At 40.5% G+C, this 71507-nt stretch overlaps 2 protein-coding genes across 4 annotated transcripts; both read left to right on the top strand.

Annotated features, from left to right (window-relative positions):
* Nucleotides 1-13763: 13763 nt before the first annotated feature.
* On the top strand, nt 13764-30015 carry GFPT2 (glutamine-fructose-6-phosphate transaminase 2; the record flags this gene model as incomplete). The annotated part of the gene is made up of 19 exons (XM_080627311.1): nt 13764-13770; nt 18074-18181; nt 18808-18906; nt 19595-19720; nt 20335-20393; nt 20880-21014; nt 22525-22586; nt 24135-24214; nt 24493-24610; nt 25268-25431; nt 25938-26033; nt 26139-26236; nt 26576-26696; nt 27002-27159; nt 27296-27410; nt 27960-28087; nt 28689-28856; nt 29271-29432; nt 29971-30015. The coding sequence occupies 19 exons, from the start codon at nt 13764-13766 to the stop codon at nt 30013-30015; spliced, it is 2049 nt and encodes a 682-aa protein (XP_080483437.1).
* A 2663-nt stretch (nt 30016-32678) lies between these two features.
* On the top strand, nt 32679-60715 carry MAPK9 (mitogen-activated protein kinase 9). Of its 3 annotated transcripts, none has more exons than XM_080626987.1 (12): nt 32679-32806; nt 36964-37138; nt 40611-40740; nt 41922-41980; nt 42981-43119; nt 44943-45108; nt 45991-46062; nt 50075-50257; nt 51157-51281; nt 51800-51863; nt 52899-52970; nt 53639-60715. In XM_080626987.1, the coding sequence occupies exons 2-12, from the start codon at nt 37017-37019 to the stop codon at nt 53779-53781; spliced, it is 1275 nt and encodes a 424-aa protein (XP_080483113.1). In that variant the 5' UTR covers nt 32679-32806; nt 36964-37016; the 3' UTR covers nt 53782-60715. The 3 variants fall into 3 exon arrangements, 2 of the variants coding, with proteins under 2 accessions (XP_080483113.1, XP_080483114.1); XM_080626988.1 differs by having other exon boundaries at nt 53634-53784; XR_013957787.1 differs by lacking the exons at nt 52899-52970; nt 53639-60715 and having other exon boundaries at nt 51161-51281.
* The last annotated feature ends 10792 nt before the right edge of the window (nt 60716-71507 follow it).

The following is a 71507-nucleotide window of genomic DNA, read 5'->3' as shown; positions in this document are numbered from 1 at the left end:
TGGATAGTTTATTTTGTATCTTATTGTCCTACTGGCACCCTTACAGCTTGCTTAGCTTAGGATGGCTAATTTGTTTTTGAAAGGATCTCCATCTGTGTAACATGTTTTGTTAAATCCAAGCCAGATTTGGCAGAAAGGAATTGTATTTTTGCATGCCAGAAAAGGATGCATTTCCTGTTAATTTTGAGGATATGTCTTTTAATTTTCTGCCCAGTGAACTGAGCTCAGATCCGTTACAAGACATTACTGAAACCTCCTCTGAGTTGTCGCTAAAAGCTATTTATTAGAGGTGGTCCTTTTATTAAAGGGGAACAAGACCTGGATGTAGCTTCCTCAGGGGACACCTCTTAGTTCTTTTTGTTGCCAAGAGGTTACCAAAGAAAGAAAGGTTTTAATTTCATTTTGGTACTGTTTCACTAGAAATGCATATCACAGGACAGTAAGAACAGGTAAAGAGAAGGGTACTGGAATTGCTCCTTTATTTTTGTTGGCTGCAACAAAAGCCTTCGATCTCCTCTGGATGTGTTTTCTCAAGTGTCAAGTAACACACTGATAAGTAAGAATTGCAACGTAAAAAGAGTCCTCAGATGCTTAATTTGTAAAGGGCAGGTCCTACCTCTCTAGATCATCTGTGAGATCTCCTGTATGGAAAAATGAAATATTTCATCACCTTCTGTTATTCACTGATCACTTTATTTATCCCTTTTATAGATGCTTTGCCTTATTTAAACAAAATACAAATGTTGAATTGTAAGTGCTGTGAATAATCTGTCCTATATACATCTCTGCTCGTTAAAAGCCATGAGCACAGGTCTGAGATCACAGACTAAAAAAGACAGCCCTTGCCCCAGCCTATGAAGTGTACATACTGCCCACAGCCATTATACCTCTGTGCTTTAAAACTTCTGGCAATAAAGACTTGCTTTCTTAGGAATTTTCCTACCAGCTGATTGCCTGTCTAAGGAAAACAGATATGAGTGTGAGCAGACAGACAGGTACTGGATGCAAATTATCAGTGGGAAGGGACTCCCTGAGGGCAGCAGTTACACTTAAGTGGCCACCTAGCTTGGAGCTGATAAGAAGCAATAAACCCCATGAAACCACAAGTCTGAACAAGAAAGAAAGAGATAGGCTTCAGCTTCACTCTCATCTATTTTAACTCCAGGGATGCTGCACAAGATAACCCTGGGGGCCAGGTTGCGCTAGCTGCAAGGCAAACCCAGGTAGCTGGTGCAGCAGTGTACAGCATATGCCACTGTTTGTCTTGAATGTTTCCATGAGAGCCGCTCAATTTTGAGCCAGGTTACAGAAGAGTGGTTTTCAGATGAGCCTGATGGATGCAATATTCACTAATGTAACTTATGCGTCAGAAAGCTCAGATCCCATCCTAACTCTGCAAGCCATCTCTATGGAAAATGGAACTAAGGTTCCCAAAGCAGCTGTGTATTTGGGATTTTTCCTTTAAAAGCTTATAGTCTCCATCTGTGAATGAGCTCAGCTGCTCTCAGCTGGTGTAGATCAGGTAAATTACTTTGTTGTGTGGATGAACTTCTCTTACTCATGGGTGACCCTTGGCTGTATTTAAGGGCTGTAGTCTTCTCCCCTATTTGCATCTGATTGATTATGCATAGCTGTGAGAAAAAGTGTTTTTTTCCTTTTTTTGGTATGTTTGGATCCATAAATTCAAATGGTAAGGAGGAAGCTGAAGTTGGTTCAATATTAGCAGCCAGATGGGGATCTACCAGGTTCAAGGCAATCAATAAGCTTTGTACCATTAACAGAATAGGGAGAGAAAGACTAGGACTGGGTCTGGGATTTTGTTAGTCAGTAAAATAACTGAAATAGTCTTTATTCCTGTTCACTGAAATTTATAGGAGCTCTGTCCCTGGGAGGAAAGATGAGCTCTGTTCTGAGCTGTGCTTTTCCCCAGCCTATCTGGAAAAAATATACCCAGGCAGGCTGTAACAATTGAAGCACGAGCTATTTATGTTATGTTGGGTATTTCTGTCTTGAAATATTTGACAGGCTCTATGTTTAATCTGTGGGTTGGGTTTCTAAATGTCTATCTCAAAGACTCTCCCTTCTGCCTTGTTAAAAGAAAGGCTTTAAGAAAAGAAGTGAGGAAACTTGAAAGTTAAATGTATTCAAGGGGTTTGCTCAGAGAACACAAGTGCTCACAGGAAGCCTTCCACAGTGTCGGCTCTCTCATTTAAATTGCTATATTAATTCTATTGATTAATTAGTCTGTGTTCCTTTAAACACTGTAAATGCCTCTAGAACTTTTTAAGGAAGAAGATGCACTTGGGGATAGAGCTCTCAAAGATACCAGGATCAAATTATCAAATTTGGCTAAGACTTCATTTGCCTTGTAATGCTTGCCCCCACAGCTGATGAGGATGTGTTTACAAGGCTGATGGTAAGAAGCAATCACTTCAGTTGTATGTGTCTGAAGAAAGTTTGCTTAGAAACCACCTTCTAGAGGAAAAAGATAAAAAACCCCTGCTCTATTCAAGAACATCAAGCTGCCTGGTGTGATTTGCAGCGGGGAGGCATGTATTACTGACAACAGACTGGCTCAGGCTGGTGCCTTTACTGTCAAGTCTTAGCGATGATGCCCTTGCCTAGAAACAATGCCCAGCCTGTGACCAGGAACCCTCTGCTGCTGGAGCTGGTGTCTGCAGGTAAGGTGTAGAAAGGTGTCCCTGATCCCCTCGAAAGCACTGAAGATCCTAGATTTCAAAAGAGAAAAGGGTTTAGTGTTGATGCTTTAATGTGGTTCTTTGCATAAAATTGGTGTGATGGGGGTGATGGTTACTGTTCCTGCAGAGGATGTTCCATGGTGTCAGCAGGACATTGGAATAGCAAACCAAGATTATTGCCCTTATGTTGCACAGCCGTTAGCAGACTTGTCCATGGATGTCACTAGTAGCCTCAGAGCTGGATAGAATTTGTCCTGTTGTTTGCTATGTTAATGCAATGATTTGGTTTGAGGGACACCCTAAGCTGAATGGACCCTCTTGTTTACACACCTATGGTCTCCTTGAGAGCTGCTGAGCTGCCCAGGTACAACAGAAGAAATTCTGAGTTGTTTAACATCATTAATGTCCAGCATCCCAACTCCTGCCTCCAGATGAAAGCCCTGGTAATATGTTTTGCCATCCACTGGCTCTTTATTATAAGACTTTGCAGAAACAATGAAGATGGGCCACCTATGTAACCTGTGTGCCTGATGTGATCGGGGTAATATTGCTGGGTTTTGCAAAAGTGAAGGCAGTGATAAAGCTTTGCGTTGAGCCTAGTGGGGTTCTCTACTGTACTTCAATAAGCCTGCAAATTGGGGAGTGTAAGAACACAAGTAACTGTACAATATTTTGTTGCCCTTCATACAGCTGTGCTCAGTTGTTGACAACATGACTTGGGAGAAAGCAGATGGTTTTGCAGTCCAGAAGTCTGGAATTCATTAGTGGAAATTTTCAGACATGGGTTGGTTTGTTGGGTTTGGGTTGGGTTTTTTTTCCTACTTTTTTTATTTTCTAATTCCTTGGCTTAGCTACAAGAAGTCAAAGCAAACAGAGCTGAAAATCCATAGCGAGGGGTGTGAAAGAGTTTCTTTGCTCTCTTTCACCAAAGAAGTGACTGGAAAGAGAAATCAAACACCTGTGAATTTCTGTTTCCTGGTTTGCTTTCTCTGTGATGGCAAAACTTTACTGAGAAGTGTTGCTCTTAAGAGCTTCTCTGGAATTCAGGTTTATTTGGAGAACCCCAATGCGATACTTGCTACTAAAGACTGCAGTTGTGCTGACCTGGTAAAGGAAAGGGGAGGAGATGGCAGAAGTGATGTGAATTTAAAGAGTTCAAACTGTGGAGTTTTTCCAACAAGGATCTTTTTCTTCTACACAGGAACCCTGCTTAGAAATAAAAACTGCACAGCAAATGTTAACCTGTGACATCCTGACTCCAGACGGGAGCAAAGCTCTTTGATAATGAGGTTCTGTGCCTTGGAAAGGAAGAGTTTTGTGCTGGCACTTTTTATTGGATGAACTTGTTTTCTAGGCACTTAGTGCAGACTGCAGCACTGCAGTAATGTGACTGCCTGGAGGAAGCTGGAGGTGGAATTATTTTGGGGGCAGTGAAAAATTCTTCACATGAGTACAAGCATAGGAATCCTGCCGGCCTCGGGAGCCAGGCACCAGCCCCACTGCCCCAGCACAGAGCTCTTAGCCAGGTTCTGCTTTGAGCTCTCCCTTCTCAGAGTCTCATCTCTGCTTCTTCCTCCTTGTAGGTTTTTCATCCATTCCCACCATTTGGATTCCCTGCTCCAGGCTCCCCCTGTTTGAGGAGGGGAAGACAATGATATTGTCCCAGCTCCTTGCAACTCATTTCTAGAGGGTTTTCCTTGAGGTCCTGTGCCCCAAGGCTGCCCCAGAAGCCACCCTTCCCTGCCATGTTATTCCCCAGTATCCTTTAGAGAACAAGTATTTCCTACCTTGTTACACTCCTCTGATGCTGAGCCCAGGCAGAAGCTGGGCTCTGGTTCAGGGCCAACAGTGTGCTTTCTGACAAGCACAAACAGCACAGGAACAAATAACTAGGCTTTAGAGAGAGCCACCTTTTCAGTAAGGGGAAGTGGAGAGAGAAGACATACATGTGAAATCCCTCCTGCTAAAGCCTTTCAGCACATGCTGCGGATCTGCTACAAAGGGTATTTCAACATCAGCTGCTGGAAGGTGTATTGCTCGTGAATGCCAAGGTGGTTTACACACACCTACAGTCTGGGAAATCCTTATGTAAATACAGGCTAACAACACTGCTTTGCTTGTGAGGTGAACTTTGGGATGGGGAGACTTGGTTGTTTAAAGAAGCCACAACTGTTTCTGCTTCTCATTCTTTGGATTTTCAAGCTGAGTTGGGTGTTATCCTCCTATGCAGACATGGGGGAAGTGAATTCAATGTGTCATAGCAGCCTCAAAGCAGAAGTCATGTCATAAGGAAGCCTTGCCCATATCCAGAAAGGACAATGAATCTTGCCAGGCGGAGCTAAGGACTAGCTAACCTTTCGGCAGCCCCATCTCTAAACCATAATAGAGAAGGTGCTGCAGCTTGCTATTTTAGTTTATGTCTGTGCGATATCTGTGACCCAGTGAGGACACTGGGTCAGGCACTAAATGGTGTGACTAAGAGAAAACTCAATGGGAATTTTTTATGTAAACCACAGTGTTTAATTATGGCAGAAGATAATCCTCCATTTCTTGGAAAAGGCAGAGTTCCTTAGCTGGGATTTCCTTAGCATAACCCAGTTCAAAAAGCAAATGACACTGCACAGTTGCTCCTTAGTTCCAAGGGTGCTGATGCTTGCTTGTGAAATGATGCTCTTCCCATGGGTTCGCAGCATGGAAATTCTTGTCTCAACTCCAGTGGCAGATGCAAGACAGACTGTAAAGCTGTTCCTTCTGCCTTCTTTTTAGTGCTACTTGATGTAAATGAACTCGGAAGATATGTGATAGAAAACAGAGTGGTTCCTTAACTTGAAAATTTCTCATGAACTTATGATGTTTTCAACACATGCAAGTTAAAACTGCATTTCTTTAGGCTGCTTAGAAGGAATTTCAGTTCTTTGTGTCAGGTGGGTTTATAAATGCACATATTCCTGCTGTCCATTTCATGCCCTTCATTTGACACCTATCTGTGTTTGAGATAATTTAAAATGTAATCCAACTTATTAGAACAACATGTCTGAGGCCAAGCTCTGAACCTGAACTGTTTTGCTTTCAGATGCTCTCTTGGGCCCTGGCAATACCACATGTGTAGCTGTGCAAGCACCAGTTTAAACATCACTATGGTTAGAAGACTTCAGCACTACTTCCCTCAAGAACACAAGCAGAACCTTCATAGCCCATAAAGCCAGAAAAGACTTGTGATCATCCTGTCTGCCTGCTGCAGGACCCAGTGGTAACTGCCTTGACGTAGAGTTGATGTCCTGCGGCATGATCCTTTATGGGGGGCGGAGGAAGGTCTGGTGCACACAGCTGTACAAATAAGGGATTTAGCTGGTTTGGTTTAAAGTTTGCTGGCCAGTTTTGGTCAACTGAATTGAAAACTGCTTGCCTTTGCTGTCAAAATATACAGCATATAAAAAAGGTTTTGGATCTGACTTAAAATGAAATGTTGTGATTGGAGGAGAGTATTTTTTAAGAGTAAACCAACTTCATTATAACTAAAAAACAGAAATATCTACTCCTCTTTGGTTTTCTGGCAACTTTTCTCCCTACAACCCTGAATTCTTACCTGAATTTTGTCTAGGTTATAGTGACTTAGTATATTTTTGTCCCTTTAAATTGCAGAGGCAGTAGGAAGAATTTTGTAAGTGGGTGCTCATTTTCAGCACACAAGTTAAAGGAGCACCATTAAAAGTGGAAACACTACTTCTACAATCAAAGGGGGTACCCGGGAAAAAAAGTCTTCCAGGGGAAAAAACCCATCATCTTGCCTCCCACTTGTCTAAATACAATGGTTGGGATAAGATGAGGACAATGTTTTGCTTCAAAACTGAATTTCCTGCTCTCAGTCAACCTACAGCTTACCTCATCTGGTATGGTCACACCAAAAGAATCACAGCCCAGTGACAATACCACAGGCAACTTTGGTTGACAAAGGCGACTTGACAATGCAACAGCACAAACATCCCCATCCTTTCATGCATCTCATGGGATCCCTATATATGAGGTTCTAAATCCATTTAGTAGTTGGCGCTATTAGGAGTAGATAGAATCCCAGCGGACGAACACCAAAGGGGATTATTTATTTTACTGTAATACAAATCTATGCTTAATAGGAGGGAAAAGTATATTTATTATTTTTTAATATAAATATGGGAAAACACAAGGAATTATTACTGGCAATAAAACAGTGCAATTCATAGCTTGGTCATAAACAGCTGTGTAACTGTGTAGATTGCAGAAGTTGTCAGGGGATGAATTCATGGCTGGCCATGAGCCTGGCTGAGGGTTGGTAGCAGCAGGGTGTTGGTGTGGGACATGCACTTGAGGTGATGCTATGCGGGAGCTTCCATATCACTGCACAACTTTGCCTTATTTCCAGGTTAACATCCTGCACCCTTCTTGCAGTTTGTACAGCACCCTCTTTCAGCTAATTTATCAACATGTAACTTCTGCTCAGCAGGCTCTATCATCCTGTCCCATAGCAATGCTATGTGTGTAGTAAACAAATTGATGCCCTGCATTACTACTTCTTAGGTACTTCCTAATTCCTAGTATGGAGGTAACTGCATGAGAACTGAACTGGTTTTGCATACGGCTGGTGCTAGAAATGTCATCTTGAAATCCCATTGTGCAATGTCTTTACTTCTAGCAATGCAAGATTATGGCAGACTTAATAACCCTCAAACTCCAGAAATGGAGATAGAGAGGGGTTATTAATTTGCAGTGAAAGAAAATGAATGCTTCTATTTAAGCATAGTTTATGCCATTTTCCTTTGAAAAAGCTGCCAAAAGAACAAGAACATAAGCTGTTACAAAAACAACTTAAGCTGTAGCTGTGATTTGTGTCAAGAACTCAAAAAGGGAAAAATATAGAAACTGTGGGCAAGAGCAAGAAACTATCAGTGCTATAGCTGTGACTTCAGGGCTGAAAATAACCCACTTGTGAGATGAGTCTCCTTCAATCATTTATCAGTTGCTAGCCAACAGCATCACATGTCTATCATAACTATTAATGTATTTATTAAAGCTGAGGAACCTCTGGTCACCTGTGGGTGTTTAGTGGTGTTCAAGCATGAGATACTTTACTTTCAGCCTCTCTTATAAATAAATAGTGACACTGCAGCTGCAATGTTAAATAGACCAGTCCCAAAAATCACTGCTATATCTTCAATCTGGCTCCCACCATTTATTTATTTTAATTACAAACAGGGGGAAAAGGGGCAGTGTTTAAGTTCCCACTGTGTAATCTTTTGATGTTTATCTTGCTTGTAGAAGGAAGTGATAGGGACAGCAGATTTGAATGTGTGAGGTGAAGCCAGATGCATCTTGTTATATGGGCTGCTTTTAGAATTGGGATTTGTTTTCTTTCAGTCTAGAGCTGCTGATAACTGGAGCTGTATGGAAGCAATTCTTATTCCCAGGACCTTCCCTCCAGCTCCTTCCACTTACTGCTGCGGCAGCTTCTTGCTGGGCAGTGGTGGCAGAAGCAATGCTGTGGGGTGAGATGGTGGAGAAAACTGGACTGTACTTAGCATCCCCTTGCTTTGTGGAGAGCACAGGTATGAGCTCTGCAAAACAGAAGGTTTTGATTTGTAAAATCAGAAGCTTCTTGCCAGAGAACTGTCTAAAGGGCAAACCGGAAGGCAGCCAGCAGCAAAACTATTTTCTAGCTTCAAAGGTGTTCCTTTCAAAGGCGAGTTTAAATCCTTGAAGTATTAAAGCTGTGAAAACAAATCAAGAGAAGAATGGAATGAAATTGTTCCTACCAAAATAGCAGATCAGGTTCATATGTTTAGAAGCAAAATTAACCAGAGCAGTGAAAAAGTTGCACTTCATCCCACTCTGTGGTGCAAAGTGAGACAGTGCAGCTTGGGAAGTGCGGAATTACTGTGCTTGGAGGGTAGTGGCTGCTGCCAGGAGGGCTCTATGGGAACTGGGGAAGGAGTGTAAGGCTTTCCTTTAGTGGAGAAGAAAGAGGTGATGCTGTGGCCAGTCCTGTGGTGTGGCTGCATGAGCCATATGGCATAGCTGTGGTACCTCTTTGATTCTACAATCAGCTCCTTGTTCAAACACTTTCAGTGAAGTCATAATTTGGTGCATACTGCAAAAAACTGATTTCTTTTAATGTTTTGAGGGTTTCTTTTTAATCTTTGGAATTTAAGCTTTTTGACTTCTTACGTGGGCATGCCTCCCCCTCCTATTAAAAGTAGCAAGCTTTGCTCCCTCCAACCCCTTGTAATCTGTGAGAATCCTGTATGTATGAAAAATAGTGACTGGAAGGTCCTGATCTCCAGAAATGGGGCAGGGGAGGGCAGGCATACAGATTGTTCTGTCAGCATTTCTGACTCTTGACCTGTAGGACCACACAACAGGCTGAGAAAATTAATCCAGCACCAAAGGCTAGCTTGCTTGAAAAATCTACGTTTCCAAACACTTCATTTTCTCCCTGACACTTCCCATTAACTTATTTGCAGCTCCTGTTATGAGGAATTTACATCAAATGCTCAGGAAACCACCTAATGCTGTTTAAACCCAGAATGGTTTAGATGAATTCTTACTAAATGCACCTTTGTGTTTTTCAAGTATTTCAAATCTAGTTAATTAGGCTGGGCTGGTTTTGCGTTACACATGCTCCTCACGACAATTCTGCTGAAAAGCTGTCATTGAATTCAATCATGGTTCCTTAATTCTCAATCATAGGTATGACCTTGATTCACATTTATGCGTAACTCCTCCTAAGACGCGTTTTTAGCATTTCAAAGACAGCTGTCTGACAGTAACGACTGATGATTAACTCTCCCCTGTTCTCAAATGAAAAGCTGTTCATTACTGTTATGTACTTTTAAGCTGAAAATGCCAGCTCCTCAGTCCTAGACAGATCCTAGGTGAACAGCCAGTTGACACCTCCATGGAGAGAACCATCACTGTAACAAACATGTTTTCCTCTCCTTTGAACTTCTCAGCAGAAGAAAGGTGTTGCTGTCTTCACTTCAAAGGCATTTGCTGATTACCTGCAAAACTTACTGTGGAGCTGAGATGGAGGCAGAGGGCAGCCAGCCTTTCCTATGTAGCTGTGTCCTGTCCCAGAGGAAGCAGGCGCTATGCACCTCCTTCAAATGCCAGCAAGGTCAGTCCCTTATCTTTGTTTTTCCTGTTGGAAAAACTCAGCTTCACTGGAGTCACTCCTGATTAACAGCAGTCACGTCACTGGTATCAGACTGGGAAGAGTCACTGAATCATAGAATGGTTTGGGTTGGAAGGGGCCTTAAAGCTCATCCAGTTCCAACCCCTGCCACAGGCAGGGTCACCTTCCACTAGAGCAGGTTGCTCCAAGCCCCTGTGTCCAACCTGGCCTTGAACACTGCCAGGGATGGGGCAGCCACAGCTTCTCTGGGCACCCTGTGCCAGCGCCTCAGCACCCTCACAGGGAAGAACTTCTGCCTAAGAGCTCGTCTCAATCTCCCCTCTGTCAGGTTAAAGCCATTCCCCTTGGCCTGTCAAGAGAGAAATCCAGATCAAGCTGGCAGCCCAAATACTCTTGAGAGCCTTGGTAGGGAATAACTCTGTCCCATTTTGTTAAAGGGATGGTCATGGGAGTGCACAGCTTTTCTCACCGTTTTAGTTATTTTTTTTGGGAGTAATACACAAAAATTGCAGAAGTTCAGGAGTCTGGTTAGGAGGATGATGACGCAATGTATAGTAGCTGCTTTTGGGCTCTCAACTTTCACAGTCTGAAGGAAATGACTTCAGGGGAATTCTTCCTATTGTTCCCTTCCTTCAGTTTGTTATTGCTTTATTTCGGAGAACTGATAACAAAGGGCTATCAGTTCTCAGAAAATGCAGTAGCCACTCAACCAGCTATCAAACAAAAAAGGTAATTGAAAAGGAGTTTTATAACACAGCTATAATCATAGAAGTGCTGGAGTTGGAAGGGATTTCCATTTGGTCACCCACCATCCTTTGCACCATACACAGTTCACTCACTTCAGTGATGTGGTTTCAGGACAAGGTTTACTCCAGCAGTGTCACCAAGGCCATACACCAGCCTTCCCAACCTGTTCTGTTGAGTAACTGTTCCTGTGAGTTGTTCCCTGGTAATTATCACAGTTCTTCCCTTTTGCAGTTCACATTCACTACTACTTTTTTCTTTCCTGTCCCTCTTTACTAATGAGAGTGTTTTGGTCCTTTTATTCCCTGTGACAACTGAATTTACTGAAACTCCTCAGGAGGAAATTCAGTCCCCTTTGGTGTCTGGCATGGAACAAAACAAGGTATTTAGATACGTACCTGAATCTCTTTATTTATTTAGATACGCACCTGAACATGCAATTGCAGTTTGAAATACCTGTCTTTAAAATGCTCCTGGCTGCTTTTCAGGGCAGATCATAAATGCTGTAAGAACCAGTATCCACATTAGGCTCAGAGAGAGCCTGAGGATAAATCCCTCTTCTTTCTAACCACATCCTGAATGATTTTCCTTGCTCCTCCTAATGGTGCCCTAGGCAACTTCCTTGTTACTTAATGCTAAACCAGTGGTACAGTAGTCTCCATACTGTACCCTACTATTTCCTACTTGTATTTTTTGATGACTTTTGATCAGGAGATGATACTTCCATGTCTTTTGGCTTCTAGACCTTAACAAGTTTTAAGGTGAGATGGGATCAGCTTGAATCGTCTCCTTGAGATCCGTACAACCTGCCCCTTCAAGCCAAACCCACCCACCAGTAAATACAATCAGTGTATTCTCTAACACTTCCAAAAAGTGACAAAGCCAAATGGCATCAGACAGATGAGTGTTGACTGATAAGTTATTGAAGTTAACCACTGATGAATGCAGCTCATACTTGCAGTTGAGTCTCATTTTTGTTTAGTTTTCTCCCTGGGAATGTCACATGGAAACCTGAAATGTCTTGCATGAATGGAATTTTGGGCTCTGACTCGTGATCTTTGGCAGTTAATATTGCAGTGATGTTAAAAGAGGACAAAAAAGGTATTTCTTTCCTATTGTCTACACCACTCATTACTTAAAATGCATGTTGCACAGGGAGCAAAAACCTGTTTCTTTATTGCATATAATTTAAGTAGCAGTTTTACTTAACAGGCACAGCTGAGGTTAGAAACCTCCCCCTTCGCTTGGGCTGCACTGAAACAAGATCAGAGATTGCTTCAGAGGAGGAGCAAAGCAACCTGAACAGACAAGACAAACTGGAATGGAAGTGTCAGAATGACCTGCCCAATGTCACACAGCAGCTCAGTGACAGAGCTGGGACTGCAACAGTGACAAATCATGGGCCTGTTTGGTGTTATTGAGGGGAACAGGGGGAAGGAAAACAAAACTGGTTTTCACAGAGCACGGTGCTCGTAGCTGTTTGACACCGGCAGTAAAAATACACTTAATTTAGTCATTCGTTTAAACTAATTTAAAGCAGAATTTGTAACACTGTTCTCTTTAATTTTATGACTCAAAAATAATTTAAATCAAGGATTTTTGCCTTAAAATTGGGGCATAGTTTCCTTCCTTAAAGTAGCACAAAAGTCGACCAAAAAATAAGAGTTCTTTTGTAGATGAAATGCTGATGTTCTTTACCCTTCATTCAACCTCTCCATCAAAAGTGGCAATTTTGAAGGAACCACCACTTCATGTAAAAAACAACCTACAAAGATGAATATAAGTGAAAATGAGCCCTTAAGTTCTAGCTTAAATGAGGCACCTTGTGCTTTAATTTCAATAATTACATATGAGACAACAAGGATCATCTCTGGAATAGTTTGGTACTTTTTAATAAGGAAGAACAAACCATAAGCAGGCTGAATAATCATGAAACTTCATGTATTTTTAACAAATCGTTCTTGTCCAAAGAGCATGCTTGCAGTCTAAGCATGGCACTGGCTTTGTAAGTCACCATTCCCTTTGCTTGGAAGAGGTTCCCAAAGAGATGAAATTGCAAGTTTCTGTAGGAGACAAAGCCTGAGCCTGCTGCATGGGCCGTGCCTGCAGAACTGAACCTGTGCTGGGCCCTGTGGCTAGTAATGTCTGGGCCAGGTCCTTTTCCTTCTCTCCATCACAGTGTCCCCAGCCCGGGAAGAAGAGACTCCTGGAGCCCATCAGCAGTTTCTTTCTTGCCAAGTAAATGGAAGAGACCACACAGGCTGACCAGGAGCTCAGTCTGTGGAGAAAGGCTCTCCCTCAGGCAGAGGCCGATGGCCCTCGCCTTTGGCCATTGTTCAGCTGCTCACGAACGCAGGTTCTCTGGGTCCCGCCTGCGCAGATGAAGTTGGCTGTTGAACCTATGGCTCTAAACGCTTGTGGCTGGAAAACCCAAGCCCGGAGAGGGGCTTCCCATGCCCTGCGCCTCAGGCCCGGCCATGCTCCCTGGCAGAACGGGCTGCTTCGCCTCCTTCTCAGTGTGGGCAGCGCGGGAGGCCTCGCCGCGGCCCCTGGGAGGGTCAAGCCGGGCAGGCGGGCGCGGCCGCCGGGGAAGGGCTGGGCTGGGCCGGGCGCGAACCGCCTTGGGCCGCCTCCTCGCTGGGGCTCTGCTCTCGCCGTGCACCCGCTGGGGGCCCCGGGCGGAGCGGCCCCAGCGCCCGCTCCCCGGCCAATGAGCAGGGAGGCAGGGGCCGGCCCGGCCGCGCTATAAGAGTCGGGGAGGCTGCAGTCCCCGGGCGAGGCCGTCGGGTGGGAGCCGCGTTTCCTGTCAGCGGGAAGGGCCGGGTGGTGCGACCATGTGCGGTGAGTGACGGGGCCGCGGGCAGCCCAGGACCGCCGCAGCGCTTCGGCGTCCGGGCGGGACGGAGCGGGGAGCCCACACGGGCCGCGGCGGGGGTCGCTGGTAGGAGCGGACAAAGCGGGCTGTTCGCGCCGGGCTCCGCCTGTGCCGGGGTGCGGGACAAGGGCTGCTTTGTCCCTGAACCGAGGAGTGTCCGGCTGTCTCTCGGTGACAGCGGGTCCCGGGGATGCGGGAATCCACAGCGGGGTCGTTCGGGACTGGCCCCTCCGCATCCATTGTGTGGGCTAGGAAGGGACAATGACTTGGCCTTGGGGCGATGGCAGGTAAAGGTAAAGCTCCTCTGTTCGCTCCCTTCTCCCTAGGAAAGGAGATTGCATTTCTGCTCCCCGCAGCCTTTTCTTTCCGTGTTGTCCGTGCCTGGCGGCTTGTCCCGAGGTCTTGAGAACGACAACCGGCCCGTTCCGGGTTCCTCTGGGGTATCAGAGCTCGCTGTTAACCATTGCTCCTCTTGGGCCAGGTGCCTCAGTGCATCACCGCCTCGGCTGATGCACGGGCTGCTGGATGCGCTTGGCGCTGGCATTCCTAATCCAGGGATTAGTTGTGACTCACTTCCCAACTGCGGCGATAGAAAGATTTTGTGGTTTTCAAACAAAAGGCTGTGAAGGAACTTAATTCATAGCTGATGAGAGTTTATTCAACTTCCTTTATCTAATAAAGATGAGATGGTGGAGATAATATTTGCAACGTATATACAATTGCCTGGATATGCTTTGGATTGGATTAAAATCAAAGTACAGGTTCAGAAGCTGCTAATGCGATGTATTGTAGTTATGGAGGAAATGTTAGTGAAACTTTACTTATCCTTTGACTGAAGCCCCCTCTCGGGTCTGGAAGGATACTTTTGTCGGAAGTAGAGAAGTTTGTGCTTGTACTTCTCAGCCATTATGAACAAAACCTCTTTTGTGAGGTGCAGACTGAAAGTGAGTTGAGTTACTGCTCCTAAAAACGTGCTTTCTGAGCTGGATATCTTTTTCCTGCCTCCACATCCTCTTTAACTGTAACCTCAGAAAGAGCAAGGAGCCTAAAAAGCGTCTTTCACTCGCCTGGGGACACGAGGTGATACTCTTTGAGCTCCTACGTGACTCTCAGGTCATTATAGATGGGACAAATGTGTCCTCTAAACAAAACCCTTTCGGGTGAGAGACTTGGCTCAGTGCCTAAGCAAACCGAAGGTATTGGTGGCAAGCACTGGGCAGTGAGATACGTGGTTGTAATATCAAAACCATAGCATATCTGGGCTATATATTGATCAGAAAATGAGGGTGTTAACAGTGTTAAATGACTTTGGTAAAACGTCTGCTTTGGGGTGGAGTAGCTGACTGGTATGAAATGGCAGAGAGTGCAGCAGTTCATAAAGTGCAGGGAGAATGGTGCTTTCTTTAGGAAACAAAGCCGAGATGTTATAACATTCACATGTAAGAAGATAGAATAGCAAAAGTATGCAGGGTTTTAAACCCAGGTAAGATCTCATAAATTGATGATCTACCTATTTTAAATCAAAATTAGTTTCACCAGGATATGAAGTTGAGACTGGGGCTTTCTCAAAGCCAAGTTTCTGGTATCAGCAATGTGCCTACCCCAGTAGAGACATCCTTTTATTTAAAAGAAAAAAGAAAAAGAATTAATTTTGTTCTAACTTCAAGTAGAGGCTGCCCCCTTCTTGATTTTGGTGAAGTCTTGCAATTGCAAGACTTCTTGTGGCTTTTTCCCACAAAAAATACTCAGTGAACTTTTCCTCTTCTTGACATGCTGCTTGCAATCCTGAAAGGGAAAAAAGAGACTCTAAAAGTCTTGAATAGGCACATAAAGGGAGAGCCTTGCTTCCAGTGTCTGCACATGATCAAAGCTAGTTTTAGGAATGTTTTAACAACCTCTGAGTATCTGATTCTAAAGGTAAGCTGTACATGGTTGACCTACTTCATGCTCTGTGAAAACTCTGTGGTTATGGAACGTTATAAACTAGATTTAGCATCTAGATCAAGAGAGCAATGCCCTGATGAAACACTTCTTAGATGCTTTCACTGGATTCTATGCTTGTATGTATGACTTAAGAAAGTATTTCACTGCTTATGTTGTGCTGACAAGTAAACGCTGGCTTTCTTGATACATACACTTCAGTATTGTATTAGCTTACAGAGTACTTGGTTCTTCACTGGGGAGGAGAGATGTAAACTCTGGAAATGGCATCTAATACCTTGGGGAGGCCATTATAACGTAGCTTGTGAGCATCACAAAACTCTTATCATGAGAGTGATTCAACTAAGATTCAGTCATACTGGTTTCCTTCCAGAGGGAATTAAGCTAGAAGAAGACTTTATCAGCAGTTGTTTCTACATGAATTGAGCAATGTGCTTTAATTCTAGCCAAAATGATGACTAAGTAGGGGATAAAGTATGCAAGTGGATAAATTATGAAACAGAAAATTACTAGAAGAATGGTGCTGAGATAAAGATTTACTTCCTTTAACTGGAAGAATTTATAATATATTTCTTGAAGTCAGGCTGCAGCTATTGCTTTCTTTGTAAATGGCCTCTGGTGACTTCTGTGTCTTCTAATTCACATATGTGGAAGCACAGCTACAGTTCCTTGGAAACAAGGATCTTTATAACAATTGCAGCACACTGGTAGCATTGTATGGCCTGTCCCGAAGGAAGGGTCTTCCTGGAGCTCAGTGTAGTCAGAGTTGCCACATGGAACATACAAGGCTGCTGTGTCTTAAATACATTGTGAAATCTGGCCTAGAAAGTAGAGCTGGATCTGAAATTAGGTGTGTAGCAATGCTTTGGAATGATGTTGAGACATTTGTATTGAAGAAATTGAAGAATGCTGCTCTTGATTGAGGTTCATGGTTAGTGCCAGAGAACGGTAAACATCTGTTAGGGAAAAAAGATCAACAAGCTCTCAGTCTGAAGTGACTGTATATAACCAGAGGCATTATTTTTCAAAGTGGCCCTGAAGAACAGTATTTAGCTGTTCAAATTCCCAAATACCTCTTTAAATGCAACTGTTGTCTTACTATCTCCATTAATGCTGGACACTCTAGAAATAATTAGGGTGAGCTCCTCATAAATCTCACTTCTGTAGCAGAAAAGCATTTTGCACCCTTTAATCCTTCCAAGAAAGATCCAGAGACCGACGTAATAGTCCTTTAGTCTCACTGTCAAACCAACAGTATTAATGGCTTAAAACCAGTGGAGCAACTGAATTCACAACCATATTTATAAGGGAGATTTATTGGTGTATCATTATAACAGCTGCTTCACTACAGCCATTTACAGTTCAAAAGCCTTAATTGAAGGGGAAGAGGGTGTTAAATTTCAAACAAAGGCTTTCTCTATTTAAAACACTTGATTGTCTGAACTGCTTATCTTTTGAGCTCCTAAAGTCTGGTTTTTGCTAACTGTAGTCTCCAGTCCTGACTTGTTGCTTGGAGAAAAGGTTGAAATGGTGAATGAAATGTTTCTGTTTTATTGGGGTACAGGTTTGCAAAAGTTAATAAAAGGGTCTGATCAATCCTACCCCAGGAAGAGCAGTAGGCAGAGAAAATGAATGGTTGTTTTTTCCTTTGCAGATGACCTTTTATTACACCTTTTCTAAAGCTAAAACAACATCCCCTAAACTCCCCCTAATGAAAAAAATCTTTTGTACTTTTGCTTTAAAAAAGAGGAGAATAATGTGCAGGGGCAGGGTGGGGGAACCAACCCCAAAACTAAAAAAGCCACTTCTTGGTTGATGACTGGTCTATTCAAGAGATGAGGGATCAGACTTTCAGACTCTTCCAGGCTCTGTTTGCCAAGTAGGCAAGGAGTGAGTTCACATCTTTCTTTATGATGCCTGTGTAAGAGTTGACCTGAGTAACACGGGGCAAGCAAAAGGATCTTATGTCTGTCGAGTTTGGTTTGGCAGGCAGCGTTGTGTTGAGGCGGCGTAAAGGGTGAATGCTTGGTTTCTGGGTGACCCTGTTTTTGTATCTTCTCTTTCTTTCCTTTGTTGTCCTATCCTTTTGACTTCTGCCCTTCCTTTCTGTTTTCTTCTCTATTCTCTTCCCGCTGAAGTGACTGTTGTATAAAGGATTAAGCTGGAGCCTTTCAGAAATAGATGTTGTGCCTAGTACCTACCCATGGGTATTTAAGGCCATGACTTTGATTACAAAAGTCTCCTTGTGTTATTACTGGTGAATATATTCCTTCTTTGAATGTCTGGATATGAAATAGATCACAATGTTCTCATTTTCAGCGGTGGTGGTTTTCATGGAAAGTAGAAATTTTTTAAGCTCTCTCAACTGTTTAACTCTTGGTGGGTAACATGAGGAGAGCAAACCTGGCCAGGAAAATGTATGTGTTGTGCAGTGAAAATGAGGGTCCTGATTCATTTACTGTGTTTGAGATCCTTCCATTTAAAAACCCAGTAGGAAGAATTGTACTAAATTGGAGGTAGGGTCCCCCTAGGACCTCTCTGTGGTTTTAGTTTTAAAGGGTCTTAAATGGAGTCTGAAGGGATGCAAACTCTAAAATAAATCTTTGCTTCTTTCCCCCTCTGCCCCCTTCCCCTCTTTTCTTTAAACAGGAATTTTTGCTTATCTAAACTACAGAGTGCCTCGGACTCGGAAGGAAATTTTTGAAACCCTGATAAAAGGATTACAGAGGCTGGAATACAGAGGATATGACTCCGCAGGTATGTAAACTAACTCAACAAATCAATTTTAGCCACCTATGGCTTCTTGCATGACTTTTTGGGTGCTTTCAACTTCTGCATGTTGGTTTTTTCTTTCCTTTTTATCCTGCAGATTAGAAGATAAGAAATAATTACCTTAATTCTTGGAGTTCCTTCTTCAGCTTTCCTCCTGACTTTGAACTGAGTATTTAGTGCTCTGATCAGGTGCAGGTTGAGGTTTAGTGCACAAAGCAAACAGGGTGCAAGGAAGCAGCCTTCATACTGGGTCGTGTAGGTTGTGCCTCATCCTTTTCTGTGCATGTGAGTCCCAGTGAAAGGATGGGGAAGATTAAACTTCTCTTTAAATTTCAGTTGGCTAATTTCATCAGGTGAAATATATCAGTCTGTCCTCAAGCAAAATTGGAGATGGCACAGGTATATTTTTATCTGTGCAGTGGATATAGACTTCATCTAGTTTGATTTGAACATCCACAGGTCTAGCAACTAGCTTCACGTATTTCAATTTGAAGGATGATTTAAAAATAATTGTTTCATTAATAGGTACTTGTCTATATTTTCTCAGCCTTTTTTTCATCGACTGTATTTTATGCTTTAAATAACTCTTGTGACTGTGTCCTATACTGTAGGAGTGGCAATTGATGGAAATAATAATGAGGATAAAGAAAGGTTCATCAAACTAGTTAAGAAAAGAGGAAAAGTAAAGGCCTTGGAAGAGGAGTTGTACAGTAAGTATCTTAAATATTACCCGTTTACTTTGGCCTCCCAGTCAGATATCATCTGCATTTCAGCAGAAAGTCAGATCATGAAATTACAGTTATGGTTTTGTACCAGAAATAACTGCATTGTGTAATCCAATGGCAGATAAATTGCTTGTGCCCTCCAAATCTACACTTGAAAAGCAAGCTGATGTTTAGCTATGGTGCTGTGACATTATGAGTCTACTCTCCCCTCTTTTGGTTGCTTCTTTGTTCAAGTCCTGGGCTCCCTTGGTGCTTTACTCAGACATTTCTGTGAAACACTGAAACATGGACTCTGACAGAATTTATGACCATTTAAGCAGCTGGCTGTCATCACAATCTGCTTTATGCAGTGCTTCCATCTGTGAAAAGCTGAAGTTGTGTTTTAATACGTTTACATTATAATTTGTAGTAATGTGGTCTGTTAGCCTAGCTGTTAGTATTGGCTGAAAATGCTTGAGTCTTGGCAAACAAAGTTTTAATCACAGTAGCTTGAACTATCTGAAGTGTAACGTCAAGAAAGCAAATGGTTTAAAAGCAAGGCAGAAGATAACTTTTAGATATTTGCCTGTAGGAATTCTCTTAGTGTTTTACTAGTTGTGTGTATGATAGAGAGACTCTACATTCTATATACTGAATATGAATATTCAGTAAACTGATGGGTTTTTTTGTATAGAACAAGATGATCTGGATTCGAAAACAGATTTTGAAACACATTTTGGAATTGCTCATACTCGCTGGGCAACCCATGGAGTACCAAGTGCAGTAAACAGTCACCCTCAGAGATCCGATAAAAGGAATGGTATGTATTCTCTGCAGCACTCTGGAACTGTATAAATTTGAAATGGTTCAATCCACATAGTACATATGTTCTCTGTTCTTACTAGTGTTTTGTATATTAGGGCTGTTTTGTATATTAGGTGTCTGTTTCGTATATTAGGGCTAAGCTGTTGCCATTCCACCTAGGTTAGATGCTTTCAGAATAAAATAGCCTCTTTTGAGGCTAAAGTGACACTGTAAAAGATTAATGAAATCTGTTCTCTGAAAACTAATGCAAGTTAGTCAAACTACAACATTCTTGTTTTAAAAGGTAAGACTGAAAATGTAAACGCATCGATATTGTCTGGGCTGGAAAAGGGAGATGTATCATTTTTCACGTGAGATGGCTTGGTGCCATTTTACTGGGTGTAGTTTAAAACTGTCTTAATGATTTGGAACAACCTTTGTATGCCTTCAGAATTTGTAAGCTTCCACTTTCTTTTGTCCATGTTATGATAAACTGTAGGTTTGAAAGCTATAGCAGGTAATTTACTTCTAGTGTACTTTTGAGCTGCTTTTTTCCCCCTAAGATTTTGTATTCTAAGTTAAATATCTTAATTATTCATTACTGATGAATATGTATATATTTCATTTTAGAGTTCGTTGTTATCCATAATGGAATCATCACAAATTATAAGGACCTGAGAAAGTTTCTGGTGAGTCTGTGACAACTTGTTTCTACAACTGCTCCATCAACTGTCATCAGATTTTTCATGAATTTGTTAGAATCTGAAATCAAGTTTCTTGGTTTCATCTATAAAATAGTAGTGTGAAGGAGTGTACCTAACAAAAATACTCAGGCGCTGGTAAAGTTATTGTAATCTTAAATGCAAAGTACTTAAAGTAACAATTTACACTCAAATTCTTTGAGAGGGTGTGTGGAGTCGGCTCCTTCCTGTCTCTTGTTTCTGGCTGATGCTAAGCAAGTCTTACTACATGTTTTATTATAGTATTTCTGAAAGAGTAGCTATGACAAAACAAGTCTTTATATTTTGTCTATAGTGATATATATCTGCCAGTCCAGTGTAGTGCTCCATGCAGTCTGTCCTACTGTGCAGTTTTGGGTGGGAGGCAGCCAAGAGGCTCTTCAGTGTTTCTTGCCTGAGGATGAAAACCTTTTTTACTTTTATGTGATATTTCAGGAGAGCAAAGGGTATGAATTTGAATCTGAAACAGATACAGAAACCATCCCTAAATTGATCAAATACATGTATGACAACAGAGAAACTGAGGACACTAGTTTTTCAGCCTTGGTAGAAAGAGTTATTCAACAGCTGGTAAGTGGGAAGTTCCTTTCTTGTACTATAGTATAAGCTATTTGTAGGGTTCCTTAGTATTTCTTAGTATATCCAGATGCACTGATGCATCTAGATCCTCTGCAGGAGTCCTTAGAAAGTGCTGCAAATAGCGCTTTTTTTTTTGCTGCTAAACAAAGCTTAATAGACCAAGAAATGAGATTAAAACTTTGGAAACTTCAAAGGCTTTTCAACGGTAAATCTTTAAATTGCATTAGTAGTTTTCTTTTGTTTGGTGGGTTTTGGCTTCTTTTGTTTGTTTGATTGGTTGTTTGGGGTGTTTATTTTAAGCTAGAGGGTATCACAGTTTCTTAATGAAGCAGCTTCATTAAAAAAAAGTCATAGGAGCCTCTGGGGGTTGAAATCTCTCATAAAGGGCAGTGTGTTCTTAAAGGCTATTCTGATCATGTTAAAACACTGCTGCGATTCAAGTTTGTCTCATGCCTTGGCTCCCCTATTTGGACATAGTTCTAACAAGTTGTACTGCTTCACCGCGTAGCAAGTTTCCAAACTGTGAAGTGGGAATCTACTGTTACTTAGTCTGTGAATGCTTCAAAACGTTGATAGATGCATTACAGACTTGGAGAAAGCTTGCTTTGTTTCCTCCCCTAGTCTCCGGGCAGATGTTTTCCCTCCCTTTCCTGCAGTTTCTTATGCTCTTTTCACCTCCCCTTTCTCCTCTCTAAAGCAGCTCTGTAAGATTCCCCTAGAGCAGGGCTGGAATATCCATGAAGTACAGACCTCTATGGGGCAAGAGGGAATAGAAACCACTTTTTTAAGGGAAAGGGTGACTTCACCTGACCACAGGACAAGAGCAGAGTAGTCTGACTGGAGTCCCTGTGGGAGAAGAGGATGTTACCATCTCTCTTCTATTTGCACAGTGTGGGGTTTGCTCCTACTTTTGGAATCCTCTTAAAGCTTGCAAGCTGTGGTAATACTATAGAGTGGTTGGTTGTGTGTTTCTGGTTTTTAATTCTTGCACTGTTGATTTTGTTTGGGTGTTTTTTGGTGGAGGTTTTCTTACTTATTTATTTTTAAAATACTTTAAGGAGAATTTGCTTCATAAACTAGAAGGAGTAACTGCAGAATCTTAGCTGAAAATGCATGATAAAATGCAGCTTCATGCGCGTTCATATTACAAATCTTTCTGAAAGTAAATGTCCAACAGACTTCATGTTGATTAGGAGTAACATCTTGGAGATTTTCTTAACCCTTGCATTAGGAGGTATTGTTTTTGTTTCTGAAGAGAGGCTGAGTGCTCACAGCCTGATCTTTCAGCTGTTGCAATGGTACGTGCGTTTTAGCTTGTTCTGCTCCATAACCAATTCCTTTAAAGGTGCAGTCTGCCCTCCAGGAAGAGATTCCTGATAGTGGTAAAGAGCTTTCCTTCACAGCCACCTCAGGAAGAGGGGCCCCAGTTTAATGAGATGCAACTAATCGAGATAAGTTGTTTAAGGCTTTTTTGTTCCTCTTCTGTTTGCATGGTTTCCAGGAAGGTGCTTTTGCACTGGTTTTCAAGAGCATCCATTACCCAGGTGAAGCTGTTGCTACCAGGTTAGTAAGAGTTCATTTTATACATAATTTAAGCTTTTTAGGTGGTAAAAAACTACCGTGTCATCTCTTAAAAATACTAAAATACTGATGTTTAAAGTGCTTAATTAACCAAAACTCAGAAGGCAGCTGCACTAATGGAATCCTTTTGAAATGCAGCAAAATTCTGCTGAGCAACTCTTCAGCTGACTATTAAATATAACTTAATTTGAGCTGTACTGACTGCAGGTCACTGAATTTCCTGAGGCTTGTTTTGATTCTCTATAATCTTTAACATAATTTTGCTTAATAAATTAGCTGTGGCTCTTCACTTTTGGAGGATGCAAAGACAATGGTGAAAAGTAACCAGATGATGTTTTCTTGCTTCATGCAAATACACATTGGGTTGGAGATCATTCAAACGACACCCTCGGAACATACCACCGACAAGCTCATTCCCATAGTGTGTTCTTGTACCTGTTACAGTGTGTCAATAAAGAAACTCAGTGTATCTTATGTTGCTAAGGTTGTATTGAGAGTGTGTCAACACTTCTATATCAAAAAAAGGGGGAAAGAGTATCGTTCAAGTTTACTTCACATTGAATAAAGACTGAGAGAAGCATGTTCAGGCTGGCTAAAGTGACATCATGCAAACAGGTTATACAAATAGTGTTCTATAATGGTTGTAGAATTTATGAAGGTTTTTTCTCTATAAGTTCTGCTTTTATTTATGACTTGGAAAACAACTTTCAGGAAATGTAAAAATATTAAAGTAGCAAATGAGTTAGCAGTGGGAATAAAGACTGTTTTATACAACAACCAAAAAGCCTGTTGCTTCTTTGCCCTAAAATGGGTCTATATTAAAATTGTGGAAAAGCCAGCTGTACCATCACTCTAACTGGAGAACATCTTCTGAAATGATCTATTCTATATGTGATTCAGGTTTGGGTTTTCAGGAGTGAGGGGATTAAGAGAAGCTAAACTTGTAACCTGAGGCTCTGTGTGTGTCTGAATTACTCTTTTATTACTGTGGGGTTTCTTTTATTTTAATCTCTTCAGTGTGGCATGTGAGCCTTATAATTTAAAAATGATCTGAACATTCTGTGGTTTCAGAGGTGCAGTAGTGATCGTTGACATTTCTGAATTTAAAAGGTTAAAGTTTGAAACAGATTTTCTATAGTAAAGAGCACAGGCGTTTAGTGCTGGCTCAATAAAGAAGCAGAGTAAGCTTTGTTTAAATAAAGGTATTCAAACTGGGGCCTGCGCTAAGCTGTTTTGTGATTACTGGAAGGAAAACAACTAGTTCATATACGTTTTCCTCTACCGGGGTGTAGTTCATGGGGAAAGACCAAGGCATTATGGTACTTATTCCTATCATAATATTTGGCGAATCCTACAGAAACAAGCCAAGTTTATATAATTCCTGCCATGTAATGGCTTTAGGATGAGAGTTGAGGAGGATCTTCCTCTTTAGGAAGCTAGATGGGATATTGTCTTTCAACTTCACAGATGCCCTTTGACTGTTTTGTGTGCACCTTTCTCTTTTTAAACTTGTGTGTTTTCCCTTTGTAGGAGAGGGAGTCCTTTGCTCATTGGGGTTAGGAGCAAGTACAAGCTCTCCACTGACCAGATTCCTGTTTTATATAGAACATGTAAGTTTAGAAATCCAATTATGTTATTTTTAAGAACTAAAATTGTTGTTACTTTACGATTAGAAATTCTTTCTACTATAGAACTGCCATATGGTATCCCAAATAGATTTATAGCTGAGGATGTTGTATTTTTATACTGATAAAATGTGTACTTCATGTAAAAATGCCATCCCCCCAAAATACTTGTGTAACTCTGATACCTTGAACCTGTATAGTCTGTAATCTCTTAATTTGAACAGATCTGGCTTTGCTTTTAAAGTGTCTCATTTCCTTCATAGGCAACATTGAGAATGTGAAGAACATGTGCAATTCACGAATGAAAAGACTGGACAGCTCTACCTGCCTTCATGCTGTTGGGGATAAGGCAGTAGAATTCTTCTTTGCTTCAGATGCAAGGTAGTACAAGTACTTAAGTGTTTCTCTAAATACTGCTTTTCTTTAGAAGTAAGAAAGGTAGTTCTGTAAATCTCATGCTGTACAGTTATTTTCTGATAGAATAGCTTCTAATCCAGGCAACTTCATAAAGCCCCCAAGCTAAGAATGTAAAATGTGAAGGCTTAACATCAGTGTTAAACATATGCAATATCTGCCAGTTGTTAACCTCTGTATAAAATATATCCAGTGTATGAAGATAAGTTAGGTACAAAGAGACACCATCACCTGAGTATTTGGGCAGACTATAGGTTAGTCTAGGTTTCGGTATTTTAATCTATCAGAGGATGAAATAGCTCAGCAGGAATCTGGACATCAGGTATGCATGTATCTCAGAAACAAGATGGTGGCCTATTAGGAGTCCATCAGGTTGGTAAGATCAGATCAGCAGGAACTTGCTAATGCAAGATGCTGTGGTTCCCAAGCCTTCTGCTCCAGGTTCCTGTGAGAGTGCAGGAGGAGCAGCAGATGGAGCCATTTCCTTTAAGATTGCTCTGTCTGTAGTGATGTCCAAAAGAGAGGGGAGCTGGAAGTGCTGTATGGCATATTTAATTGCTTTGAATCCTGCTACCAGCTCTTACTGACATGTCAAGTTTGTTTTGCTTCTGTTTTCTCCTGTAGCGCTATCATTGAGCATACCAACAGAGTAATTTTCTTAGAAGATGATGACATTGCAGCAGTAACTGATGGGAAGCTTTCAATTCACCGTCTTGAGCGTTCAGCTAGTGATGATCCTTCCCGGGCCATCCAAACCTTGCAGATGGAATTGCAGCAAATCATGAAGGGTGGGTTGAACATCTGTAAACAAGTATCATCAAACATGGATATTGACTGTGTAATAGATAAGGCAAAAACCTGCTAATTTGTTGTGAAAATGACCTGATATTAAGGCTTTTTGTACTGGGAGTTGACAATTTCAAGCTTTAAGACCAAGGGAAGATGGGTGGTGTGGGACCCTTCCCATTTTTAGCCTTGAAACAGTTCTCAATGTTTAGTGTTAACTAATGTTAACATGTTATAGTTACTTTCACTGTAAATGGAGAACTGAAGTGTAATACAGAAGTTTCCTTAAAAGGAACTCAGTTACTTTGTCAGAGTTAAGAAGTTAAACCAATCAAATAGAGGAACTACCAATCCCTCTCTTATTCTCACCTGTTCCTAAGCTTGTGTTTAAGCTAACACAGTCAAATTACTTGGCTACTGCAGGTCGTCTTAAAAGTTGACTCTTTTTAACTGTAATAGACTTCAAATAACAAATAGAAGCTTAACCATGTAATGTTTTTCTAAACAGGGAACTTCAGTGCATTCATGCAAAAGGAAATTTTTGAGCAACCAGAATCAGTTGTGAACACGATGAGAGGCAGGGTGAATTTTGAGAGCAGCACAGGTAACTGAGCGCAGCCACTCAGGCTGCACTAAGCCTGCACATTTTGAACATGTTAGCTAGAACATAAAATACACCATTGATATATTCTCGCTTGTTTGTTTACAGTTCTGCTGGGGGGGCTGAAGGATCATCTCAAAGAAATCAGAAGATGCCGTAGACTGATCATTATTGGCTGTGGGACCAGTTACCATGCTGCAGTTGCTGTATGTTCAGCCTTAGCTAAATGCATATATTAACTCATGGTTGCTGGGTTTATAGACAATAGCTTTCATCTGCTTTTTCTTCTGTATCTCAAACTTTGGCTTTAATTGAGGGATCTCACCCTTTTAGTTTTCCTTTGTGCCATAATATTTATTAATGCTCTGCTGCTGTTATCTACCATGCTAGAAATCCACTTTTTTCACCTTGTTTTTTAGAGCTCTGGTATGCTGCAATTACCAGTTATTATAATAAGAATCCATTCAGATCATTTCTGACTTTTAAGGTATCAAGGCTTTTATGGGTGGCAATATTAACAAATATTGTGTGCTGCTTGAATACAGACTCGACAAGTACTGGAAGAATTAACTGAGTTACCAGTGATGGTGGAACTTGCTAGTGACTTTCTGGATAGAAACACACCTGTATTCAGAGATGATGTGTGCTTTTTTATAAGTCAGTCAGGTAAGCTGTGTTTACTGTTTGTCTTCACTTGAGTGCAAACTGTAGAATAAAAAGCCAATGATTTATTGCTTTCTGCATGCTGCAAAGGAGGGTGATGGCTAATGGGCCAGATTTGGCTTGATTTCAAGTTTCTTTCCAGCTTGATTCAAATGCATAGACAATGAGTGAGTGATGAAGGGTTGTTTTCAATTGCATTTTGCATTGTGGCTGCAGTTACTTAGAACACACTGTGTAGAATTTTAATGCTTTTCAGGAATTAATATTATCCTCTGTCAACCTGAGGTCAAGATGTAAATGTTTTCCAGGCGAAACTGCAGATACACTTATGGCCTTGAGGTATTGTAAGGACCGTCGTGCTCTAACAGTTGGCATCACAAACACAGTTGGAAGCTCAATATCCAGAGAAACTGACTGTGGTGTACATATCAATGCAGGACCTGAGATAGGTGTGGCAAGCACAAAGGTAATTGCTGTTCAGGGCTTGACTTTCATACTTCAGCCCTGTGGAATCCAATTAAAATTTTAATTGTAGCACTTCAAACTGAGCTCATACTAACTCTCTGCAGACTTAACTGCTAAATGTTTTGTTTTGTCTGCAGGCTTATACCAGCCAGTTTGTGTCTCTTGTAATGTTTGGCTTAATGATGTCTGAAGACAGAATTTCCTTGCAGAAAAGGCGACAGGAAATCATTAGTGGACTAAAATCATTGCCAGGTATATTGACATTTTGGGGTTAGGAGGCATAGGGGATGTTGTTTAATGGGCAATATAAAATACTACTGGGGATGTTTCTTTCACATTGAAGTTTCACTCTCCCCCTCCTCCTGAAAAGCTGACAATACAAGAAAAATGGACTATTAGTTTCTGCACTAATGGCTAATTTTACAAGCACCCTTCCAAGAAAGTTGGCAAGAAGATCACAATTTTCGTGGGTTGGGTTTTCTAATTACAGTAAAGTAGTTTTGTATGAGATACATTACTTGATCTCCTAAACCAGTGATTTAAAATGGATATTCACAGCTTCCTTTAGAAATACAAATGGGATGTGTGAGCACTGCTTAAACCAATAGTTGCTTTAAATTTGTTACTGTAAATAAAGCTGGAGGAAAATATCCTTAAACTGCAGTCAAAGATGCAAAGTGAACATTTGAATTATATTAAGTGTATTTTATCCTAACAGATCATTAGAGCATCCTACTACAAGCAAACTATCTTTTCCAGTTAAAAAGATTTTTAATAGGTGCTTTTTGTGTGTCCCAATAGAGATGATTAAAGAAGTCTTGTCCTTGGATGAGAAGATACATGACTTAGCTCTTGAACTATACAAACAAAGGTCACTGCTGGTTATGGGTCGTGGGTATAATTATGCCACTTGTCTGGAAGGAGCTCTGGTAAGAACTTCTCAATATATTGTTAGATGTTGTTTAAAATGAGCTTTTGTGGTTTCTACAACATAGTTCATTTCTAATATTTCAACTTAAGTGTGTTGCAGTAAATTGTACTACAGTAGAACCTGCTATCTGTAACTGAGAGTGTTTAGTCCTGTTGCATTGAACACAAGGTGAAGCTGGATATCAGTTTCTTGTTTCTTTCACATAATAAATACTGTTAACCTGTTAAATATATATAAAAGCACAGTGTGCTGATGTTGATGAGATGGTCATGCAGGAAACATGAATTGTTATGAATGTTCTGGTGGAATGGACACGCATCCACCTCCTGCAGAAGTTTGAAACGTTAAAGGTAGACTGCATTAGGCAAGGTTTTGCTGGGTGTTTGTTTCTTAAAGTTCCTGTTGATTACTCCATTTCTTTATCTGCAAATGCATGTCAAGGGGCAAGCTCTGCTTCCTCGGGCTGACCTTTGAAAATACCAACTTAGTACCATGAGTCTGTATTTAAGTGGCAGATGTACACCTTCCTGTTTTGCTTCTTGTGGCTTTTATTTCTCATCAGATTTACTGGTAACTTGATGATATTTGCTTTCTTTTAGAAAATAAAAGAAATCACCTATATGCACTCTGAAGGTATCCTGGCTGGTGAGCTGAAACATGGGCCATTGGCCCTCATAGATAAACAAATGCCTGTTATCATGGTGATAATGAAGGATCCTTGTTTCACCAAGTGCCAGAATGCTCTGCAACAGGTCACTGCTCGACAGGTAAACTGTTTAACTAACAGAGTGTAATAGAGAAGGAGGCTGGATATGATGTATTGCTGCTGACTGTGACTCAGAAAAAGGATGTATTGGTGATTTTTTTAAATTATTGTTATAAATAAAACACTGTATCTGCTTTGTAGGTAGTTATTATAGGTTAACAACACTAGTGAAAAGTGATTGCATGTGGGTGGTTTGAGGTTTTTGGTTTTTGAAGTAAATGGAAAAATGTTAAAACTCTATAGGTTGAAAATATTCCAGTCTCACAAACCAGTGAATGAAAAACTCCTTAATGCAAGACCAGCATTGTCTTTTAACTACCTGAGTGCCTTCAAACATACTACAAGCATGCTGTGAATGGATACTTCAAAGCAGTCCTAAGCCACTTCACTTAACACTGCAAAATTTTATTTTCAGGGTCGTCCAATCATTCTGTGTTCTAAAGAAGACACAGAAAGCTCAAAATTTGCCTATAAAACCATTGAGCTGCCTCACACAGTTGACTGCCTTCAAGGAATCTTGAGTGTTATTCCTCTCCAGTTGCTTTCATTTCACCTGGCTGTTCTCAGAGGATATGATGTAAGTGCTTTCTGTGTTTAGCACTCCAGTTAGTGCAGTTTTAAACTTCCTCCTATCAGTGTAAAGTGAGAGACTCAGTTACATGGCATATCTAAGAAGGAACTATGGTAATAGTGGAGCTTATAGCAACTGGGGTAGTAGAGGTGTTGTTTCAGTGCTAATTCTTCCTAATTGGTATCCTAGTTAAGAGTGCAGATAGGACTTTTTCAGAGAAATGAAAATGTGATATTGCACTTAAACATGAAATAGGTCAGTGCTTTGCACAGCTTAGTTTGACACTGGCTGGGTGTGTCAGTTTGATAATGATGACTGCTTTGGGAAGGTACCCTGTGCAAAACAAATATGTATTTGTTAGGAGGGCTTTGGAAGCAAGGCTGAATTCAATAGTGAGTCATTATCTTCAGTCTCTTGTGTATGTTAATGTGTCTAGAACAAAGCAGAACTCATTAGGATGTCTAAAAAAGCACACTAAATGAACTGTGAAATGCAGTATGTCAGTATTACTGTCAGATACTGAAAGTCTGTCTCTTCATTCTAGGTGGACTTTCCAAGAAACTTGGCCAAATCTGTTACTGTAGAATAACAGCCATGAACAGCTGATGTTTTTCTCACCAGACCTCTGAGTTATACTTGTAGAAATGTGTTGTTCTGAACTGATAAGTACACGTTTTTCTAAAAAGAATGACAGTGCTAACTGGAAAGTGTCACAAGGATTTATCTTGCAGCTTTAAAAGCTTTTGACGTGCCTTATACCCAAGTGCTTTTGCTATTCCTCTAAGTCCTGAAATTGCCAAAGAAGATAAGAATTGTTTACACATGGTATACTGAATGAACTTTTTTACTGTGCAATATATATATACAGCTCTCTTCAGAGTAACTGTGAACATTTTTTTTAGCCTACACTACTTAACTAGTTTTAAAGATATAGTATTTATAACTACAATTGTATAGCTTTCTTTAAGTTATTTTTTTTAGTACATTGCTTATCTGTAGCATTGGTAATGCTCAGAATGTAAATACTGAGCATGTTGATACTTGTGTACAGTTGTTAGGGGGGGGTTTTCTTACTTCAGCCTCAAACTGGAAACTTGTCCCTCTTCCTCCTCAGCTTCCCCCCCACCTTTGCATCTGTTTTTCATATTCAATCAGTCATTTGCAAAGCCCTTCTGTGGCTGTCAATTCCCCACAATGTTTTAAGTTTCTGCTTCTCTCCACTAATTATTTGAAAAGCCAGAGCAACATTTTGTTTTGCATGCCACCCCAGCTCTTATTTGCATAACATGTACAGTACAACAAAATAAGGGAACTGGATGTCTTTCAAGTGATGTTTCTGTTTGAAGAGTGTACAATGGGATTACAATGCAATTAAAAGATTATATAAATTCTTCTTTTTTGTGTTTCTTTTGTTTTGATTTTTTCTTGACCTTGATGACTCCTCATCTAGGGTCTGAACACAAGTACAACACCGTAGTTCTCTGTTACAAGTGAGAGTGTTCTCCCCTAGTCTTGCCTAAATCCTGATATCAGAGTTCTTTGTTTCTTGGGCTAGTTCTTCCTGTGTCACACAGGTCTCCCATGTAGAAATACCTCACTTTTCCTTATCCAGCAGCTGTGTTGCAAAATACTGTGTCAGGTTCGGGTAGCTTACAGAGGAGTACAGGAGAATTCAGTTTGGTGACTGTGCATCGGTGTTTTGCCAGATGTGTTGAAACGATAGCGTAACCTCAGGTTGTAGCTCCTACAGTGGTTGACTCCAGCTACTGATTAAACCTTTGTCTTTTTCCTTCTGCTAAGGCAAATGAAGGGGGGAAGAAATTTTCTGCAAGTAAAAATAGAAGCTGTGTCTGTATGATTACGTACGCTGTTTATGGTCAGAAAGTTGCCTCTTTGGCCAAGAAAAAGATGCCATAGATTTATATTTAATATGGTATCTAAACTACAGACACTGGAATATATATCAGAAAACTCACTACCCTCTACCAGCAAATAAGAGAATGCTAAATACACCTTTAAGCTAGGACTAAAGCCTTACTTAATTAACTTATATATTTGCAAACTCACACTTTGCTAGTTGTGAACTAACTACCAACAGGAAGCATCTATGAACCTTAATGAAATAAGGCTGTTACACAAAGATCTCTACTCATTTGTTATTTTGGAACAGTCAGAAATCATAATATTTGACATTTTATGAACTAAATCATTGACTACTAAAGCTTTATTTATGATGTTCCTCTACAGGCTTGCTTCTCACTGGAAATGTTTGAATGCTTATGTAGGTTAATAACTTGAAGGTGTTATACTAGCTTGTTGTAACAGGAGCTTCTTACTGGAAACTGCTCTAGTACTTTTTATAACCACATGAAAGAACCTAAATCATAACGAAAAGCATAGTGATAATCTGACCTAGATGCCAAGAATATGTAACTGGGTACCCGACATGTTTTGGTAAGTGATGCAAAGCCCTCTTTTACTGGCTGTCTAGAATTAGGAACTGATGTTATCTAGTTAGTGTGATACATTACACTGTAATTTTTTAGTAAATCAATTTATTTTCCTAAAATCCTCTCTGAGAATCAAAGTCACAGAAAAGAAAGCTCATTGGTCATGGGAGAGGCGGAAAAATACATGGAGTTTATTTTTAGTCAGCACCTGTTTTAAAAAACAAGCGCTCCTAACATCAAGGCAGATGCTATGGTAATGTATAGAAAGCTTGTGAGTTTTGAATGGGGTCAAAACCAGCCAGGCCACCCTGAGAGGGAATAAATCCCTTCCCTTCTGAGCCATTCACTTTGAAAGAACTATGGGAAGTTCATGCCCCAGTGATCATTGCAGAGGCAACAGGTCAGGGCTTGCAGCTGCATCACCCTGTGTTGTGGGGCTGGGCACATTGCTGTCATCCCAAAGCACGGGTACGAGGTGACCATGGTGTGTTGGTGATCACAGTGTGCTGTGACAGGCTGACAACGCTTGGTGTCATTGTGCTGTAGCCACAGCAACTCGTGACGAGGCATTACTGGGAAGATGACATCATAGCTGTAGCTTGACGTTGCTAATGACATCACGCCAGGGGAAAGGGGACTGCGCCCAGATTGGCCCGAACATCCTCATCTCCGCTGCAGTCCTCCAGGGCCTCCTTTATATAGCGGCTATTAGGTCCCACCTCCGAAGTCTGATTGGTTTAGTTCCGCAGGCAGAGGGCCGTGATTGGTCTGAGGGGCTGTCTGTCAGGGGGCGTAGGCCTGCGCGGCCTGTGTGGAGCACTGGGAGGCCATTGTGGCTGGGGCAGCTCTGAGCGCTGGAGGAGGAGGAGGCGGTCGCGGCCCGCGAGCGCCGCGCACGGTCCCGCCGGAGCCCGACCGAGGGAGGACACGGTGAGGGAGGCCGCGGTGAGGGGGACCCTGCGGGCGGCGGGCTCAGGACTGGAGCGGGGCGAGCTCCTGGCCGCGGGATCGGCCCCTGGGCGACCGGAGTCCCCCGCTTCTCCCGCGGGCCCCGCCCGCCGAGGCGCGGGCAGAGCTGCGGTTCTGTGCGTGCTGCTGCCCCAGCCGAGTGGGAAGGAGGCGGGGGGGCGAGGCCGCAGGGCCGGGGCTCGGGTCCTTCCTTCTGCGGGGCTGCCCTGGCCGAGCCCCCCGCCTTTCCCCGTGCCGCAGTGCCGCCACCGGCCCCGGCCCGCTCCGCGCCCGCCGGGACCCGCCTGTTCTCTGCTTTCTCCCCTGCTGCTTCGTGGCCAACCCGGGGCGGGATCGCCCCTTGCCCCGCGCCCGCTGAGGAGGGCAGCGCGTCCCCGAGCAGCCGGGGGCCGTGGTGCCGCCCCCCCGGTGCCCCCCTGTGCACCGAGGGAGAGAAGGGAGCACTGCCGAGCGGAGGGAAGGGGCAGGCCCGTGGTGTGCGCGCCCCTCTCGACGTAGCGAGAGCGACCCGTAGCTTTGGTGAGCACAGGCAGTTGCTCAGCAGAAGTTTCAGAAGAGGTGTAAGCAGCGCTCTTGCCCGGTTGTACGGCGGTTACATAATTCTACAATACCGTAACTGGTTACAGCATATACACGTTTAAACTTTTTCCCTTTTTCCCCCCAATTTACCTTCGCAGGGGTGCTGAGCTGCATCCACTGTTTGTCTGCGGTGTGTGTTTAACAGCTAAGTGATGCTAGAGCAGGTTGTTGGTAAAATCTTTGGTCAGGAATAAGTTTGGGTTGCTTCAGGAAAAAGGGGAACTTTTCGAAGAGCTGAACAGATACACAGTGCCTCTAAACTCTGCTGTAACAGATTGGCGTTACTCAGCTATTGCTTTGCTACACTTTCCCTCTGTAACAGGCTGTTCAAGGGTTGTGAGTGAAGGGATGGGAGGTAACTCACTGTCAGTTTGTAGTTAGACTTATACCTGTTGATATATTGCAGTAAAGATTAAAGAAAAAACCCCAACACTATTGGATAATAGTCCTTAACAGGGCACATCTGAGTTTGAAGCGCATTTGTAAGGGCAAATAAGAGAATGGGAGGAAGATAGTAATGGATTTTGCATATCTTTTCATAAATATATATTTATGTTCATAGCCTATTCATTCTGTTAGCAGTAGAATGTTTATCTTGAGGCTTAAAAGTCAAGCAAAGTTTCTTGATGTTCTTATGCTTCATTGTCAGTAATAACATTGCTGTAACCAAAACAACTCTGGAATATGTTCCCAACTGCTACAACCTGTTTCTTTATAAGCTTTTGACTTGAAGATATCCAGAGGACAGATTTGATTAATGAGAAGTTGCCATTTTAATATATGCCTTTTAGGGAAGCAGCTGTTCAGTACAGGATGTATGTTATAGTGCAGTTGCTTTCAAGTTTTTAACATTTCTTAGTGGAGTTCCATATACAACTCATAACCCTACTGATGGTAGGTTTGGTGTGTGGTTATTTTTCTAGGTATCTTTCATGAGCAACAGGTTGAAAACCCGTAAGTTCCCTGTATGTGATGTGCTCAGTCAGCTTTGTTATATTAAAGTTGTATTAAAAACACCCCACAACATTCAATTCATACGCATCTTGTACATGCTCTAAACCAGAAAAACATCTTGAAACTTTGGGATGCAGTAATGCGTTGTTATCAGTGAGTAGGAGTGTGTTTGCTGACCATCTCGACTTTTACATTTGCTGCTGGTCCTGCTTGCTGCAGCTAAGAAGCCAGAAATTAAATTTACATTTCAGAAATGGAAAGAATGCCTACTTCCAAAAATTCCGCTAGAGGAGAAGTGGGGAGTATGTTAGCTGGAGTGATGAATCAGATTACTTCAGGTAGGAGAGTAACAGCTAAGTATTAAGAAACTTACTTGCTAGGTATACTTTTCCTTTGAGCAATGGGAAATCTGTTGTTACTTGAAGGATCTTGCCCCCAAAATAGGCTGTCTGAAGTCTTATGAGCAGTGACCGTCCTTAGGCACCTAACTGTACATTCATGTGTATATAATAACATATGTCCTGATGCATATGAGCAGCTTGCAGCCCAAGTAAAAATTAAGGCTCAGCTTATGGAGAGGACGGCTATGTACACAGAGAATTGCAGAGGATGTCAGAATACATAAAACCTGTGTTGTGATGCCTCATTCCCTTCCTTGGTCTTGTCTAAAGAGCTTATCCTGATATCTAAATGATTTTAAAAGACGGCTTTATGCAGACAGGGTTCCCTAAAGGAAGGGTTTCTGTGGTTCAGGATAACTTTGTTTTCCCCTACTTATTTTATCTCTGTTATAGAAAAGTGTTTCAGTAACCCATGAAGAGGTACAGCATAGTTCTGGTGTAACAGGTCTTTAGCTTGATATCCAGCTTATGCAAATTCTATGCTTTTCTGGTTTTGTTCTCCAAGTCCTTTTCAGAGACAGGATCTTGACCTTCCAGCCATACCTTTGTTCATTTTCATATGTTTCCGCCTAGCTGATCCTGGCTTGTTTGTTTCTTTGTTTGTTTTTCTTAAGCTTCTAAGAGGAAATAGGAAGTAAATTTACTGCCTAAATTGGTGCTGCAAATGACCAAGTTGATCTACTTCTTAAAATGATTAGATTTTGAGAACCTAGAAGGTAAAAGGGACTCCAGACATTTCTTGAGAATCCATTAAGGCTAACTATGACCAGTTCAGTTTAAACCCAGTCTTTATTGGGATTTGTAGGTCTTCCACCTGTTTTACTTGCAGATTTGTTGGAGTTCGTCTGCTGGTGTAAGCCATGGAAAAGATGCTGCTCACTCCTTTGTGAACCTAGGAAGGGAGAGGTCCAAATTCTGATTCTTGAAGCAACCAAAAGCTATTCATGTGTCTGTATGTCCTTCTAGGATGGGCTTCTGGGTTGCTTTTGAAGCTTTTCTCTTTTGCATTGGCTCTCCAATGTTTTGTAGGCCAGTGAAGAGAGAGACTGGCTGCTCTTTCCTTATCTAAACCAGGCACCCTGCAGGCTGGTGGTTAGGACAGCTGCTCCGGGGGAAGGTGATCTGCTTTCATTTCCTGTTTCAAGGAACACTTGGCTGTGTGATTTACTTTGGGCTGTAATGATGCTGCCCGTCATAGTGAATGTGAAATTAGAAATGGGAGCATTTGTTAGAGACCTCTTCAGTAATTACTGAGGTACATTTCTTGTAAGGTTTGAAGAGGGATGGAGGCCCAGGAATGCTATAGGTCTGTACTCATTATTGTGGCACTTCAGAGCTAAAGAGGTTTAGTCCATTACCTTGCTCTTCAATTTAATTACCTACCTCTAATTCCTTCTTGACAGATGAATATAACTTATTCTCTATGATGGAGTGGAAGTCTCTCAAACTGTAGCACAGAACTAATTCTGGTAGGACTGTACCTATGCCAACTGACAGCATAGGATGTTATGGTTTGTTTAAAATGGGAGGGAGGATGAGTGGCGATAGGTATGGATCCAGCAAGGGTTGCTTGGCAAAGATAAGGAGGCAGAGCCCTGCTTGAAAGTTCCTACTGGACTAAGTTAAAAGGGATGTTGGAGAAACTGCCATGGGAATTTCGGGGGCAGTTGTTTTGTTTCAAGCCTGTTTTGCAGTTATAATCAAGTTTTCTATTATAACCCTGTTTCCTTCTATGTCTGTGGACTTGGTGGGTTTCTGCTGTTGCTTTTATCCGTGTTATCAGTGTTTGAAACACTTTTTTTTCCCTCCCCTGTAGTACAGACATTACTACAGTCCTAGCACATGGTAGTAATTCTAAGTTAGGGAGTAGCCTTCAAGGAGTAGAGAGTTATTGGATTTGGGTGGTTTTGTTTGCTTTTCCAGTTGTTTACTTAGCTGCTTTTTGTTTTAGCTATTAGTATAGAAACATGCAGTTACGTAAAGCCATGAAGGCTGTAATTATATGTTGTCTGTCTGCAAGTATTTTTCATTAGCAGTGGTAATACACGAAGTTGAAAGGATGCTTATTTAATGGTGTGCTATTGAAAAATTCATATGTATTAAAATATGTATAATATATTTTCCATCTTGTCTGCCTGAAATTAGTGAGAGCTTGAACATTTGTTTTCTTTCTTTTTCTTTAAGATCTTGAAAACTTTACTGGGTCCTTGAGAGAGAAAACTACATGACACTACACCATGAGTGACAGTAAATGTGATAGTCAGTTTTACAGTGTTCAAGTTGCAGATTCAACATTCACTGTACTAAAACGTTACCAGCAATTGAAGCCCATAGGATCAGGGGCACAGGGCATTGTTTGGTGAGTAATAGATACTTCATTCAAATATAAAAACTGTAAAACAGAAATTGAATGTATTGAATATATGTGCCAGAATGTAAAATACTGATGATAACTTCTGTCTCTTGCTACAGGGTTGTGGACTAAATAAATTCTAAAACATCTGCTTGCTGTAGTTCATGTATAAACCTATTTTGTTTTGTTTTTAGGGTAAGATTAATGTTTGCCTAACTGCATATAATAAAATGGTCAGCAAATTTCCTTCTCATTAACTAGTTTATTTCTGTTTCTAGTTCTCACATTTCCCATGTAGTTATGATATTGCAGTGTAAGGTATGGCAATGAGAGATTCTGGGTTTTACTCGTTTCTTCATCATGGCCCCCTTTCTTCCCCCTCTTTTATTCCCGATCACTCCTATCCATTTCTAGGAGCCATCAATGCAGTGCCTTGCCATTAACTGGCAGGATGAGACAAATCAGTGTCATTGTCACTCCATGGATTAACCAGAAAGGGATGCTGTGTGAGGGGTTGGGCTGGCCGGCTCTTCCTTGGTGTGTCACCTCAGCTATATGTCCAGCCTCCAGTGGCCCAGGACGGGAGAGTCAGTAGTCTGATCCTGAACCTTAGTCTCTTGTATGGCACCACACCTCTGGGCCAGCTAAAGGTAAACATTTTCAAATGTTTTTTAGACTGCAGCAATCCATTCTACACAACTTAGTGCCAGCCCATGTTTGGTTGGGCAAAACTCACTTGGTAACAACAGAAATGTTTATTGATGCACTAACTGAGCAAGCAGCCTCCCAGTACCTAAAGGGCAAACAACAAAGCTGGAGAGGGACTTTATACAGGGTCAAGTAGTGATAGGACAAGGAGGAATGGCTTTAAACTCATAGGGGAGATTTAGGTTAGATGTTCGGAAGGAGTTCTTCCCTGTGAGGGTGGCGGGACACTGGCACAGGTTGCACAGAGAAGCTGTGGCTGCCCCACAGTGGCTGTCCTGACAGTGTTCAAGGCCAGGTTGGATGGGGCTTGGAGCAACCTGCTCTGGTGGAGGATGTACTTGCCCATGGCAGGGAGCTAAATGATTTTTAAGGTCCTTTTCTAACTCAAATCGTCCTAATATATGCTCAGAAATTCTCTAATATTAGACTTGATCACAACACATGGTGGGCTGTTCATGCGTTAAATCCAGTCTGTGGCTTCTCTTCATCTATAAATTCTGCAGAGTAAGTGTGATGACTCATGTCTTGTGAGCAACTCCTTATACAGCACCTGCCCATGTCTTTTTGGCCTTCACAGAAGTGTAATAAGTTATATATGTAGGAACAGAATGCATTTTTATGAGAACATGTCTTTAACTTATTTAGATACCTCTATTGTCCTGCTAATAGGTAAAAAATAAGCAAAATGAGAACATCGTATTTCATTCTTTAGTAGGTTGAATGGTGAGGGGATAGGCATACTAGATCTTGGTTATTAGTGTTTGTGTAAGATTTAGTGTAGTGCTAACATCTTCCAGGTATAAATATTCTTAAAGTTATGCTTGTTTTAGATGACATGCAGGAATTCAGAGTGGCTGTAAACATTCCTCCTTTCATTACAAGTAGTGCATTTCTAAACCATATGACTTAAACTAGGTGTCTGTTTCAAAATGAAGTTCAGGTAGTGTCAAAGTCACTGTTTTTGAGGGAGGAAGATTTGATTTATTGACTTGTTTTGAGAATACTTGGTCTACGGAACAGCAGAATGAAACACTGCATAAACTCTCATCTTCATGTGAAATATCTGAAAACTATGTCCAGGTTGAAGAAGGTGCAAAACCCTAATTACTCTTGGAACTCCTTATAATATTCAAAGGAAAGATACAAAATGCTAGGATGTAAAATGTAGAAAACTCCGTGTAAGATGACTATCCTGTCGTATTTGGCTGAAAAAATTGTCATTAATCATCCAGTGTTTAACATAAATACAAGGAAAGATATTTCTAGAGTTTTGTGTGTGAGTTTTAATTTTTGGTGAGACCAGTGATTGACTCAAATAGCTGATTCATGCGGACCCTGTTGGGTGTTGATTTTATACCAGTTCTCAGGTGTAGTTAGTCATTAACATGTGCAAAACTTGTCATTTATGTATGTCTTTTAGGGGAAGTGAATACTGAAACATCAGGGCTTTCATATATGGGAGGAAAATAATTTCTCCATTTGTCTGGCCAGTTGCCTTCCTCCCATTTTGTGTTTTGTTTTGCACAGGCATAAAGGTTTTAAATCATAGAGTGATCATATCATTGAATTATGACATATGTATTTCACAGAACTAAGCTGAAATAAATGCTAGCAAGCTTTTAGTGCAAGTGGCACATTGATTCAAATTTGGGACATGCTTCCAAGAAAGCATCTCATGAGTGAGCCCTGATGTCGCTTTTCCCAGTAGCAAAAGCAGTGACTTGATGCTGATAAACTTCATGAGTATTGTTGTTATCACAGGGGAGCTGTACTGTGTAAGAGTTCTATAATTTGATGGTTCTTTTCAGCCTGGTATTGTATGTATCTTGATGAGCTAGAAAAGGAGCTCATAAAGAGCTTAAATATCCTTGGAAAATATATGTGAATAAGAATTCTTTCCTACCTTATGAAAGTAACATTAGATGGAAATAGAGTAATGCTGGAATCCTTATTTAAAACTGGAATTATACAAAGATTGGAACTCTTGAGCGGTTTGTAGTATGCATTCACGTATATTTTGCCAAATTGTCTGTGGGTTACTAATGAAGAATATTCCCCCTTCAGTCTTGTTCTTTGTATACAGATAATTTAGGTTTAGATTCTTACAGCTATTAAAGCAAGATTACACCCTGACCTTAAACTGTAGAGATAAAATTAATGGTTGTGTTCACTTTCTTAAACTCTTGTATTCCTCCCTGCAATCAGTTTTTCATATTTCTCAATTCTATGGATGTTTTTCCCAAAACCAGTTGATGAATGTAACTTTATGCTACACACTGCAGTTGTCCATAGCTATTATCCACATACACGAGAGTACTGATGCTGCAGAACGGATCAAAGAGATGTGGTTGTGACTCTCCTTTAGCAAAGATAAATTTCTACTGCATGCACTAAGTGGTTGTCAGTCAGCAACACTGTCAAAAATACTCAGCAATACGGATGAGGCAACCGAAGTGCTGCTTGATTTTTAATTAGCTTAAAATATTTTTAGATCTTGCGATTTTGAATGTGAGTTTTGAGTCAGCAGATTTGGTCTTCAGACAGAAAGGAGGGCAGGAAGACATCTGATGAGTGTTAGTGCCTTCTGTTTAACCTATATTTGTCTATTAAAGGATGTGTAGATTTTAAAGGACACTTGTTTTCTAAATGAAAATTACATGAAGGTAGTGAATAGGCTTTGTCACAAATCTTGATTTCTTTCCCCGCTCCTTACTTTTTCTCTCCCTCAAACAGACTTCAACTTATGTTGTTTGTCTTTGAAAACTTCTAGTGCTGCATTTGATACAGTCCTTGGAATAAATGTTGCTGTAAAGAAGCTGAGTCGTCCTTTTCAGAATCAAACCCACGCAAAAAGGGCTTACAGAGAGCTTGTTCTTTTAAAATGCGTCAATCACAAAAATGTAAGTTTGGCTTTGTGTTTCTCTCCCTTGTTACTGTCAGTTGTCAAAAAAGCTCAGCATTTGTAACCAAAGTAATGGAAAAACAGTGAGAGAAAGACTGAAAAGATTGGCTGTTGGTAGTGCACTTCTCCACAATGGATGGTTTAGTTCTTGGGAGAGCTGTTTGGAGTGTGAAGTGCCAGGATGAGGAGGTTTTTACTATATTGTTGGTATAGGTTTACTAGTAGTTTCAGCTTTATAGTGCTGGCCTTGCTGTATTGCATTTGCCTTTTTAAGCTGTACTGCCGCAAAGTCTGTCTGGCAGTGCGTTTGTTTGTGGTTTTGGCTCTTGTAACTGCACTGTAGTGAAATCTTCTGAGTTTAGATGAGATTGTCAGTAAATACTGTGTTTAAGTGGTGGGGTCTGCAGGGGTGCAGCACTGCCTAACAGTTTTGTGGTAAACAGAAGTGAAATACTGTGGACAATACATATATTAAAGTCTGGAACCTTCTCAAATAACAAGCCTTAATGTCAGTACTTTAATGTTCCAAGTACAAGAATGTAAGGTTTATGTGACAGCTATGTTCTGATACTAGCATGAACTAGAAACATTGCTGGTCGTTGGAAGTTGTACCCTCAGGACTGAAACTTCCTGGAGTCAATCAGCCTTTTGGGATTGATTTCACAGCAAGCTTTTGTTGAAGTCCAGAGGTAGCAGAATAAAAGCAAGTTGGTTATTAAGGATGGCAGTTACAGTAATTTTAGTAGTTCTTCTGGAAACAGTACATCATAATTCAAATTTATTGGGATGGTGTGGGGCACCCCTGTATACGCGTTGTTTGACAGTCGTGGTTGAAATTCCTTGCATCCAATGTGTTTTTAAAATCAGAGGTTATTATTTATTGTGAAAAAATGGATATACTTCAGTCACTGGGGAGCCAAGACAGGAGGTGTCATGTAACTTTAAAAAGAAAAAAATGGTTTTGCCCTGTCTTAGTTCCTTTGGCATACATGCTGCAGTTCTGAACTATTTCTGAATTGGCAGGTTTTCAGCACATGTCAGTTCAGTGAAGCCAAGTAATATTCAAATTGTGTATAGTAACAGTATGCGTTTGATTTTGAATAGTAACAAATGCGATAGTGGACTTTTATGTGAATTTTTATGTGGAATTTTCTCCTAATGTTTATTTTTATTTTACAGATAATAAGTTTATTAAATGTATTTACACCACAGAAGTCACTAGAAGAATTTCAGGATGTGTAAGTACTAGGTTTTTTGTTTTAATTTTCCTGACAAATACTGCCCTAAGCCGTGGAGCTGTTTCCAGTATCCTGCAGAATTCACACTTGGAAAATAAAGGCTAGCTAAAAGCTGAATTTAGCCCTTAATTAGTCGTTATTTCTAGGTGTTTTTATGAAAGACCAAGAAAGTTGTTTCACTCCATGCATAACATGGAACTGGGAAATAAAAGTGTTACTCACCTTTTAGTCATCTGCCTGCCATGCTTTGCTGATTGCATATGCATCTGATTTGCGTGCATTGTCCTTTAGCTAAATGGGTCACTGCCGGATAATAGCCCAGTCTGCATAACCTGATATAATTTTTTTGCCATGCCAGTCACATCAGCACAACAGTATTTTTGGCCTCAGTTAAGAACTGAAGATATTTCTTTTTGATGCAAGCAATGTCAGTTGGTCTAGAAAGGATTCATGGCAGTTTAATTGGTGGAGTATTCATAGATTCCAGTGAATGCGCTGTTGTGGTTTGTGAATGGGCTACTTGGGTAAACATGGGAGTGTGTGTGTGTCTGAAGTGGATAAGCAGAGGATATTTCAACTTGAAAATTAATTATATCTTCTTAGTTCTTGTGTTTTTGTTATTTAAAATAGAATACAGTGAAAGGAAGCATCAGTTCTTGATACATTGCAGTATCTGCAATTTCTGCATCAGCTTCAGTCAGTCTTAGTTTTCCATGCTGCATAAATTCAGAATTATTCTTCTGTATTACTGTATATAAGACTAGAGCAATTCTAATCTGAGATGAACTACTGAACACTTGAATTTTAATAGTGAGACTATTTAATTTGAATAGATAATTCAGTTTTGAAACTGGTCATACATGGTTTTTTAATCATAAGCTTTTTAACACTTATGTTAGCAAAGTAGTTGACTTTTGTTAAACATCCCTCACATTAAGCTTAAACCTGATATAAAAAGTAAGACTTGAGTTTTCTTAATGCTTTCTTTCTTGTGCTGTAGATATTTGGTTATGGAGCTGATGGATGCAAATTTGTGCCAGGTTATTCATATGGAATTGGATCATGAAAGAATGTCTTATCTTCTTTACCAAATGCTGTGTGGTATCAAACATCTCCATTCAGCTGGTATCATCCACAGAGTAGGTAGTATTAGATCATTAACAATACTTTTTATGAACATAGGTGTTCTGAGGAAACAGGGGGGGAAGGCAAGGGGTTGCTGTTTGCCGAGTTTGTATTTCTTTTGTTCATAAGAATATTATTATATCTGAAGATCTTTCCAGTTCAAAGATAAAAACTATATTGTAAATAGATCTTAAATCAGGTTAGCTGAACTGATTGAAAGTTACAACATGAGTATCTGTGGACCTTTCAAACTACAAAAGAATGAGTCTTAAAAAGTAATGTTTACCTCTTAAATATCTCTATCCTTGAAGATATTCAAAGGCTTGGACATGGGCCTGGGCTGCTGCCTTCTATTTTCTGCTGCTGCTTTTATCTGTTTATTTCATTACTAGTCCATTTGACAGTTTGGCTTCTTTTTCTGTTCCTTTCCTTTTCTTCCCCTTCTTCCTGGACATATTTGTCTTAAATGTCTGTCTTTTGCCTGGTGGCTAAACCCTCTATCCAGTTATAGTTTAATGTGCTTTTTTCCTGTATGTTCAATCCATAAACATGATTGAGAAGCTGTATAAATTACAACAGATCTACTTCCTATAGATATTTGCTGAAAAAAATCTAACATGAAAATCCTGTGGTATGAGCAAGGAAGTTTATATATAGTTGGCTTAAGTGTATCCAGGTAGTCTTGGTACTGGGTGTTCTTAAAATAATGGAGTGAGGTGTGTAAGAGCCTAAAGCAGGGAGGACTGGAACTCCATCTGAATTCCACCTGACATGGTGAGTGTGATTTGAAGCTAAAAGGAAGACAATATTTGCTGAGAAATTTGAGCTCATAAGATCTAACGTAGTGATCAACAGAGCTGATACTGGTTGAACAACAAAATGGGCAATGAGAGGAACTGCACAGTGAATAGCTAACCAGAGGCGTGAAGTTATTTGAATGGGGAAGCTGAAGTGGTGAGCATTAGGTTGGGTTAGTTTGGGACCAAAACAAAATAACCTTTCTGCAGTGGAAACTCTTGACTGAGAGATCTGGTTTTGAAAAGAAACCAAGCTGGGGAAGGAACAGAGCTGGGATAGTTCAGAAGGAATGGAATAGTAGGATTGCACCTAGAAATTACTCAAACTCTGTGACTGGAATCAGTTCAGTAGTGTTCTGCAAAACATTTGTTGCCTGAAATGTGCAGAACCACACGAACTATTTGCATGTCCTCATCTCCTTCAAGAAAAGGAAGTTCTGTACCTGAGAACATGCTTTGTTTTCCCTAACTGTGTGTTCCTTTGGGCACAGTAATGATTGTCCCCATTAAACGTATCTCCTAAAGTAATCTATTTTTTTCCTCACTCATGAGTTACTTAGTGTTTGCACTATATCTTAATTCTGTGAAATTTGCTAATCACTCTAATCACAATTTATTAATGCTTTGTGTGTTGGGATGCTCCTTTTCCTACACATAAATGCCTAATTGATGATGATGTCTTTAGGATCTATGCCCTAATAATGACAGTATTTGGAACCTGGTATCCTTTACCATGCAACTATTCATGTGTAAAATAGGTCCACTTAATGTGTTTAAGGAAGCAAATGTATGTAACTGACTATCCTATCAGAGCACAACTGGGTAAAATAGACTTTGCAGACAACTTTGATTCTCGTTTTCCCTGGTTTTTTCTGAGTGCTGATTTGTGCATCATTTAACTTGTCTTTAGTCTGTGCATAAATAAGCAGATAGAACAGGAATAGACAATTGTTAATGAATCGGTGCGTGTTGACTGGGGGTGGGGGTGGTGTATTATTGTGTATGTTGATCCTTCCCTAACTGCAGCAATTTCTTGTTAGGATTTGAAACCCAGCAACATAGTAGTAAAATCAGATTGTACACTCAAAATCCTTGATTTTGGACTGGCAAGAACAGCATGTACTAACTTTATGATGACTCCATATGTAGTAACACGGTATTACAGAGCACCAGAGGTTATCCTTGGAATGGGATATAAAGAGAATGGTAAGTTGCTGCAATAACGCTTTAAATCCTTTGTCTGAAGTGTAGCTGTCTCAGAACTTAACAGCTTTGAAAGGAGGAGGGAGGGCTGGTTTCTCCCTGCCACGTCTGTTGTTAAAGTATATTAATCATAGTAGTGGAAATAACAAAAATTACAATGTAATAATTTTGGTGAATGTAATAATTTTCTGCTCTGTGTACATTTTATTCCCTCTCCCCTTCTATTGATATATCTTTTCATGTGTTGTCGTGTTGTCTTGTTGACTTCTATGCCAGTACATCTTGCTTTATCACATGGGCTTGGGGATATCATGCTTTTTTTATACATGTCACTTTGGCTGTGTAAAACAAGGGACTCAGGACTTTGCTGGGCTACTGATAATGAAAACGAAAAACCTTTAATGCACCAGGCAGCTTGTTGTGCAGCAAGTGCAGATGTGGATCAGAACTTGAGTAGAGGCTGTTCTGGATAGGAGAAAAAGTAATCTGCAGGACTGTAGGAATACAGTGTGAGCTTACAAATAACTAACTGTGGTATTTAAAAACCCTCTTTAATCTTTTGTCCTTGTTGCACCTAACATATGATAGTGGATATCTGGTCTGTTGGGTGCATTATGGCAGAAATGGTCCTCCATAAAGTCCTGTTCCCAGGAAGAGATTGTATCCTTCTTCACGGTTGTTTCAGTAAACACTGATTGTATTTTACAGAATGGTAATAGCAAAACTTAGCAACAGTCAGTTGGTGTTGATATGATTGAAAATTCATGTTAGCAGTTTGGTTTTCCACATTGTTGTGTTTTATTGTAGATGCTAGATGTTTTTGTTTGTTTTCCTCACTTTTGTTCATGATACTTCATAATTTGACCATTTCATTTTTACTTTCAGTTGATATCTGGTCAGTTGGGTGCATCATGGGAGAATTGGTGAAAGGTTGTGTGATATTCCAAGGCACTGATCGTATCCTTCCCTAGTCATCCTTGAATCCCCTTCCAGTTCCAACAGAAACACAATTCTTTTAATCTGTATAAGTATAAAAGCATAAACAATATTTTCAAGAATATGTTTTAATAGATCTACTGTACTATTTGAAATTAGTGTCATTAACCAAATTGTAGAGCTTTCCACTTTATTTTCTTAGTAGACTGTATTTAACGTAATTTGAACTGGTTGAATCCATGGAATTCATATTAAGAGCTTCAGCTTTTATAATTTAAAAAAGGATACTCTTAGGTTTAAAAAATAAATAGCAGTAAGTATATTTTCTTCTTTGTAGATAATAAGTGTTATAAGCAAAAGCCTACAAAGTGACTTTTTACTGTGCATGGATTTTGATATTTATTTGACCAGTAGACTCATTTTTTTATTGTACAATTCAGTTTGTCAGTTTTTTCTCTTGCTTATTAGCACTTGCTGGGCAAGAGTGTCCTAATTGCAATCACACTGCATGAGAAATCCTTTATTACTCTTATTTCATATAAAAAGAAAACCTTTTTCTTTTTAAAGTTTTTTCATTCTATGAAAATCTTTATTTGGACTTACTTTTTCTATAAGATTGTTATTCCTCCATTCCTCCCTCCAATATTTTTGACCCAGATCTATCTCCATAAAATTCTGCTTTCTTGTGCGATAGTAATAGTATGAAATTTTACTGTATTAAAAACAAACCCCTCATATCTATGTTTTCATGCCTTAGAGATTCGAAATCTCAAACAAGTCTATGCGCTGTTTTAAGAGAACAGAAGTGATCATTTACTAACGTAAATGTTCTTTGAAGGTTTTGATGTATTTCAAAATCTTTCCCTAGAAACATTTCAAACATTTGACTCATTCTCAAATTCCAATTCTAAAAATTGGAATAAAACCAATTTCATCTTCTATAAATACTATCTTACAAAGTAGTAGTGTGGTAGAACTAGATGTTCTGAATTGATGAGCAAATAAATAGAATACAGGTGATGTAATTAAAGCACAATTGCCAGTTATGGCTGTAGGTCATAAGAAGCTACAGCTCCTTGTGGTCCAAGATTTTGAAGACACTGTATTTTTGCTCATCAGCAAGGAGAAGTTGAGTCCACCACTAAAAATACCAAGTATGTGTTCACAGGTATCAGTGCATCTTATAGAGGAGGACTTTCAATTTCAATGCTAAATTTCATGACACTAATCTTCAGCAGTTGATCATGCATTATTTAGTAGTACAAACGATTAATTGTTAAATAAGTCTTTTTTGTTTTCCACCTTTCTTCCTTTCTATACTTATTGTTTTACCTTTTGAAGCCTTCAGACCAACCTAACACAATTCTTCATGGATGTTATATGTCTGTCACCTGCATGTCAGCATGGGCTATTTTGAGTTATTCGTGAATAAATGAAGGAAATTTTGTCCATACTTGTTGACTGAACAAGTTATATCTGTGGTTTTCTGGAGGTCACTGAAGTTCCACCAGTCTGTGTTTCAAGGAGTCTTCTTCTCCCCTGGTATCTTTTCAAAGTGCATAGCTGCGCTTACAGGGGATTTTACTTCTAAGACTTTCAGTTCCCTTTAATATGAAATGCTGATAACTCTGTTGTTGAAACTTCTCCTGAGTGATGATTGCTTCAGTCAGATTGTCATTTTTTTTTTACCTTCAGCTGCAGGGTTTTTCTGACAGTGTGGTTTATGCGCAATGCTGGTGTAAACAGCTATGAAGCGTTGCTTTTTTTGTGTGTGTGCATGTGTTTGTTTGTTAAACTTCAATTGAAAACTGACTTAGTATTTGGGGATTTACAGCAGGGAATCAAGTTCAGCATGAATTCTCCTGTATGGTCAACAGGATTGTCAGGATGCTTAGAGCAGTGCTCTGGGTGAAATGAGATGCTCTGCATAGCCAGTGTGAGGGATGCACTGGAGCTGCTCCTGACTGGTGGTGTGGGGACCTCAGTTACTGGCAGTGGCTGTTGCACTAGAAATAAGAAATGTAGAAAAACCAGGCAATGTAGTTACCTAGGATGAAATAATGGAAACCTAACAGCACCAGAGTGGTTTTAATGCTCTGTCTGACCAGATGGTGAAGGAAACTATTTGCCTGACTCATGCAAAAAGCATGAGGGGGTACTCATGCTATCTTGAGGACGATCATGTTTTATTGTGATTATCATAAGGACTCTGTTTTCAACTTTTCCTCCAGACTCCCTGAAAGTAGGCAGATATACTTGGCATGGGCTAAAATTCTGTTTACTTTTGACCCCAGTGTCACTAGAACAGGACAGGTAGTTTGTCTGCAGGTTGTGAGGTTATTCACACGGCATGTGCTGCCTGCTTTACATGGAAATTACGGTTTCTCCCATTTGAGTTTCTGATAAAAGGCTTAACTTATTTCAAGTCCAATCCTACATTGAGGGCTTGTTTTTATTTTATTTCGGCTTTCAGTATCTGTAAAGCACTTTAAACAATCCAACTGAGACCTTTTTTTCCCCTGTTTTTATTACTGAAGTGGGATAGGTCATTAAGTTTTCCTTCCCTCCCTTCTATGCTCTGAGACTACAATAGAGTGGACTCAGTTTGAGTGCTGTTACTCAAAGAAAAAGCAGCTTCTTGAATCTAGATTGGTGGAGATCTCACAGAAGCCATTTTCCCAGCTAGGAACAAAATTTCCTGTTGTATGTTAAGATTTCCTTTGTATGTGCTTTGTTTTAGCATGACAGTTAACAGTATTGACTTCTTAATTTTTATTTGAATACAGTTTTTCCATTGGAATGTATTCAATAAGCAAATTTTCAATCTTCATATCAGGAGTCTAAAGTCTTAACATGAAGCATTGAGTGTATGTGTATTTCTAGCTGAATTCTTGGCACACTAACTGTGAAATAAAAGTGCCTCAGTGTTTTTATAATACATCTTAATTCAAAGTGCAGCAAACTTACTGTTTTGTTACAAAATCTGTCTGAGAATGGATGGGTTGAAGTGATCATGAATTTAGCTAGGACATTTTGCAAGGTCGATGGTTAGACTCTGCTGGAATTGCACATTCTTTTTATCAGGAGACAATGTAAGTCTGAGTAAACTTAAGTATCAGGAATATTAACTGCAGTGTCTTCTGAGTATGATAAATGAGCTTTGTTACCTCAGTGAGGCTTACTCAGAGCAGATGCTGGTATCTCTGTAACCATGTCACTCTGTCTAGGAGAAATGCCCTCACTTGAAAGCAGGAGAAGGGGCAGTCCAGAAGAAACATGAGGCACAATTTCAGCTTGCAGCTTGTAAATGCAATTTCTATAAAACACTTAAATTGTGAATTTAAGAAGAGAGTAGTCTATGAGTATCACCACGATTGATACACTTAAACAAAAACACTGCTAAAACCCTCCAGGAGTCTGGATTCACCGTTCAGAACACCTTTGAACCTTTTCTGAAGGTGAAAATTAACTAAACCCCCAAGAATCCAAGCAAAGGCCCAAAACTGCTACTACCCAAAGCCTGATTTCCTTAGGAGACGAGCACAAAATTCCTTACTTTGAATGGGATGTATTTGTTTGCTTTAGGATCTTTTTCATGTATTTTTCCATACTTTCAAGAATCTTCACTGTTGATGGTATCATGTTGTACTTTGAAGATTCAAAGCAGCCTTTCTTTCCTGTCCTTACAGTTTTGCTATGGATACAATTGCCAAGTAAAGCTGATTTTAGACTCAAAGAAAGTATTGCTTTCAATACTAGCCAATAGATAATAATGTGGAAAAGATACTTGGGCATAATGCATTGTGCAGCACTTCTGGCCTGTCCTTAATATTATGAAATCTGAATCTTACTCTTTTTTTATGTCAATCTAGCTTTTTGCATGGCAGCTCGGAATACTGTTGATGCTAGAATGAAGCTCATGTTTGTGTCCTTTGTTCGAGTTTCCATTAACTTTTCAGATTTCTGTAAGTGATATTTTTGTATAGTGCAGACTTCAAATTCTTCAGCTGATTTTCCTAAAGATATGGTGCAGATATTGATCAATGGAATAAAGTTATTGAACAATTAGGAACGCCATCAGCAGACTTTATGAAGAAACTACAACCTACAGTGAGGAATTATGTAGAAAACAGGCCCAAATATCCCGGTATTAAATTTGAAGAGCTCTTCCCAGACTGGATATTTCCATCAGAATCTGATCGTGATAAGTTGAAAAGTAAGGCAAGATTTTTTTGTATCTTTTTCTTTTTAAGATGTTAATTTAAAATCTCTGCAGTACGCTTAATAAACAACCAAAACTTATATCAAATGTTTATTGCAACAGGTGTCAATATTAGAAGCTCCATACCTTCTGTTCCTTATGACATGTCCTGGAATCTTAGTAGTAGTTGTTAAATATAGAACTATTTCCCTGTTCCCAGTATTCTGTTTAATTCAATTAATTCTAGTCTATCGAAAAACATCTGTTGCTTAAATGTTCTCATTATGGAGATTATTTGTCGTTATTTTTAACTATCTTTTTCCAGTTGATGTGTGTATCTAACTTATTTTGGCTATACTTTGACTTCAAATAATTACTGATACAATGAGAAAAAACCCATCTTATATTTTGTAGATGGTCAAATATTTATACATAAAATAATTTGTTATAGCCTGTTTTGTTAGTGCAATTGTCATTTAAACAACGAAGAAACATCAGTGAAGTGCCACTGCAACAATGAGTAGCCAGTTATCCTGCAGTAACACTTCTAAAAGAAAAACTTAATTTGATACAGAAATCTGATTTGGTACAGAAATTTTTTCTGTACAGAAATGATCTAATTTCTGTACCAAGGTATTTTTAATAAGCTTTAAAAAAAATACATTTAGTGTGGTTTAGTGCTAAATAAACTGTGACCCATGTAACAGCAGTACTGTTCAAAATTGAGTTTGGTTGGTGTCAGTTATTGGGTTTATTTTGGATAATAGCAAAAAATACATAGCTGTATAGGGAAGTTTGGATTTGTGGGTCTGTTTTCACAGTGCATATCTCGTGTTCCTAGTATTCATTTCCTACGTCAGATATTAAACTCTACAGCTCTTTATATGTATTTTCTTTTCATTTTTACTTTCTAGCCAGCCAAGCTAGAGATTTATTATCAAAAATGCTTGTAGTAGATCCAGACAAGAGAATTTCTGTAGATGAAGCTTTACGTCATCCTTATATTACTGTCTGGTATGATCCAGCTGAAGCAGAAGCTGTAAGTTTCCATTTAAAATAACTTTTAAGATATCAGTTTAATAACTTTGAAGTTTAGTTTTAGTTAGGTGCATGCTTTGAACTCATTCTTTGGCTAGCAGAAGTCATGCATAAAGCCTTCAGATCAACATTAGGGGCAGAATCACCTGAAGAACAGCTGCTGGAGGGCAGCCGATTTTATGTTGAAAGTGGTTGTTGATAGTTCCTTTTACTTTACAGAAGAAGTTGCGTATGTGATGGCAATCTAGGCTTTTCAAAAAGGGGTCTTTCTCTAAGGCCCCATAAAGCGTTAAAATGAGTGTAATTTTAGTTGTGCTTTTAAGCAGCCTTTCAGTGGCAGCAGGACCACTAAAAAAGCAAATTCTGGACTCTCAAAATGAATGTGAGGTATAGAGTCTAGACTGCCAGAGATGAAGGTAACAAAACGCTAAGAAAGCTGTCATTTTTAGCTGGTTTAGTTATGATTGGTTGTGTTAACATCATGTGGTAGATACTCCATAGACTTTCTTCTCTTTGTAGCCTCCACCTCAAATTTATGATGCGCAATTGGAAGAAAGAGAACATGCAATTGAAGAATGGAAAGGTAAAAAGAGAACATGTCAAATTACATTTATGTAAGAACTTGTATTATTAATGCATGGCTTGCAGTACATGTGCTCAACAAAATGCTGCAGTTTTCATCTTTCATCCTTCCCATTTGTAATCCCAACACTTCTTTTTCCTTGATAGAAAATCCTGTGATAGCAACATGCGCCTCTTTTCACTGTGCATTATTTAAGCCATATCTCTTGACAGTATTTACAAATTCATTTGTTCTGGAGGTCTTAAATACAAGAGCTTTTTTGGTGTGTGTGGCTTTGTTTGATTTCTTTTTTTTCCTCTCATTGCTTATTTATTGATCAAATAGGTTAAACTGTTGACTTTAACAAAAGAATACACGGCATTGTGGTATTGAAATCAATTCACCTTATAGTTGTAGTCAAATACATTAAGTGGTGAGGCAGTTTAAATTTTAAACAGCTACCCTCAGAGGAGCAAAGGCAATAGACATCTTTGACTACTTTGAAAGCTGCTTGCTTTTGTGAAATAGCTTTATAAATCTCAGTATTGATTCTGGCTTATATTTTCTTTAGAGCATGTCTGCACAGGTATACTTCAGATTATTTTGGGTTAATGCAAGGTGGAAAATTAAAATGTTTATTTAAATCTGATTGAATCCTTTTGTAAATCATGTTACTCCAAATTAAGGGAGTCTGTATGGAAAATTAAATCCAAATATGACTTTTTTTCCCCTAGTTAATATCAGTGCATCATAGATACACCTGAAGTTTTGGGGTGGGATGGTTGCTATTTTTAAGTGGACAGCTATTTATAAAATATGTTGATTTTGGTACATGCTTAATGTCTTTCTGTAATGCATAAAGAAAATCCATAGAATTATCTGATTATGCTGTAGGCCTTTAAAAGAAACAAAAGTGAAAATAAATACTTAAACAGCTGTACTTCCAGACTGACCCTTAACCATTTCACTGACCTTTGTACATATGTGAATTGTGTACAAATCCTCCGTGATCTTACAATATGTTTTCTCTCATTCTTCCCACCCTTCTCATGGAAGAATTAATATACAAAGAAGTAATGGACTGGGAAGAAAGGAGCAAGAATGGTGTGGTAAAAGATCAGCCCTCAGGTTAGTCATTGTTTCAGTAGTTCTCCTGTAACTATGATGCATAGTGCTGATCTGTTGCACTAGTGAATGAAGATATCCTGCTTAATAATCCAGGTAGGCAAAAGTTTCATTGTTTAGGACTCTTTGATTTTGATCTGCCTTTGGAGATCCATGTGCAGTAGTTTTCCATTGTTACGAAGTAACTTACAGGAAAACCTTAAGGAGTCCTGTGTGTCCAAGACCCCGAACTGCCTTCTCCCCAAAGACCTGTCATCAAATGAAATAATCAATACCATGCTACATCACTTGTTGCATAGATGGCTTTTACAGTGAATGCTTATTCTATGGCTCTGCATGAATAAATCCCTTTCATGCAGGCTTAAACATCATTAGGTCTCCTTTAAAATAATTAATAGTGCAAAGTATTTATGCTCATGTTTGAATCCTTGATGTTTGCTGCTGTTCACATTATACATTGCCTCTCCTCACCTACCCTTGCCTTCCTCTCCAGAGAGGGAGAAGACTAAATATCTTTTCTCCTAATGCTCACCTTTGGCTTTGACTACTAAATGCTTGCTTTTCTACTCTTTATTTCTTTTTCTAAGGATTTCTGTGGAGAAAGTGATGTTATTTGTGTCTGCAATATTGTCTTGCCTCAGATTTTATTATGTTTGGTTTACTTAGCACAGATGCAGCAGTGAATAGCAACACCAGTCCTTCCCAGTCATCATCTATCAATGACATTTCATCCATGTCAACAGAGCAAACATTGGCCTCCGATACAGACAGCAGCCTCGATGCCTTGACAGGACCCCTTGAAGGATGTCGATGATCAGCCAGGATTGCAGACTTGACTTTGGAAAAGATCTCTTGTTTCCATTGGGCCTGAATTGCTTGTAAGTTAATGGAACCAAGTAGAAAAACTCCATGTTCTGCATGTTCTGCTAAAGTAATGCCTGTTTTTTTTTACTCAGTTGTTATGAAATTGCCTGCTTAATGTTGTAGAATGAAAGCAAATCAATGTTTAAAGAAGAAAAGATTTTAAATTTAGACAGTATTATAGGCTTTTGTTTGTTTCAGCCTATTTCAGGTGAGCAGTTATAATAGACTTTTAGCCAATAACTCCTCTTAAGTGGGTTCATGAATCTTCAGTCCCAACTGGCAGGCTTCTGTGACACAATGGTTGTTTACATTTTAGTACAGTATTGCTCATTAGAGGTTTTTTGAATGTATAGTCTCGATGAAGTTTGTTTTAACGTGTGACTGTGGCAGTTTGCTTTATTTAACGACTGGAGCGTTGTATGTAAGTGTGATCTCACACATTGAATGCTGTCAGTTCTATGTTTAAAGGGCAGTTATTCTTCCACATAGCACTTTTTATTTTATTGAGCCCTTTCTAGCTTCACTTTCCAACAATTCTGTCTTCTTGTAGAAGACATAAACGTGAAGTGTAAAGAATATAGCCATTACTTTGTATTTCGCCTGTGAGCCTGTTTGTCTAACTTTTCAATTCTTTAAATGTGGGTGGAAGATACAGTGGCTTAATTAAACGTTAAGGAAGGATGAGTGACTTATCTGTGAAGCAATGCCTGTTTAGAAGAGGAGAGAGTGCTAAAATGTTCTGTATTTTCTAGCTTGTGATACTGATCCTTTACCAAAAAAAAAAAAAAAAACAGAAAAGGAAATTTTATCTGTGATGCTCTTCATTCACTGCAAACTCTGATAAAAGGACAGATGAATTGGAGAGACTTGCAGCCTCAAAAAGAGCTGCATAAATGTGTTCCATTTTTTTAATGGGTCCATTCTGTCTAGTGAGTAATTAAACAAAGAAAAATGCAGTAATTTTGAGTCACTTGTAAATTAAGTATTTAGTTAACAGAGTTTAGCTCTATTCTGGCCTTAGGAACAACTCTTTATTTGTACTGGGAGATGAAAACATATTTAGTACTCATTTTCTAAATACAGTGTCAGAGGAGATTGAGAATATTTGCTGCTTCAATACAGGCTTATCAGTACAGTTTTCAGAACCAGATAATACAAACGTTGCCTGTTACACTGCATAATATGTTGAATTAGAAAATGTATTTGTAGTAGAGTAGGGCTTAAATTGCTTTTATATTGCACTCTTGTGAATTTTGTGCACGTTCACTTTGGAGTGCACAGGTGTGAAACTTTGCTAAAGGATCGTGTGTGTGTGCATGCATGTGAGACTAAACTATATCGCTATAAGAGTAATAGAGATGTACAAGATGAGGTAAAACACCACTTTCTTAAAGGCACTATATTTAGCTCTTGATCCGGATACTCTTGACTTGAATATATAAATAGAACTTATAAAATATACTGGCCCAGCCAGCCACTGCATTACTGACATATTTCTCTTGTAAAGGAAAACTCTCCGTTGTTTCTGACCTTATAATTTGAAAAGCATCAATTTCTCTTTATGCAAACATTACTTTTATATTAAAATTGTACCACTTTTTAGTAGCTAAATTTGCTCTAGCAAAAATATTAAGGTTTTACTGTCCCAGAAGGTTAAAAAAAAAAAAACCCAAAATGAACCAAGCTCTTAACATTAACTTCAGAATTGTCATCTGGAATCTTGGATTTTTAAAATCCTATTTAAATGAATTGCAGGATATTAGGGCCTGGGTTTTTTCCTTGTTGTTTGATTTTAAATCTATGGATACCTTTATTTTTGGATACTGACAATATATGTGGAATATTTTTAGTGCACTTTTGTCACTGGAAAAAAAACCCCTACATTTAAAAATAGCTATTTACCATATAGCAGAACAGTGCAGGTTGCTGTTCTTTGGCATCTTTTTAATCCTTGTTATTTGTGTAAGTTAAAATTACTAAAGACCTATTCAAAATGAACAGTAGTGATTCACTATGCAAGTAACTTCCTTAGATTTCATTTTTCCACATTCTTATCTTTTTCAACTGAAGTTGCACTGTGCTGTGTTCATTTTAACAGTTACTACTTTAGAAGGCTTAACACAACAAAGATTTTAGATATTCGGAGTTAAATTTTTCCTGTTGGATTTGGTCTGCTCAGAACTATGAGGGTTGGACTAGATGACCTCCAGATCTCTTCCTACCTAAATTATTCTGTGATTCAAATTGTCATTTAATGTTTAACACAACTGCCCTATCTCCGTGATTTGAACTGGTATCTGACCTTCTCCTAGAACATACTGTTAGTTTGTATATGTACTCTTGAAAAAGAAGACCCCAGAGATTAACTGAGTTTCTTTGTAAATCTTGTAGGATAAGCTGTCTCATACCTTATTTTTTTAACATCACCTTGCTGGCATACATTGAAGCTTCCAAGTTTTACAGAGATCTTGCTGCCTTCAGAGTATGCATGAAATGTCTGTGAATATTGTGGATTTTGATTCCAATATAAACCAACATCAAATTGCTAATACCTGAATGAACACTCATCTCAAGAAGACACATATGCAGGCTATATTCAGAAAAACGCATGCGGAATAGATGCATGCTAAAGCCCCAATGTTATTTCAGTGTGCACATAAAGGCTATAAATACACTGCAATACAGATTATATACATCTAGCTGTATTCCTGACTGCAGATTAAGTTCAGTGCCACGTGTGTGAACTGGTTGTCAGTGCCATGAGAGCTTCATTGATGGAGAACAAAGTGCACATGTAACTTGACAAGGGTTTAAAAGCTGAGAGTTTGGTGTGCAATAGAATCACTTTTATTCCTAATCCTAAAATTGTGTATGTTAAGTGATGCAATTGACCATTTTTTTGCACTTTGGCATTTATAAATATTTATATGTATTTAAAGATTAAGACTATGTGAGTGTGTGTATACATATATATATAAAGAAACCTGCGCAGTTTTGTAAAAATGAATGTTACTTTTCTTTGAGAGACTTTGTATAGTGTTAACACTACTGCAGTATACATAAACAACTGATGAAATCTGACTAAAAATAAGTGGTGGTCAAAATAGATGCAATCTGTAATCTTAACTGCTCACCTGAAAGAAAGAGGGATCTATGGCTATCAATCAGATTAGTTACCAGAAACATTGTTAGATATATGAACACTGAGTAGCTGAATGGCATTGCAGAAATGGAGTATGTTTTAAACAGTTCATTTCATCTGTGCTCATATCATTTTTTCCTCAAAACCCCACGATCTTTAGAAAGAAAAGCTTGGCATTTTGAACTCTGATAAGCAGCCTGTAAGTGTGCTTTGAGGAAATACTGTGATATGGCAAATTTAGTTTCATATTGAAAAAGATGAGAAATGAATGTCCAAATTAAGGCTTTGTCTGCATGATTCACACAAAATAAACTAGTCTAATGACTGGAAACTACTGTTTGCAAACAGCCTTGGAAGTTTTGTAATGTTTCCGGTAGGGGTTTGCATTTCCTTGTCAAAATAAACTCAACCTTAACTAGAAATTAACTAGTTGGTTGGTAAGTTTCAAAAGCTATAAGAGGAACCAGAGGGCTCTGGAGGTTTTCGTTGTCTTTTTTAAGACCTAACAGAGCATATGTGTTTATTCAAAATTAATTAAGGGGAAAAAAAAAAGTGATTCCATATGTTCAATTTTCCTTTCTTAAAGGAAAATTGGTTTCCTTTTTATATCTATTTGGCTTTAAATCCTGATTTTTATCAATTGAGTAGCATTTAGACATTCAAAATACAGCTGACATCCCAAGTCTCCAAGAACCGAGTGGCTGATCCTTCTATTGGCAGAAGTGCGGTCCTCTATGTCCATGTGTGCTGGAAGTTGAGATGTTAAAGTGCAGACAAATCTTTCCTGAACTTAATGCTGGTTTGGAGTACGGGTTCAGTCTTGCGGCAATACAGTTTGTGTGGAGTGTTTCATTTGGACTGTGACACTTGAAGTGGAAGTTTAAGCACGGTGGGGGGTAAATGCTGAACAGCCTTTGTCTGTATATTCTACATATGTCATGTGGATTCTATCAGGGCTTGATGCTAAACTTAGTGATACCATATACTGGGAACCAAATTCTTTCCTGGGAGGTGTATTGTGGAATTCCTGCTCAAAACTGGTTTTGATCTAGGGATACCAGCGCCCAGATGTGGAATTTGGACTTGAGTTCCTATAGATGAATCTAGTGATTTCTTTGCTTTTCCAGAGTGTCTTTTGGTTTTATTTTTTTTAAGATGTTGAAATATGGCAGAAAAAGTGTATTCTGGCTCATTATTTTACATATATTTTAGATTATCTATTACATGAGTGATAGTGATGTTCTGAAAGCTTATTACACAACTTATCAGATCAGTTTTATTTTTTGCCCGCTCTGCATGCTGAGAATGTCTGGAGCTAAACTAATGTTTTAAGTAAACCATCTTTTCTCATATTCATGTTGGAGGAAAGTGGGGAGATAACCATGGTTTCTGTTTGTGTTCTATAAAATGACTATTTTTGTAGCTAAAAGTTTAGTTGTGGGATTGAAATCCCACACAATGTTGCTTTGTGGCTATAAATTTTCCCTGGGTCCGCTATTTCAAACAGTATGTGTATAACAAGTCCAGTATAAAATTAAACTAATAAAATGCACTCTTCTGCAATTTGTCATTGAAAATACGGCAAATTATTTTGGTCCAAGACTTCAAAACAAAATAGAGAAAATATATGTAACTCTTTAAGGTTTTTATTCCTTGATGCTGCTGTTTGTTTTTTGGAAAGGTGCTTGCAGTTTTGCACAGAAGAAATCAACTTTTATTAATTGCTGGGTTTGAAGCACTTTAGGATTCTTCTAAATACAGCCAGTATAAAATGTAGAAAGGAATGACATAAAAGTTTAATGTGTTTAAATTTTGGTTGCCGTCTTTGCTATTCTGATGGATTTGATCAGTGTGTTCCTTTATGAATCTGTTTTCAGAGATTTGAAATGAGAAATCTTTTTAATGGGCCGAAATTTAACACATAGTAAGAGATCATTTGCGAAACATCTTGTACTCTAACTCCCGTAGGTGACTTGAATAGCAATGTGACTACCTAACCATTTATTAGATAAAGAAACAACAAAGTTACAACAGTGTGTGTTCCTGTAGTGAGCTCAGATAGCTATGAGCACTGGGATTCTTTTTCTTCAACAAAAAGCTTTTTATTACCTTCAGCTACACATCGTAAGGTAGTTGTATCTGCTGTGGTGAGGCCAGAACGTCTGGTTACTGGGACTCCACTGCAGTAGATGCTGTATGAATGTACAACAGGAAGACATTGTCCCTGCTCTGAAATGCTAGCCAAAACCCTGATGCTTTCTAGGGTGTACTTAAGCAAATCCCTGTGTATTTGTTTCTGTAGTTCAGACTCTGTAGTTTCTTAGGGTAACAAAAGCAGAGAAGAATGTAATTGGGTAAGAACAACTTTTTATGTTCACTACTTGAAACAGTCCTATTTGTTACTGATAACAAAGTGAATTTAATACCCGTGAGCATATCCTAATGTGTTGTCTTCTAATGGGGAAGATCTTTTTTGAGAAACCAAGCGTGTCACATAGTTTTTCTATGAATTCAGATGCTTAAATTGGTGCTAATTTTTTAAAAGAAGATACAACAGATGGTTAGCAGTGTATTTGTCTGGTTTTGATACCTATATTTTCTTAAGTGGTGGCAAGCCAAACTTTATAAAAATGAACTAATGTGCATTTTCAGCTTCATCAGATTCCCAGATTTTCCTCAAGTAAAATGTTCAAACGTCCATGGTAGTTGCTGCTTCTTTGGAGCTATTGCTTTCAAGTGTTGTGTACACTAATAAAATGAACACAGTTAGAAAAGATAGCAAAGCATCACTGTCCCTTTCTTGAAGTTACATGACGTGTTGGGTTCCCCATGTGGTTTTAGTAGCTTAGTGTAATCAAGATACCTAATTAAAAGCAAGTCACAGATACCTACGTGCAGTTAACTCAGTGCAGTGAAGCCTTACCTGGTCATTAAGATAATGTATAAAGACTATATAAATTTTCATCTATTTTGAAGAGGGCATAACAAATAGAAATAATTACCTGTTTTCATACAAATCCAAATGTTAATTCCAGAGAATATATTCTATAGTGTACTCCAGAACACATGCTATTAAAGAGTAGAATAGGCTCCTTGAGTGATTTGTTATGAAATCCAGTTTTATCTAATGACTCAAAATAACCCCCCTCCAAAAATCAGTTCTGTGAGAGTTTCTTTTGAGATGCCTTCAAGTTTTAAACTCCCTTTGGAATGCTTTCTATTTCTTGTTTTGGCCTCCCTTTCCCACCTTCTGTTTACCAAATGTCACAAAAAGTAGCATCAAGCCCTATCACTTATTACAGTGTTCTGATTTTATGGCCTTAATATTAGTTACAGTATGGTATATAACTTCAGAAGAAAGATGTGCTTTGAAGTCTTAATTATATAGATACATGTGGCCTCTTTTGCCTATGAAATTAGGCTTTGATTGTCATATCTCATTCTTGATGCTTGTGCAATAGGAACATGTTCCTTTCAATGCAGTGGCTATTTTGTCTGATGCTGGATTTTGTTTTCAGGATGACTAGAAAGTGTTTGGAGTTGGTTGTTTGGGTTTTTTTTAATCAACAGCAGTTGTGCTTCCTTGATTTTTTTGATTGATTTTCTTCAAGGAAACTAGGATTTCTTCAGGAAAACTGTCAATAACTAGTTCTGAAGTTCTACTTCAAGCCTCATTCTGAAGCTCTGGTTTTTCCTCCAAAAACCTTATCGTAAAACCGTACTAAAGCCACTGTAAAATGACAAATAAATATGTACACTTAAACGTGTGAGCAGTCTGTCTTATTTACTGTAGTTATGTTTTCTTTTTCTTGATTCTTCCTGTGTTGAAGTAGAATGTTTTCTGTACCCAAAATGGTGTGTGCTCTTAGTTACCCTAAACCATCTAGTTTCAGTTACCACTTCAGCTTCCATTTAACCATAAAGTAAGTATTGGTATGACAAGGGAATGAAGAACAGCTTTAAGAGTGGCCGAAGCTGCTTTCTCCTGGAACATTTGGAGACATGAACAGCAGCTGGGTTTACTGCCAAGTGTGTTTTGAAATTTTGGGGGTTTTAAGTGACAGAAGCTTGCTTGGTAATACTGGCAGATCTGTATTCCCATCCATGTGCTTCAACAGTGTCATCAGCAGATTGTCAGACTTCTTGCAAGTTTCAGGTAAGCTACTGGCTATATATACGCACATATATATATATATATACACACACATATACACACATACTTTGGAAGAACTTTCTCTTCACCTTGTGCTCAGACAATGCGTTTCATTTCATTCTCACTGAACAAGGCAGGGGTATGTGTAACTTGGTAAACATAGTTCCATTGTACTCACTTTGAGGAAGAGCTGAATACTCTTGCAAAGACAGTGATGAGATGCAAAGCTTTGGTCAAATTGCTTTTGAGGGAGGTTTTTTAACATTAAAGGAAGGCTTCACATAGCTGCCTGTCTAGATACAGGGCAAGGGTGCCCAGCCAGCCTTTGGCATTGTAAAAGCCTCACCTGTGACAGTCTGATGAAATTTTTGCAGCAGCATTGGTGTTTCTTGTGTGGAGAACGTGGAAGTTTTACCTCTTTGTACGGGGCATTGCAACAGACTGGATAGAGCAGGGATGCTTAAGAGGTCACAAAGCTCCTCTGTATTTGGTGATAGGATGGCTTTCAGGTTGCTGCTTCAGCTGGAGAGGAAGATCTGATTCATTAAATAGTGAACAAAACAGAACAAAGAAGCAGGATGATGACGTGTGTATAGGCAAGTACTTTACAAAGCATTATCCAAGTACATTCCTTGCCTTAAGCCATACCTTTTCTTTGGATTTCCTATATAAATTTCCCATATATATTATGTATAGTACTTGAAGTTGGCAGGACAGGTGAAGAAAGGTGAGGAGGGATGGAACTGATTAAACAACACCTCAAATAATTTTTGAGGCAAGTGGGACTCACGAAGACAGATTTTTTTCATAGTAACGAGGTCTGACGATGAATTAAAAAAGCGGGGGGAAAAAGAAACGGGAAGAATATAAGTGCCTGGAATTCAGGTTAAAAAAACTGCTCAGTTCTCCATTACTTGGTGTGGAGGTAAGGTGGCAAAGAAACACATTATGGTTCAGTGATGCACATGTGGAAACCCTGCAATGCATGGAAATGGTTGGCCAGCATGTCCTTCTGAGTGAAGGAGCTGCAGCATTGCCCTGGGCATGGAATAGGGAAGCGCTGCTTCCCTCCAGGAGCCTCCTGGGATAAGCTTGGCCTTTTGATTCACTCCTATTTGATCTTAAAACAAGCTGCTTGCTCTTCTCTGGGGAAGAAGAAACACATCTGTGTGGTTTCTGCTTATTCATCATGAGCTGTTTTAGTGATACACTGAGTTATCAAGTAGATGGCCACTCTTGCATTTTATCTTGCTGAAGAGCAAATAATGAACCACACTTTATTCTCATATAAAGTACAATTTTAAATACAGGAGAGGTGAAAGTATACAGGTACCATTGCTCTTGTTAAAGTTCTGCAGTGGCATAAAAGAACAGTGGGTTTTATGTTAATATTTAGCTGTATATGTGTCATTAATGCTGGTATCAAAATAGTTAACATGTTTCTCATGTTGAGAAAGGTACCCCTGGGGAGATGGGAGGGAGGGAGCCTGCCAGTGACAGTTTTAAGACTGTCTTCCTATGGGAGTCCTGTAGGGGAAGCTTATTGTAATCCAGAGGAACAAATGGCTTTGTAAGAGCCCTTCTCATCCATAAATTAACATTCCTTCAGTGAGAGCACAGGAATGGCACAACAGCTCTGCATCCTGGGCACAGGACCACATCAAAGTGCAAGGGGGAGATGCAGCTGTGGTGTCCCATTGTTCCTCTGTACTCGTCTCTGGAACAGCTGACTTAAGGATGCAGGTATGAGCTCAGCATTGTTATAGCCCATGTATTACCTACAGGACCTTGGGGTGGCTGGTAGAACACACTCCAGCAGGCACAACATCCCTTGATTAAAACCCCTGAGTCACTTGGGCATTGAGTGCATGAGTACAAGGCTTGCGGCTAGATGAAAAGCATCCTTCTCCAGCACAAGACATGGGCTGGCTTGGGAGCTGGTAGTGCAAAGTGTCTGACAGATTTTTCCAGTGGCAAGAGAAAGGATCCCTGCATTAGCAGGGTGGAGCAAAGGGATTCAGGATCCGAATGAGTTTGTATCAACTGCTCACTTTATAATTGGCAGCCTAGGTTTTGCTGTTGGGTTTCTTATTTCGCCTTTGGAACGGGGGAGTCTGCTGAAATCAGGAGGTGGCCTTTCTCTTACAGCCCAGCTCCACTTCAACCTGAGCACACCCCTGTTCATTTCCATCTGTTGATTTCCCCGAAGGTTTCAAAAAACTCTTCCATCTCTTTCTGGAGCATTTCATTTCTTCTCTCTGCATCTTCCTTTGCTCTCTCTGCATTTCGTATTTTCATCTCCACAAGACTGTGCCACTTGCGTTGCTGTCCCAGTTTTGAATGCATACCCTTAATCTCCGACTGCAGCTCTCTGTTCCGCTGCTCCAGGCTGTTGGGAAGACACACACTGTAAATTACAGGCTTTTCCCCCCTCCTCTTAATAAAGCTTTTTTAAAGCAGCCCTTTATAACATACATTCCCATAAATACAAATGTTGGAATCCCTAATTCTTTTCCAGTTTATGATGTTACATAATAAAAGCTGCCTTTTTTAGTTATCCTAATTTATACTATATATAAATACCATATAGCCAAAGGAGTCAGTTTTGGAGTTGGTTGGTTTTGTACTGGAATACTACAGTAGTCAAAAGGCAAAGGCAATGCAACATATTTTAGGCAACAGGATATTGCTTATATTGCAATTCCCTTGAACTGCAATGGAAAATATAAGCAGAATACAGCAAACATATAATAAAAAGACCGAAAACCTGGGAAAAGTTCCTTGAGTTCCTTTAGTAAGAAGAAATTGAGGAATTCTTCAATAAATTAAAGCTTAAATCGATCTTTTTTCTTTACACAATATTCATGGCAAAGTGTAATTCAACAGTACCCACTTGCTATCTGTTTTAACGATGCATGTTGATGTATCTTGTTTTATGTCAATTCACATGAGATATTTGTAACTTGTAGCTAATGAACAATATTATAGTGTTCATTCCTTTTCATTGCACACTAAAAAAGCAGCGCTATTAGGAAAGTGGAGCTTGGAAACACTGCTGCCCTTTTTGCTTCGATAACACGCAACAGCTAAATCTCTATTCAATTCCTAAGATTAGAAATCGGGAGAATACTTATGAGCGCTTTCCTCAGAGCCGTTTAAATTCATGACTTGCAATTTGTAAAGAATAATGACTTAGTGCTAACGCTGCTGAGCAGCCTGCGTGTTCTTCCCTAGAGAAATGCTCAGTATTGGGTTAAGGCAAAAGGGAAGAACACACAGCAGACCAGAGGCTTTTCAAAGAGCTTTGCTCAGCCCTGCAAGAAAACCTCTTGTAGATGCTCTGCAGTTTGTCAAGCACTTCACATGAAAATGAATTCAAATAACTGAGTAACTGCTAACCTCATCCGGTAATGCTGGATTCCGGTGCCATTCACAGTGTTATGTGGAGGCTTTGACTGCAGCAGCATCCACACACCCTGCTTGCAGCTAAGGACCCCGCATACAACAGGAAGAGATGCCTCCCCTGAAGGCTCATAGTTTTAGAGATCCTTTACCTTGCAATCTTGGATTCATACTCAGCCTTCTGCCTGGACATCAGCATCTTCAGCTTTGCCAGGTGCTGCTGTAGGGAGGTTGGGTTTGCTGGCAGGTCACTGTCACTGTTGTCCATGGGGACGTGTCCTGGGTTTTCCTGATCCCGCAAAACATGACTTACGGCTGCGGTGGTTCCTTGGGAGTCCTCTGGGTGGGCAAAGCTTGCCAGGTATCTTGAAGGAGGACTTTCCTCAAACATGTTTAGCAGCGGGAGCCTGCAGAGCGTGCCCGGCCAGTGCCACCCGTGCCCTCCAGGCTCTGTCAAAGCCTCAATGCCCTTTCTGTTCTGGAGGAGACCTTGTTTTCGTGTCTGTTTCGCTCAGCCTGGTCACGGGCTATGAGTGTGTTCTTCCTCCCCACAGCTGCTTGAAGCTTTCCAAATACTTGGAAATCATCCATTTTGCTGGAGCCTGGATCTTGTTTCAGGCTCCAGCTTTGCTTTCTGTACACAGCAGGTTGAGGTCTTGAGCTGCTGCTCCCCTCTGCTGCCCGCTTGCCTCTATGGTCACGGCTGGATTGTTCTCATCTCTGGGAACTCCTATTGCTTTCCTGCACCCGGGCTGTTCAGTGTAGTTTGCCTGACCTCTGTAGGTGGCCCATTTGATAGCTTGACCAGTTTCATCCCTGGGCCGGGGCACTGAGTCCTGCAGCCCTGTCCCGGGGCTGTGCAGGGGGAACAGGGCACCCACTTTGGCTGCAAGGACAGGGCTCCCTGTGTTCTCCTTCGCACGCATTAACAACGAGACGCGTTCCAGCTGGTTTGGCTGCCCTACATCGAGCTGGTCAGGCGTGAGAAAAATGACATGAATGTGGAATGGCTGGCTGTGTCCCTTGTGCATCCTCTGTGTCTGCTCCGGAGAGCAAATCACAGCGCTGCAGGCGAGGGAGGCCCGCTCCTCCGGTCACGATCCTTCAAGGACAAGAAGCTGGAGGTTAAGGAAAAATAGGCCACATCAGCGGTACTTCAGTTCCTCTTGGGAAAAAGCTATTTGATGTGGGTAAATGCAGAGTGTTTATTTTAGCTGCCTGTTCTCACAAGAGAATCAAGCGCGGTACAGAAATAGCTTGATTATAAGTAAGGAAGAGCAAGCGATGCACGCAGTGTAAATGCATATCTTAAAAACTATGGAGATGGTTTAAAATAAGCTGGAAAATTGTTTCCTTTCCCCGCCCCCCACCTGTTCAGTCTCATGGTACAAGAGTGAAAATGAGCTTCTAAAGAAAGTCTGGGGTGAGGACTATGTTTAAACAGTGCATAAGGCTTCAGACTCCTGCGGGTGAGATGCTGTGCTGGAGGGAGGTGGGGAGAAAGCCACAGATCTGGTCCTGCAGAAGTAAAGTAATAAACTGATTTAAACACCCCCAACACCACCCCCAACCCTGCAGTTGCTGTTAACCTAGATTTTTCCTCCAGAAAAAGATATTCCTGGAGTATTAATGCCCGTGCTTTACGTGGGTTCTGTGTCTATTAATAAGCTGACAGATGGCTGTAGTTTCTGATGAATCAGATTTGGTTTCATTGATTAATCTGTTTTCTCCCCACCCCAAAGGAGGGAGGCAGCAGCTGTGCTGACCTACAGCTGCTATTGCAGGAATCCATCCTGGCATTGCTGCCCAGCGGGAGGCGGATAGAGAGCTGCTCTGTTGTCCCTAAGTCAGGATAAGGAATGGGACAGCTGAGGGGTCCCCATTTGAGGGCGGGCAGATAGGAGGACCTGACCTTCTTGGTCCCCTTTGCAGTTCAGTGCTGTAACAACATGATGTGGGCGAAATTAAGGAGGTCAGTGGGATGTAGGAAAATTGGAGACCTCTGGTCATGGCCACCAAGCCAATGTATTGAGGAGATGGGAAACTCAGGTTAGATATAATGAAGTAATTGTTTACTGTGAGGGTGGTGAGGCACTGGAACAGGCTGCCTGAGGTAGCTGTGAATACTCCATCCCTAGCAAGTGTTCAAGGCCAGGTTGGATGGGGCTTGGAGTAACCTGCTCTAGTGGAAGGTGATGCAGAGAGAAAATTGCTTCTTCAAGCAGGAGGCTGCTGTGAGCCCTGCAGACCCAGGTACAGAAGGGTTTGTGCAGCTCAGGTAGCTTTTTGTGGCATGGCCAGTACTGACAATGGCTGATGTATCAGAAATCACATCCTGAAGGTTCTTGGACAGTCCCATAACATCTTTCCTAGGGTGGCCACCAAGCTCTAGGTTGGGAACTCAAAGTGCATCAAAGCAACGTCAACAGTGTATGACAGCTGGAATCTCACCTCCTCTGTGCTTCCTCCCCTAATGATAACCTTGATCAGGCACAGCACCATATAAGGTTGATTCACCCTCCCCTTCTGGATTTACATTTATTCATATGCCACGCTCTCCTTTCACCTTCCCTACGGCTTCTCAGGGTAGATAGCTTGTATTACTGTCCTGACATTTGAAAGGTCAGCAACGAAAAGAACTGTGTATTTTCTTGCCTCGAGGCACAGGAAGAGCTCTGTTCCAGGCTCTCAGCTTGCAGGGAGCTGGGATGTTTTGAGAAAGGGTTTCTTATTTTGGACCGTTTTGGGATGGAGCTTGTGCTCCTCTGCGATGACCTCTCCCCCGAGCGCAGAGATGCTGCCATGTGTGGTTAAAATTTAGCATGCTTGAAATAGTTCCTCCAGGCGAGCTGTGGGATTCGGCCCCCCTCGGTTCTGGTCCTGTGCCAGCTGCCTGTTCCCCTGCATCGCCTCCAGAGGAGACACTGAGTACCCTCGCTTCATCATTTGTAGGGTGTCAGTGGCGCTGTGGACACAGGAGGTGCGGCTGTTCCAAGGGGGATGTCAGTTTGCCCCAGGGACATGTGTGTTTGAGGGTACTGCTGAGATAAAAGCTCTTAACTTCCATTACACAAACCCTGATGATGATTGGACTCCGGCTTTGTAAGCCAGGTTTATCAGCGCTTTCACCTCTTCAACCTGGTGGTAGAGACGGGCTCAGCTGCCAGCAAGGGAGAAACCAGAGTGATCTGCACACAGCTTGCAGAGCATCTCCTCAAGCCAGCCTCAACCTCAGTGTGTTAAAGTAACTCCGTGTAGTGTGTGCAGGCAGCCAAGTACTGCCCAAAATGCACTACGAGGTGAACACCAACATGGTTGGGTGGGGGAACACCTGAAAACCAGCACTCACCCTGCTCCTGCTGAGCCCCTTGTGCAGTTGGGCTGGAGAATGTGTCCTGACGTGGGGAAGCACCACTGGGAGGATGCTGCCCTGCTCAGCAGGAAGAAGTCGGAGCCGTGCCTGTGACACCAGGATGGATGGGTCTGGGGTTTAATCATTTCAGATGTGCTTTGGGACAATATCGTCATTCTCTTTGCTGACAATGACACACTCACCCTGAAGTGTCCCTGCTAAACTTGATGTAGTTTATAGTTATAATGAGCTGGGTTAGGCCCATACATCTGTATGAGCTGTTGCTTGCACGTCTTTATCCAGGCCGGATTTCCACACTCCCTCTTTGTTGTAGTGAAGGAAACAATTCTCATGAACTGACCTTTTACAGAATGATTTGTCTTGAGCTATGTTTGGAAGCCAGAACCCAATAAACAAGCATGAAGTGGTTTTTGTATTAACAAAACTACTTGTAGTCAGCGTTGTGTATCTAAACTTGAATTTATTGCTCTCTTGACTTGCTATTAATGAATTGAAAGGTTTTCCCTTTGCTGTTTGTTTTCAGCCTGGACTTCCATGATGTTAAACGGTGAATCTCATAGTCTCAGCTCTTGTTTTCCTCTTGCACTTGAATTAAAAATAAAATCAGTTTCCTTTACTTTTCTATTTCAAGTCCCATTTGGTTTTCTTAACTCCAAATGACTCATTTACTGTGCAAAGTATGGTGAATAAATGGAAACAAGGAAAATGTTCTCTCTGCACCTGCAGAAAGAGGCCCAGGATACCTCAGTCTTGGCTGGGACAGGCTCTGGTTCCAGGTGCTTACTGACTGCAGGAGTCTGAACTCATTTAAACTGCTGGCAGCAGTCCTGTGTTGGTTGATAGCAATCTCCTTGCACAGCGAAACAGCAACACAATAATAAAAAGCAAACTTCCATAACCTGATTTTGAGACCTAATTAAATTTTTGATCTTTGTTTGCCGTTTTATGATGCCTGTTCTTAATACAAAGGTGTTGCCACATCCCAGCAGAGAAGGAAGAGGCACGTACGGCTTGACGCCTGAAGAACCTGAGCTTTTTAAGCTTTGGGGCTTGTCGGGAATGTTCTCTATTGCCCTGTCTGCATCACCTAATGCTTTGTGCATAAATACAGGGTCTGCAGCAGGACTGCATCACAGAAGATGAGGAAACTGCTTGGAAAATAGAGCTGGAGCCTCCTTACTGTGACCCAGCAAAGGGCTGCAGCTGACTGCGGTATCACTCCCATCCCTGCCAGAGCCAGGTCATATCCCTGCAAGCAGCCGCTACCCAGCTGTAACGCTCCGGGGCTAGAGCTGCCCGGGGGCTTTGGAGTCCTTCCCGATGGGAGATGCTGTCAAATGTAAGAGGTTGTTGTTGCCAGAGAGCAGGAATGAGCGGGAAGGGAAAATGACCACCTTTTCCTTCCAAAGAAGAACAGTAGCATTCAGTCTCTTACCCACTAGATGTCATGGTTGGGTCTGGGTTTGTGATGCTGTGGCCGGCGCTGCCTGAGCCCAAAAGGCTTGCGAGGAAAAATCGCTCAATTTATTCAGTTTGGTGTCAGTTTGTGACCAACATCTTACAAAAACAAGCCATAAATTAATTAATTATCATCGCTTAAACGAGGGCAAAAAGGCTGGTGAGGGAGAATGGTCAAAAAGCAGAGGCTCCCGGCAGGAGAGGGCACTGTGCGCTTTGCTATATCCAAGGGCATGTGCGTTAGGATGAGTCTATTTTAGGTGGGATGCCGTGCAGCCACAGACAGACTACCCCATTCCCGTTGTGGTGATACAGGCCCTGTGCCATGGGGAAAGGCTCCTGAGGAAAGAGCTTGTGAGCCCAGAGATGCTCCCTGCTCCTCTTCCCATCCCATGCTGGTTTTAGATTAAAACCTGCTTCAGACATTAATGCTGGGTTAAAGTGGGTAGAGGGATGTTGATGGAAAGGGCTGGAAGAAGGCAGAGGGAGCATGAGGAGAGATGAAGCAGGGCTGCAGCATGGGCAGCATCTGCGCTGCTCTTCCACAAAAGCATCCTCATTAAATATATGCAGATAGCTTTCATTCAAGAAGATTTTCTCCCCCCTCATCTTTATTCTGTGTCTTAAACATAGTTTTCCTGTTTGCTTTAAGTGTAGGGCATACATCTAGGAGGGAGATGGTGTTTCATTTGAAACTTGCATTCAAATTAACTCGCTCGTCCTTCATTTTCTTCTGTACGATAGCTCCTGTCATGTTATAATGGGGAAAACTGCTTGGAAGAAACCCTCCCAAACTGCCTTTCTCAGGGAGTCTGTTCTCAATTGGAGGCAGTTTTGATGCAATTCCCTCCTTCATTTTTACTTTAGCTCTGCAGATCTTCAAGGAAAGGTTTCAAATACTCGGTTTGTTCAGGGCTAAAGGCAACCTTGTGCTTTCAAAGTGACCCTCAACCACTCACAGGGAACGGTCTGATTAGTTCAGCGTTTGTATTTCTGGTTATCATTAATGGGAGCCTATGGTTTTCAGGCTGTCACTCAGCCCTAAGGATGGCTCCCATCCCAAGGCATGTTTCCATGCGGGACTTCTGCCTTCGCATAAGGACAGGGCTTTGACTTTAAAATAGCAGAAACATTGAGAGCTCTTTCGGTCCCTCTGGAAACAATCATTTTAACAAACGCCTGCTGCTCCGCTCCAAGCGTGCTGTCGTGTTTAGCTGCATCCTGGATGGTGTCTGTAAACACAGCAGCTGTCTGCATGCGAACGGGACTTTCCAGCAGTGCAGGATATGAAAGAATCTTATTACCAGTTAAAAGAAGCCAGCAAGAAAGGCTCAAAGAGCTCGGGTGATGCCAGCTTCCTATCAGCTCCAGCAATAGTCTAGACATCGTGGAGAGTCATCAGACAAACGTGATGTACGCTTTGCATTTGCAGCTCTGCATCTCTTAAAGAGAGCTGGGAGAAGTGAGCTTTTTCCAGGGACTGGTAAACTCTGAAGGGCTCCTTCTTTCCTCTGTCCCTTCTTATTTATTTCTTTCCCTCCTCTCATATCTGGTCCCATGGGTCACCTCCTCAGTGCATCACAACATAAAGCATGCAATGATGACCTTCATTTAATGTCATTAACCTCCTGACAGCCTTGCTCAGAAACCCCATTGTTTTTGCAAGCTCTCCTGGGGCAGGGATATGGTTGCATTATTCTGGCTGAGGCATCCAGCCCTGCTGCAGGAGCTGGAGATGGGCTGGGGCTGTCAGAGCTTGGATGGGCTCTCTCTGGCAGCTGGATGGCTTCACTGTCCCCTTCCCTCTGCTTTTCCTGAGGGTGGTGGAGATGGGATGGCCTGGCCCTGCTTTGATCATTCCCCTCAGCTACAACCTGCTTTCCTGTCTGCTCAGTTAGCCACTGTACCAGGGCACCCTACAACGGAGCAGCTTGTTTTGCTGAGCACCATTTCTGAGTCAAGTGCAGCCATCACCTCTTGAGCCAGGCTGCTTTTCATGGCAAGAATACACCATCTCCCAGCTGCAAAGTCAGTTTGTAAAATATTGCAAAACTTTGCCCCAAACCCCACAATCTCTTTCTATTTGACAAGTTCCTTACCTGCTGGAGTGCAAAGCCAGGGATCAAAGTGGGGTTTGAGCCATGCCTG

This window comes from Psittacula echo, assembly GCF_963264785.1.
Source record: "Psittacula echo genome assembly, chromosome: 11".
Classification (NCBI taxonomy): Eukaryota; Metazoa; Chordata; class Aves; order Psittaciformes; family Psittacidae; genus Psittacula; species Psittacula echo.
Note: the sequence above shows the minus strand (reverse complement) of the source record. Positions and strands in the feature narration are given on the sequence as shown.

What these genes read in the sequence shown, in the direction of transcription:
- MAPK9 (XM_080626987.1), top strand. Translation starts at nt 37,017, where the DNA reads ATGAGTGACAGTAAATGTGATAGTCAGTTTTACAGTGTTCAAGTTGCA. An exon ending in CTAGAAGAATTTCAGGATGT is followed by an intron (nt 41,981 to 42,980) that starts GTAAGTACTAGG and finishes CTTGTGCTGTAG; the next exon opens with ATATTTGGTTATGGAGCTGA. An exon ending in ATCCAGCTGAAGCAGAAGCT is followed by an intron (nt 51,282 to 51,799) that starts GTAAGTTTCCAT and finishes TTCTCTTTGTAG; the next exon opens with CCTCCACCTCAAATTTATGA.